This window comes from Procambarus clarkii, chromosome 8, assembly GCF_040958095.1.
Source record: "Procambarus clarkii isolate CNS0578487 chromosome 8, FALCON_Pclarkii_2.0, whole genome shotgun sequence".
Taxonomy (NCBI): Eukaryota; Metazoa; Arthropoda; class Malacostraca; order Decapoda; family Cambaridae; genus Procambarus; species Procambarus clarkii.
The window spans coordinates 52,937,096-53,009,184 of record NC_091157.1 but is presented as its reverse complement, the minus strand read 5'-3'; the positions used below and the strand labels follow the sequence as shown (position 1 = coordinate 53,009,184).

General features: G+C 42.4%; 1 protein-coding gene across 1 annotated transcript; it reads left to right on the top strand.

Annotated features, from left to right (window-relative positions):
* The first annotated feature begins 40,385 nt into the window (after positions 1–40,385).
* On the top strand, positions 40,386–57,975 carry LOC138361542 (F-box DNA helicase 1-like). Its single transcript, XM_069320817.1, has 6 exons — positions 40,386–40,621; positions 42,260–42,346; positions 49,806–49,947; positions 53,440–53,514; positions 54,086–54,214; positions 57,910–57,975. The coding sequence occupies exons 1-6, from the start codon at positions 40,386–40,388 to the stop codon at positions 57,973–57,975; spliced, it is 735 nt and encodes a 244-aa protein (XP_069176918.1).
* The last annotated feature ends 14,114 nt before the right edge of the window (positions 57,976–72,089 follow it).

Below are 72,089 nucleotides of genomic sequence, written 5' to 3'. Positions count from 1 at the left end.
GGGAGAGGTACAGTCTTTAACATGGTTGGGAAGGTCATTCCACATTCTGGGTCCCTTGATTTGTAGAGCATTTCTAGTTTTATTAAGTCGTACTCTAGGAATATCAAAACTGTATTTGTTTCTTGTGTGGTGCTCATGGGTTCTATTACAACCTTCTATGAAGCTTTTGAGGTCAGGATTGGCATTACAGTTCAGCGTTTTATATATGTATAATACACATGAGAGAATGTGCAGTGACTTAATATCTAACATATTCAGAGATTTGAGTAGGAGCCGAGTGATGTCTGGGGCCAGAGTTGGATATTGTCCTAATAGCAGCTTTGTGTTGAGTAATTAGAGGACGTAAATGATTTTGGGTAGTAGAACCCCAAGCACAAATACCATAGTTGAGATATGGATAGATGAGGGAGTAATAGTCACCAGGGCAGGGCGGGGTACATAATATCTGATCATAGAAAGAATGCCAACAGTTTTTGAAACTTTTTTTGATATATTTAGAATATGTCCCTGGAAATTCAGCTTGTGGTCAATGAGAATGCCAAGGAATTTTCCATCTAATTTGTTACAAATTTGGGTATTGTTTATTTTGAGATTTATTTGATTAGAGGATTTATTGCTAAACAGAATATAGAAAGTTTTGTCAATGTTAAGGGTGAGTTTGTTGGCAGTTAGCCAAAGATGGACTTTCTTTAGCTCAGTATTTACTGTGGCATTTAGAGCAAGGGGGTCAGGACTGGAGTAAATGAAGGTTGTGTCGTCAGCAAATAGAATTGGTTTGAGGTGTTGGGAGGCATTTGGAAGGTCATTAATGTAGATGAGAAAGAGGAAAGGGCCAAGTATGCTGCCCTGAGGAACACCAATGTTGAAAAGTAGGGTGGGAGAAATTGAGTTATTCACAGAAACATACTGGAGCCTGTCAGTAAGGTAGGATTTGAGGTATTGCAGGGAGTGTCCTCTGACTCCATAATGATGTAATTTAAGAAGAAGGTTTTGGTGGTTGAATGTGTCAAAAGCCTTATGCAGGTCCACAAATAACCCAACAGGGAACTCATTTTTATCAAAAGCTGCATGAATCAAGTTAATCATACTAATAAGTGCATCATTAGTGCTTTTTTTGGGTCTGAAGCCATATTGGCAAGAGCTAAGTATATTGTGTTTGGCTAGATAAGAGTAAAGCTGCTTGTAGATTAGTTTTTCAAAATTTTTTGACAAGTTAGGCAGGATTTATATAGGTCTGTAGTTGTTAACATCTGTGAGATCACCACATTTGTGTACAGGGGTAACTCTCGTTTTTTTTTAGGATATCTGGAAAGGTTTGGAGTTCAAGTGACTTGTTAAAGAGCAATGCAATAGCAGGGGCTAAAGTTCTGGAGGCTTTTTTGTAAATTAAAGTTGGTATCTCCTCAAGCGCAGTAGACTTGGTTTTAAGGGAAAGGATTATCTCATTGACGTCAGTGGAATTAATAGGCTTTAAGTACAGAGACTGTGGATAGTTACCTGTAAGATAGTCCTGAACATCAGTACTGGAAGATGGAATATCATTTGCAAGGGATGACCCCGTGGAAGAGAAGAACCTATTGAACTCCATAGCAGAATCTGAGGCTGAAAGCTGACCATCGTTATTGGACAGGAGTGTTGGTTTGTTATTTAAAATCTTCTTTGATCCCAATATTTGTGAAATTGTGCTCCAAGTTTTTTTAATGTTGCTCTTTATTTGGGTAAATTTATCTTTGTAGTATTAAGTTTTGGCTCGTCTAATTATCTTAGATAGCAATAACGAGTAATTCTTTGAGAATTCTTTGGAGACAATTCCTAACCTATACTTCTTCTCAAGGTCATGTATTTTATTAATGGATTTAAGTATTCCCTTTGTAAGCCAGGGATTCTTAAGCCTTTTGATTGTGACTTGTTTTGTAAGCATAGGACAGTGGGTGTTATAAAGGCTAAGAGTTTTTTGAAGAAAAGATTGCACTGCTAGGTTGATGTCCCCTATGTTACCTAACTCGGACTCCCAGTTGACATTATCAGCAGCAGTTATAAAATTGTCTATAGCAGTTTCATTGTGCAGCCTAAAACTTAACTCTCTTGACTCTAGAGATGGTTTGCTAATGTTAGTTAAGAGAAATGTGAGGTAATGGTCTGTAGTGCTATCGGTGATTATACCTGAATTAAGCGGAGAGGTTATGTTTGTCCAGATGTGATCCAGAGTCGTGGATGTACTATCAGTGATTCTAGTAGGTCTAGTGATTAAGGGTATGAGGAAGCAGGAATTCATACAGTTGAGGACGCTAACAGCAGTAGGGTGTTCAGGCTCGCAGAGGTCAGTATTAAAGTCCCCTGCGATAATTAGATGGTTTTTGTTCAGTCTGTTATCGAGTATTAGATTTCTAAGGTTTGAGCTGAATTCGGATACATCAGTGTTAGGAATTCTATAGACTGCACCCACAGACAGGACAGACTCGGCACCCCTTGACTCTGAAGCTGGCGAAGATATACTCCCTACAGCAGTCTCTAGTTCTAATTACTTTTAAGCATGTTAGTTCTTGGTGGTAGTAAAGAGCAGTGCCACCACCTCTCTGAATTTGACGACAGTTGTGAATTGCCGAGTAGTTAGGCATGTTAAAGAGTTGAGTAGTATCCTCTTTCAACCATGTTTGAGTAGGTATAATAGAAGGGAATTTGTTGTCAATGGTTTCAGTCAAGGCACTAACATCATCGAAGTGTTTACCTTGGGATCTAACGTTCAAGTTGATTACAGAGATATTGTGATTATGTGTTAATACATTGTTTACATCATGTGCTGCAAAATATCTGCAATTTAGATCATTAAAGTGATGATTGTCATAGATAGTGGATAAGAGGTTTAGTTCTGGGTCTATACTTGTCTGCATAAAAAAGCTAGTTAAGCACTCGTTGATGTATATTCCCTTCCGTTTAGATGCAGCTGTCCGGATGCGATTTCATGGACTGGGAAGTCAGCTTCAGGTGAATTTTCCGCTGGTTTTGTCCATAACTACAAGGGTCTTCTCCATTTCTGAGATGGATGAGAGATAGTGAGAAGTGATAATCGCATGATCCAAGGGGGGTATTTTCCCGATTTCCTTCTCACTCTCGAAGTGAGTTTTTAGGGGTAACTAATATATTTTAGAAACTCTTGCTCGTAGACCAGTGCAAGTCGCAGATGGATGAGATAGGTGTCGTATGGATGAGGATTGATAATTGTGTGACCCGGGTGTGGTTTTCCGGTTACCCCATGGTCTTTTAATGTGAGTTTATGTGGTGTAGAGTGTCCCCCTACACGATGAAATGGATGAGATAAAGTTCGATGAATGAGTGTGATTAATTGCATGGTCCCGATAAGTGTTTAGTGGTTAACCTCAAGGGATATGAAATATATTGAAAATGTATGTTTAAAAAAAATATAGATTTGTTTTGCCAACCGTCCCCTTCACTGGTGGAATGGGGAAGACATATAAATGATGGATGAGTGATAATCTGGGGAATGGTTTCCGGTTGTCCCTGGGTAATATGTGTGGTTTTCAGACAACCTCCAACCCTCTTGATTATGTACTGTAGAGGCTCCCTCACTGAATCAGTGGAGATGGGTGTTGTGTGGATAGATGACAGATGTTCATGGTGCTTGAGCATCAACGATTTGCTTAAGATGGTTTGGTGGGTTGGGGTACCGCACTTCCCACAGTCAGGTGGGTGGCGCCTCCATGACCATGCCGTGCCTCCAAGGCCATGCCACACCTCCATGACCGCGTCTCCATGCCCGCACTGTGCTGCACCTCAATGGTCACCCCTCCATGCCCGCACCGCGCCACTCCTACATGCCCTCACCGTGCCGCGCCTCCATGCCCAATCAATGCCCGGTCACTGTATTTAATGAATTAAATATGGTTACTTTCTTAACGGGTCGGCAAAGTCCCCTGCTGGGTTAATTGGGTGACTCTTCATTCTGGGTTATCAAGGTAGACACGTGTCATTAAGGTATGCATCGCCTCTCGACACCTTGCTTCACCCCCGCCCATTTTTAAAATATGGACTGTCTTAGACGGTTTTCAATATAACACTCACAAAATAAATATTAGTGTTATTCTTGTTGGCTGAAAGAAGAGGTAGGGGCATGACGATGAGCGTTGATATCTGTCAACGGAGGAATCAGCGTCTTCATTTCGTTAATGTGTCTCGCATGCACTAAGGAGATCTTTAGGACCGACAGCTAGGCCTGCCAGTCATCAAGGTTTGTATATAATTTGCTCACAGCGGCTTGCACACGTGACCCCACACACACATATACTACACTCAACACACACTACACTACACACACTATACTCTACGCTCTACACACACACACTACACTCTGCACACTACATACACTCACACTACACTCTACATACACAGTACACTACACACGCTACACTCCACACACTAGACACAAAGACACAATACTCTACACTCTACACACTAAATACTACACTCTATACACACTACACTCTACACACACTACACTCTACACATTCACTACACTCTACACACTGAATTCATACACACACACTACACTACACTCTACACACTCACTACACACACACACACTACCTACATGCACTAGACTCTACATACACACTACACTACACACACACACACTACACACACACACAAACACACACACACTACACACGCACTGCTACACACACACACTACACACACACTACTACACACACACACACACTACACACACACTACTACACACACACACACACACACACACACACACACACACACACACACACACACACACTCTCTCTCCCTCTCTCTGTCTCACACTCTCTATACACAACACACACTACACTCTACACACTACACTCTTGATAACTAGTCAGTATAAAAACCTCATTTCGATATTTATATTTATTACATGTTCAAAACTTTTTCAATACATGTTCAATTCAGTCTATTTTCATTATCAAATTTTTTTTTTATTTCTTTCTTTCAGTAACTAATCATTAGCTGGTTTAAATTGTATATTTTAGTTAGTTACAAAGCACTTGATATATCAATTCCCCCAAATTTAATTGTGAAACTGCGTCAGACACTACATATTGTTTTAAACGAAGTGTCTCAGATCTTTTAAAGTACGTATGTGTATTATTACTATTTAATATACATTCCTTAACTTAACCAATCATGTCTCCTATGTATCTGTTCTCATAGTCTGTTAGTTGATGATGTCCGTGTGTCGTGTTTAAAAGTATTGTATGTGTATTATTTATATGGACTCATAAAACGAGATTTGGATAACCGTTTCCTTACACCTAATGTATCTGTTCAAATAAATAATGTGTGTAAAGAGTTGTCTATTCACTTATCCAAATGATGTTTACAAAAATAAATTCACATCCAGAGTTGTCTATCCACGTACCCAAGTGGTGTTTATAAAAATAAATACGCATCCAGAGTTCTTTATCCACTTCTCCAAACGATGTTTACAAAAATAAATATGTATCAAGAATTGTCTATCCATCTTATCCAAATGATGTTGAAAAAAATACACATACAGAGTTTCTATCCACTTATCCAAAAGATGTTTACATAATAAATACGCCTTTCTAAGACAACTTTATGCATTAAAAATTCAATCCTATACATCATTACTATCTTCCATGCTCATTTTAATTGTCATTGGCACTCTTTTACACGACTTTATACATCAAAATGATACTTTCAAAGAATCTTTATTCGCCAATGACACTCTCAAAAACATTAGGAATACTCTCTCTGTCGTATATCAACATAAAAGAATACTCTCAGAGTAAAAAAAGTTAATCTCTTATAGGAACAAATCCACAAGGGCCGTGACGAGGATTCGAACCTGCATCCGAGAGCATCCCAGATGCTTCCTTAATCGATTGAGCTACTACATGGTCAAAAGAGTTGAAACCGAAGTTCTACTGAACTTACTGGATCCTGCAGCCTCTCCGAGGCACAAACCAGGGTTTTAAACAACTCCCTCATGCACTCAAGCTATGTCAATAGGCCGTTCTCCCTCTTCTCCTTTACTTCATTACACACAGAAATCACAATTGCGTGATACATTAAATGAACAAATCCACAAGGAACGTGATGAGGATTCGAACTTGCATCCGAGAGCAAACCGGACGCTGCCTTAATCGACTGAGCTACGACATGGTCAAAAGAGTTGTGATTTCTAATTTCTGTGTGTAATGAAGTAAGGGCGAAGAGGGAGAACGGCCTATTGACATAACTCGAGTGCATGGGAGAGTTGTATAAAACCCTGGTTTGTGCCTCGGAGAGGCTGCAGGATCCAGAAAGTTCAGTAGAACTTCGGTTTCAACTCTTTTGACCATGTCGTAGCTCAGTCAATTAAGGCAGCGTCTGGGATACTCTCGGACGCAGGTTCGAATCCTCGTCACGGTCCTTGTGGATTTCTTCATTTGATGCCTCACACAACTGTGATTTCTGTGTGTAATGAAGTAAGGGCGAAGAGGGAGAATGGCCTATTGACACAACTCGAGTGCATGGGAGAATTGTGTAAAACCCTGGTTTGTGCCTCGGAGAGGCTGCAGGATCCAGTAAGTTCAGTAGAACTTTGGTTTCAACTCTTTAGACCATGTCGTAGCTCAGTCGATTAAGGCAGCGTCTGGAATGCTCTTGGACGCAGGTTCGAATCCTCGTCATGGCCCTTGTGGATTTGTTCATTTGATGCATCACACAATTGTGATTTCTGTATGTAATTTCTTAAACATCGAGAATAGTCATCAAACATTACATATAACTCTCTCTATAACAAACATTGTCTTTCATTCAATAAACAAGTAGTCAAGGGCAACTTTCCAAGACATAAATAAACCAAAGTCTGTGCTAAACTTTCTAAGACAAGACGTGTTGAAGCCTCAAAGAACTTTTTAAGAAATACGATATATCAAAAAAAGCATTTACAACTTTATGTACTAATAAACTTATGCTTCAATGGAAAACTCATAAAATAACTTTCTTCATACAATAGTACAAGTTCACTAAATTATTTACAATCAAAACTCGCATTATCATTTATTATATATTGCAAAATACAATTCTTTAAGTAACTAGTTCACTTTCTGTAACAAACTTCCATTTCAGTTTAGTAATTAATAGCAGTACCTGCCACGCGTTGCTGTGGCTCAGTCTGGGTAAGTGGGAAAGAAAGAAAAGGGGAAGCGCACGTTTCTAATATGTTTAATTTTACAATGCTTGTGGGTATACAATATTTTTTGTTGTTCCATTGTCTGTGGAGATATAGAGACTGTCTGGTTTGCCGACTCTAGAACACGCAAAATATAATTGTCCATGTGGGAATCAATCCGTGTTTAGATATAAACTGTACAATTCTGAAGATTAGCCCTGATCTTTGTTGATGGTGATTGCAAACGCCAATCGAATTGAAATTACAATCTCTTAAATTGAAATGGCATATCTGTTGGAATCATAGGAATGCGAGGAATTAGGACATCTTCACCTTTGAAACGTCCTGTCAAGATTGTTGCTTCTACGACGACGCTGAATAATTTTTTTTACTGCAAGCCGCGAGGCATTGCTAAGTTTTGGCTGGTTGATATTTCGCAACATGATAATTGGCACGCCGATTTTCAATTGCAGTACGTTTGATGGTATCCCTGGCAGATGAGTGTATTCAAAAATTTTGTTGGATAATTAACCGCTTCATCTGCTTCCTCAACAGTGTCGACGGACTTGTATGTGACTGCCTCGCTTTGAATGTTACGCTGAATAATTTTGTAATGTTCGTGTGCTAAATTCTTTGGAAATGTTGCACATGGGAGTTTCAATGAATTGCATGTTCAATGGCAATTTCAAAGCCGAGGTATCAGTTCTTCCACTTGATAGCAATGTTGCAGCTATTCCGGACGATGCAAGAGCTAAGGCTATGTCATTTTGGGATCGAAATGCTGCCAAAATCAATCTAATTAGAAAGGTTTTCCAGTTCTTCCTGGCGTATCTAAGAAAATTTTCTCAAGCCCATTATTGACAATTTGAATTATTTAATTGTAAATGCCTTTTCGCTTAAGCGTTAGATTAGGAATATTTGATTACACATACGACCACAGATCACCCGTGTTGTAACTTTGTTCACGACGCAATTCTACATCGAACGAAGCAGCAGCAGATCGATTCGGTAATGGCATTTCAAATTGCTTGAGAACTTTGTTCGCGATTTCTAAGCACAAATCTTCAATCATCAACGCTTCGTTGTAGATTTCTACTGTGAAATCGATGTTCATATTTGAATTTTCCTTGTGTATTCGATGTACAATATCTTCAGCCATGTGCAATTTATATTTCCTCCATATCTCTGTTGGAGATGAAGGAGAGCCGGTGGTCAATATGATATGCATACAATCCTAGTGTCGTATATTGTATGCATATTGATATGCAATATGCATACATCCTAGTGTCGGTCGTTCTCCAATTATTCAGAGGTTGACATGCACTACGGAAAGTGGCATGTGTAACGCCGTTGACAAATCTCAATTGCTGGAAGACGTTGATCCAGGCACATTTACCAACAGCATGCGAAGAAAGAAGCATTCATCTTGATTGGGATGCATGGGGGATGTCTGCCTATCATAGTTTATTTGAATATGCAAGGTTGTCTGTCGACTCACTTTCCTCCATTGCGTCGTTCAAATGATTTTCTACTGGCATTCCACGTGTAATATGTAGACACTTCTGAATACAGCAGTCTTTTTGCAAATGCGTCATTTTGACATAACATGAAGAAAGCAGTAACCGTTGTAGCTGGTGGATTCATAGCTGTCTGTAGCAGATTTGCAGCTGTGAAATAAACGTATTTTCCAATTTCTTGTTTTCAAAACCAAACCAAAAAATACTAACGAAATATTTCAATTCAAAAGTCGATCAATCTACACAGTTCAATTTCACCACCAATTGCACTGAAAAATAAGAAAAATGAAAAAAGAAACAAATAAACTATACACACAAAATGAACACTATGGCAAACAACGCAGCTCAATTCCAAGGCAATGTCACACAAAATAATTCAGTCAAAATGAAAATATATCAAAGTCTATGAAAAATTTATTTATCAGTGCAATCGGAAACATTGTAAACCTCTATCATGTCACCCCTAACTCTTCGCCTTTCAAGTGAATGCAACTTAAGCTTTGTTAATCTTTCTTCATATGAAAGATTTCTAATTTGGGGAATTAACTTAGTCATCCTACGTTGGACACGTTCAAGTGAATTTATATCCATTCTATAATATGGCGACCAAAACTGCATAATCTAAATGGGGCCTAACCAGAGCAAGATATAGCTTAAGAACCACACCAGGTGTCTTGTTACTAACGCTTCGATTAATAAATCCCAGTGCCCTATTCGCCTTATTACGAACATTCATGCATTGATCTTTTTGTTTTAAATTCTTACTAATCATAACTCCCAGATCCCTTTCGCAATCTCAACACCATCTAGCTCGTATCTTGTAACTCTATCATCATTACCTAGCCTCAGAACTTTACATTTATCAGCATTAAACTGCATTTGCCAATCCTTTGACCATTTCAAATCCCTATCTAGATCAACTTGAAGTGATAGTGAGTCCTCCTCCGAATTAATTTCCCTACCGATTTTCGTATCATCGGCAAATTTGCAAATGTTGCTACTCAAACCTGAATCTAAATCATATATATATATATATATATATATATATATATATAGCCTGAATGGGGACCATTCAGGCTTGTTCGCATATATATATTATAAACAACAGAGGTCCCAGGACAGGGCATGGAGGTACTCCACTAACAACATTATCCCACTCTGACTTAACCCCATTTATACTAACTCTCTGTTTCCTTTGGAAGAGCCATGCCCTAATCCAACGTAATATAGCACCCCAATACCATGAGATTCTATTTTTTTTATTAGTCTTTCATGTGGCACTGTATGAAAAGCTTTGCTAAACTCAAGGTACACAACATCACAATCCTTACCACTATCAACTGCCTCAACTATGCTGGAACAAAAAGTTAGCAAATTTGTTAAACATGAACGGCCATTTGCAAAACCATGTTGCGACTCATTTATTAATTTATGTTTTTCAAAATGGAGACGAATTGCATTTGCAATTATTGGTTCAAGTAACTTTCCCACAATAGACGTTAGGCTAATTGGCCGATAGTTTGACGCAAGTGATCTATCTCCTTTCTTAAAAATTGGTAGCACATTAGCTACTTTCCATGACTCTGGCACTCTGCCTGACTCAATTGATTTATTAAATATGGTAGACAGTGGCTCGGAAAGCTCCTCTTTGCATTCTTTAAGCACCCTGGCAAACACTTCATCCGGCCCAGGGAATTTGTTTGGTTTTAGTTTTTCTAATTGTTTAATTACATCCTCCCTGGTAACTGCTAAACTAGTAAACCTGTACTCATCCCCACCCACATAGACTTGTTCGGCTGAAGGCATATTGTAAAGTTCTTCTTTAGTAAATACAGATACAAAATATTTGTTAAAAATACTACTCATCTCCTTGTCATTATCCGTTATTTGACGTCTCAGATTTTAACGGACCTATCCTTTCCCTAGTCTTAGTTCTATATAACTGAAAAAAAAAACTTTAGGATTTGACTTTGCTTGCTCTGCTGTTCGAAATTCATAGTTTCTTTTTGCTTTCCTAATCTCTCTTTTAACATTTCTAACCAGTTGTATGAATTCCTGTTCTAAACTGACTTCCCCATTCTTAATCCTTTTGTACCAAGCTGTCTTTTTACCTATAAGGTTCTTTAAATTATTTGTTATCCACTTTGGGTCATTAGTATTCGATCTATTCAATTTGTATGGTATACTACGTTCCTGTGCTTTGTTTAGAAAATTCTTAAATAAGTTATATATTAAATCGACATCGAAATCCCCTTTTACGTCACCTATCGCCGGGTTCATGTCTCCCTCCAAGACCGGCCCACACCCCATACCCAAGACTTTCCAATCTATTTGACCCCAAAAATTTCTTAGGCTATTAAAATCAGCTTTTCGAAAATCTGGCACTTTAACAGAATTTTCTCCTACAGGTCTATTCCTTTCTATGCTAAATCTGATTACTTTGTGATCACTGTTCCCTAGCTCACTCCCTAATTCGATGTCATTAATTTGTTTTTCTCTGTTAGTTAACACTAAATCTAAAATATTATTTCCCCGCGTTGGTTCCTTAATATGTTGCGTAAACAAGCAATCGTCAATTAATTCTAGAAAATCTTCTGCTTCACTATTCCCTGTTTTGTTCACCCAGTTTATTCCACTAAAATTAAAGTCACCCATGACATAAATACTGTTAGATCTAGATGCTCTAGATATTTCAACCCATAGATGCTTTGTTTCCATTCTGTCTAAATTTGGTGGCCTATATATAACTCCTATTATAATATTATTTGCTTTTTCGTTTAAGTCTATCCAAATAGTTTCTGTGTGTGGCTCAGTTTTGATTCCCTCTTTAAGACTACATTTCAAATTGTCCCGAACATATATGGCTACTCCCCCTTCTCGTCTAATATATCTATCTGTGTGAAATAGTTTAAATCCATTTATTTGATATTCAGCTAATAGTTCTCTATTTTCTACATTCATCCACTTTTCGGTAAGTGCAATAATATCTATTTTTTGTGTGCAGACAAGAGCATTTAATTCGTTAATTTTATTTCTTAGACTTCTACTGTTAGTGTAATATACCCTAAGTGAACTGTTATTTTGAGGCCCCTTTCTACTGGTGACATGATAGAGGTTTACAAGTGGGTGAATGGAGATAACAAAGGGGATATTAATAGGGTATTAAAAGTGTCAACACAAGACAGAACACGAAACTATGGGTATAAATTGGATAAGTTTAGATTTAGGAAAGACTTGGGTAAATACTGGTTCATTAACAGGGTTGTTGATTTGTGGAACCAATTACCGCGTAACGTGCTGGAAGAGGGGTCCCTCGATTGTTTAAAGCGCGGGTTGGACAAGTATATGAGTGGGATTGGGTGGTTATAAATAGGAGCTGCCTCGTATGGGCCAATAGGCCTTCTGCAGTTGCCTTTCTTCTTATGTTCTTATGTTTTCTTTCCCTGTTCATTTTGCCAATTCTTTTCTCCCACGAACACATACTTTTATTACCTCCTTCCTCCAAATCAATTCCCATACCACTATCTACTAACAGTTTAAACATTAAGTATTTAGAGAACCAGTATTTACCCAAGTCTTTCCTAAATCTAAACTTATCCAATTTATACCCACTGTTTCGTGTTCTGTCTTGTGTTGATACTTTTAATACCATATTAATATCCCATTTGTTATGTCCTTTCACCCACTTGTAAACCTCTATCATGTCACCCCTAACTCTTCGCCTTTCCAGTGAATGCAGCTTAAGAACATAAGAACAAAGGTAACTGAAGAAGGCCTATTGGCCCATACGAGGCAGCTTCTATCTATAGCCACCCAATCCGATTCATATACTTGTCCAACCCGTGCTTGAAACAATAGAGGGACCCCACCTCCACCACGTTACGCGGCAATTGGTTCCACAAATCAACCACCCTGTTACTGAACCAGTATTTACCCAAGTCTTTCCTAAATCTAACTTATCCAATTTATACCCACTGTTTCGTGTTCTGTCTTGTGTTGATATTTTTAATACCCTATTAATATCCCCCATGTTATGTCCATTCACCCACTTGTAAACCTCTGTCATGTCACCCCTAACTCTTTGCCTTTTCAGTGAATGCAACTTAAGCTTTGTTAATATGAAAGATTATGAAAGCTTCATATGAAAGATTTCTAATTTGGGGAATTAACTTAGTCATCCTACGTTGGACACGTTCAAGTGAATTTATATCCATTCTATAATACGGCGACCAAAACTGAACTGCATAATCTAAATGGGGCCTAACCAGAGCAAGATATAGAACATAAGAATATAAGAACATAAGAACAAAGATAACTGCAGAAGGCCTATTGGCCCATACGAGGCAGCTCCTATCTTTAACCTCCCCATCCCACTCATATACTTGTCCAACCCTCGCTTGAAACAATCGAGGGACCCCACCTCCACAATGTTACGCGGCAATTGGTTCCACAAATCAACAACCCTGTTACTGAACCAGTATTTACCCAAGTCTTTCCTAAATCTAAACTTATCCAATTTATACTTATTGTTTCGTGTTCTGTCTTGTGTTGATGCTTTTAATACCCTATTAATATCCCCTTTGTTATGTCCATTCACCCACTTGTAAACCTCTATCATGTCACCCCTAACTCTTCGCCTTTCCAGTGATTGCAACTTAAGCTTTGTTAATCTTTCTTCATATGAAAGATTTCTAATTTGGGGAATTAACTTAGTCATCCTACGCTGGACACGTTCAAGTGAATTTATATCCATTCTATAATATGGCGACCAAAACTGAACTGCATAATCTAAATGGGGCCTAACTAGAGCAAGATATAGATTGAGAACCACACCAGATGTCTTGTTACTAACGCTACGATTAATAAATCCAAGTGTCCGATTTGCCTTATTACGAACATTTATGCATTGATCCTTTTGTTTTAAATTCTTACTAATCATAACTCCCAGATCCCTTTCGCAATTCGACTTCGCAATCTCAACACCACCTAGCTCGTATCTTGTAACCCTATCACCATTACCTAACCTCAGAACTTTACATTTATCAGCATTAAACTGCATCTGCCAATCCTTCGACCATTTCAAAACCCTATCTAGATCAACTTGAAGTGATAGTGAGTCCTCCGAATTAATTTCCCTACCGATTTTCGTATCATCAGCAAATTTTCAAATGTTGCTAATCAAACCTGAATCTAAATCATTTATATATATTATAAACAACAGAGGTCCCAGGACAGAGCCCTGAGGCACCCCACTTACAACATTTTCCCACTCTGACTTGACTCCATTTATACTAACTCTCTGTTTCCTTTGGTATAGCCATGCCCTAATACAGCTTAATATAGCACCCCCAATACCATGAGACTATCTTTTTAATCAGTCTTTCATGTGGCACTGCATCAAAAGCTTTGCTAAAGTCAAGGGACACTACATCGCAATCCTTACCACTATCAACTGCCTCAACAATGCTAGAATAAAAAGATAACAAATTTGTTAAACATGAACGGCCATTTATAAAACCATGTTGCGACTCAATTATTAATTTATGTTTTTCAAGATGAAGAAATATTTTATTTGCTATTATAGATTCGAGTAACTTTCCCACAATAGACGTTAGGCTAATTGGTCGATAGTTAGACGCAAGTGATCTATCTCGTTTCTTAAAAACTGGTATCACATTAGCAACTTTCCAAAACTCTGGCACTCTGCCTGATTGATTGATTGATTGATAAAGATTAAGCCACCCAAGAGGTGGCACGGGCATGAATAGCCCGTAAGTGGTACAATTTTTTTTTCTCAGTGTTCTGAGGTTGCATTTAACCATCAAGCTGTTATCGTGGGGGAGGATACTGCTTCACAGTCTTTATGAGGGTGTCCAGCTGCTGGACACCTTTGTTGACCAGGAGAGTGGCTGTGTTGATGGCTTCAGGGTGGCCACTGCATGATTCAGGAACTCTTAAAGCTCTTCTAAGGTCATTGGTTGCTTCACATTCCAGAAGATAGTGAAGTAATGGCTTTTCTGTGACAGTTTGGCAGAAGATGCACTCTCTCTGTCGGGGTTCACCAATCTCCCAGTTGCATCTGTAACCTAGACGTAGTCTATATAGCCTAACTGCTATTTCCCTGTGGATTCCTTTTGGGATATTTAACCTTTCTAATTTGGTTGCCTGAAGATACCATGTTGCAGATGGCGAACCTTCAGCTATTCTCTGGTGCAGGTAGGCTTTGTTGAGATGTGAGAGTTTTTTGGTGATGATGTTTTTTATGTTCTCTAGGCTGGGTTGAATTGTTTTATGTATCACTGGATGACGAGTTGCCAATTTAGCAATTTCATCAGCTTTTTCATTTAATGGGATTCCAATATGGGATGGGATCCAGTTTAAAGTTATGGATCCAGTTTAAAGTTACAGCTCCTTGATACAAAATGGTGGTAATTATTTCCACATTATCTTTCCACTGTTTTTGTCCTAGTATTTGAAGTGCAGTTTTTGAGTCTGTGTGTATGATTGCATTTTGAGTGTTTTGTGCAATCACATATGCGAATGCCTGTTGTATGGCAAACAGCTCAGTTTGGGTTGATGATACTAGTCCTCCCAGTCTCCAGTATGCCTGAACGCTGGTCGTGCAAAGAGCAGCGCCAGCACTCTCATTTTCTGTGTCCACCGATCCGTCTGTGAAGATGTGGGTGGCTCCTGCTACTGCTATGCTATACATTTGCTCTTCTATTATGCGCCTTAGGATTGTCGGATCATAGGCAGCCTTTTTCATTGGCTGCCTATGAATTTTCATTCATTAATCACTTTCTATTACTATTTTGAAAGTAGGCTCTTCCCACGGCGCGGAAGGAGTGTAATTTGGGTGTGGATGATCACCCTCTCTATCAAGAATCATGTTTTTTAAATGTAGTCTGTTTAGGACTTTTCCTGCTCTTGCAACCCAAGAGTTTCCATTGTTTTGGCCTAGTCCAACCACCAAGGCCTGCCGTACTGGGATTGGATCAGAAGAAATAATTATCTTACTGATAATTGTAGCTGTCCTTTGTGATATTCTTTCTTGTAGAGAGGGCAAACCCGTCTCCAGTCTAAGAGTTTCAAGCCTGGTCCACATGGGGGCTCCCAGTGCAGCTCTCATAGCATTGTTTTGGGCAACTTCAAGCTTTTTCCACTGTTGGTGTGATAGATTTGTGAGTGCAGGTGCGGCATAATCGATCACTGATCTGACTGCCTGTACATAGTATGTGCGAAGGTCTTGTAGATTGGCTCCTCCAGAAAGGGAGGTTAGCGACCTGAGGATTGCCGTCCGGGCTGCAGTTCGCTCTCTCTGAAGTATGTGACCTCAGCATTAAAATTCATGTGTGTGTCCAGGATGATTCCTAGATACTGATAGGTGTCGACCCATTCTATTGGTTGACCCTGTACTGTGAGTTGGATGTTGGGCTTCGCTATTTTTATGGGCATGGCCTTTGACTTTGAGGGGTTGAGTTTGATCCCAATCTGTTTTGCCTCTTTACTGATGCAGTCTAAGCATTTGGGTGCAAGGCGCGCCGCATCCCTTCCTTTTATGATGATGACAAAGTCGTCCGCGTAGTTTAGCAGCCTGCAGTGATGTGGGAGTTTCAACCTCATTATTCTTTCCATTAAACAGTTGAAGAGAAGAGGGCTAAGAATACCTCCTTGCGGTGTACCATTTTCATGTCTTTTGTACTCAGAGACTGTGCCATGAAGTTTTACTCTTGCTTCTCTGTTTATGAGACAGTTTTTGGTCCAGGAGAGCAGGTTGCCTCTGACCTCTTTGTCAATGAGGCAGCAGAGAATAGCTGAGGCGCTAGCCAGTTCAAAGGCTTTTTCGAGGTCCAGGAATATCAGCATTCCTGGTCTGTCATTCAAGTGGGCTAACAGAGTTGTAATACATTCCACTGTGCCAACCCCTCTTCTATAGGCATACATATCATGGTGCAGTTTAGGCATTTTCCACTCCAGTCTGTTGAGTGCCATTCTGTCAGCCGTCTTGGCTGCACAGCTTTGGAGAGAGATGGGCCTGGGATTAGCTGGATCTTTGGGTTTTGGGATCGGCACTATGTCTGCTCTATTCCAAGCAGAAGGTCTAGTTTGAGAAGTCCAGGCTAAATTAATTAACCTTAGGTATGCAGCGTCTCCCTCTGGGCCGAGGTTTCTAATCATTTTATAGGTTATTTTGTCGGTTCCAGGGGATGTATCCTTGGAGTTTTTCTTAGCCCGATTGAGCTCATCCAGTGTGAAGGGGGCATTAGTGTCAGAGACTTCTTCACATGCTGTAAGGATTCTGTGCCACCTTTCTTCCTCTAGTCCGGTCTGTACTGCTAATACATCTGGTGGAAGTTGATTGCTGGCTGCTCTCTCTGCAAACCTGGTTGCCAGTACTTCGGCTTCCTGTTGAGGATCCTTGGGGTGTGGAACTTTAGGTGTTTTATTCCCTTTGGCCCGGTGAATTTGCTGCCACATCTCTCCGAGAGAGGTGTGTTCATTCAGGTGTGAACACCATTCCAGCCACTTTTGTTTTTTTATTTGTCTGGTCTCTCGATGTACATGACACCTGGTGTGGTTCTCAAGCTATATCTTGCTCTAGTTAGGCCCCATTTAGATTATGCAGTTCAGTTTTGGTCGCCATATTATAGAATGGATATAAATTCACTTGAACGTGTCCAGCGTAGGATGACTAAGTTAATTCCCCAAATTAGAAATCTTTCATATGAAGAAAGATTAACAAAGCTTAAGTTGCATTCACTGGAAAGGCGAAGAGTTAGGGGTGACATGATAGAGGTTTACAAGTGGATGAATGGACATATTAATAGGGTATTAAAAGTATCAACACAGGACAGAACACGAAACAATGGATATAAATTGGATAAGTTTAGATTTAGGAAAGACTTGGGTAAATACTGGTTCAGTAACAGGGTTGTTGATTTGTGGAACCAATTGCCGCGTAACATTGTGGAGGTGGGGTCCCTCGATTGTTTCAAGCACGGGTTGGACAAGTATATGAGTGGGATTGGGTGGTTATAGAATAGGAGCTGCCTCGTATGGGCCAATAGGCCTTCTGCAGTTACCTTTGTTCTTATGTTCTTATGTTCTTATGTTCCTTGACCTCACAAAGTAAGATCCTGTTGCGGTCACTTGGCTGCTTTTTGTATAGCTTTCTTGTTCTATTGAGTCTATGGTTGAGTTCTTTGACACGTTCGCAATAGTACCAATGATCTTTATAGTGTCCGGTGGACTGTTTTTTTCAGTGGGATTGAGTGGTTGGCTGCACTTTGAATCGCTTTGACAAATTCTTGTTCTGCCTGATTAATGTCTTCGGGAAGATCATAGTTTCTTTGCCACTCTGAAATGTTTTGAAATCGGTCCCAGTTTGCTAAAGCAAAGTTCCAGGCTTCAGATGGCGGCGGAGGTGGGGTGGGTAGGTCTAACTGAAGATCAATTTGGACCCCATAGTGGTCGCTTGTCAGTGTGGGCTCAACTGACCATGTTGCTGCATCTCTTAGAGAGGTTGAAACGAAGGTTAGGTCTAATCTGCCTCCTTGGATGTGGGTAGGTTCATTCTTACTTAGGATTTGTATTTCTGAAAGCTGGTCCAGTAGATGTGTAATGTGTATGCCGGCTTCATTTGTTTTATTCGAGCCCAGTGCCAATCGATGATGGGCATTAAAATCTCCACAAATGATTGTGTTTGTTGTTGTCGCGTGTCCAAATAACACAGAGAGATCCATTTCGGCTTGTGGAGACCTGTACACATTGAACACTTCAAGTTTGTCGTGTCTTAGCTCAATGGTGACTCCCATTACCTCTGTCCCTGCTCCACAATTGGGTGGGCTGGTTATGGATTTGGAGATCAGGTCACATTTTACATAGATTGCACATCCCCTGGATTGCCCATTGATCCATGGAAGGAAGAAGCCTCGATAGCCTGAGATTTTAGGTTCTAATCCGGCTCGAAGCAAGCTCTCCTGTAGTATCAGGATGTCTATGCCTTTGGTTGCTGCTATGCATTGCAAGTGTTGCAATTTAGTGCGCAGTCCTTGCGCATTCCATTGCAGGATCTTTAGAATTCTAGGTTCTTGGAATGTGCTGATAATTCCGTGGTATCCATGGAGTCTGATGAACACGCCATGGAAGTTGCAATTGGGGTATAGGTTCTTAGTGGACCTGAAATTGCCTCATCAATGTCGCTTTCCGACGAGCTGGACTCTATCTGCTTTTTATGGGGGTGCCTCTTGCCCTGCTGTCTTGACGGTGTGGATATTACATCTTCGAATTTTTTGAGGTTGTGCTCAATTATCTTCCGAGTCTCTGTGGTTTGCTTGATTCCATGTGAAGACAGCAGACTTTCGATCAACTCAGTGACTAAAGTTTTGAGCATTGGCCAGAGAGCGTTCAGTTCAGTGGGAGCACTATTTAATGTTGTGCAGGATGAGGGCCTAGTGGCTTTTAGACCCTTCTCGGTGGTAACTTTGGCACTGGAATTGCTACTCCTATTGGCCCCAGTGTGCTTGCTGGATGAAATGGGAGGCCGACTGCTTTGAACATGATTCTTGTGTCCTCCATCTTTTTTTTTGTCCTGTGCTGTCTTCTCACCCTTCACCATGGCCGATGGTGAAGGGCCGTGTGCCCCCTCTTCCTGAATGGGTAGACCCCACGCGGTTTTAGTGGGCATGGGAGCTGGTATTCGTTTTGGTGGGGGTTTCGGCTCCGCTGTGGGCGTGGTGGGGTTCGTTTGAAGCCTTTTGAGCCTTTCAGGGGATTTCAAGTTCCAGGCATGATGTGCCTTGGAACAATTTGGGCATTTTGCCTGAACAGGGTGGTTTGCCTTGAATTTATCAATACATGTTTTTGTGTCATGGGGCTGGCTGCAGACTCCGCACCTCACTGGGCGTTGGCAGCCATCTTTATGATGCCCAAATCCCTGACATCTAAAGCATCTTAAGGGTTCTGGGGTGTAAGGCCTGTGTTGGAACACCCCCCAGATCCTAAGGCCTGACTCTATTGATTTATTAAATATGCCTGACTCTATTGATTTATTAAATATGGTTGACAGTGGGTCACAAAGCTCCTCTTTGCATTCTTTAAGCACCCTGGCAAACACTTCATCCGGCCCTGGGGATTTGTTTGGTTTGAGTTTTAGTATTTGTTTAGGAGCATCCTCCCTGGTAACTGTTAAACTCGTCAACCTGTCCTCATCCCCACCCACATAGACTTGTTCGGCTGAAGGCATATTGTTAAGTTCCTCTTTAGTAAATGCAGATACAAAATATTTATTAAAAATACTACTCATCTCTTTATCACTATCTGTTATTTGACCTGTCTCAGTTTTTAATGGACCTATCCTTTCCCTAGTCTTAGTACGATATAACTGAAAAAACCCTTTAGGATTTGTCTTTGCTTGCCCTGCTATGCGAACTTCATAGTTTCTTTATGCTTTCCTTATCTCTTTTTTAACATTTCTAACCAGTTGTACGAATTCCTGTTCTAAAGTGACCTCCCCATTTTTAATCCTTTTGTACCAAGCTCTCCTTTTACCTATAAGGTTCTTCAAATTCTTTGTTATCCACTTTGGGTCATTGGTATTCGATCTATTCAATTTGTATGGTATACTACGTTCCTGTGCTTTGTTTAGAATATTCTTAAATAAGTTATATATTGAATTCATATCGAAATCCCCATTTATGTCACCTATCGCTGGGTTCATGTCTCGCTCCAAAACCGGCCCCCAGCCCATACCCAAGACTTTCCAATCAATTTGACCCAAAAAATTTCTTAGGCTATTAAAATCAGCTTTTCGAAAATCTGGCACTTTAACAGAATTTTCTCCTACAGGTCTATTCCATTCTATGCTAAATCTGATTTCTTTGTGATCACTGTTCCCTAGCTCATTCCCTATTTCGATGTCATTAATTTGTGTTTCCCTGTTAGTTAACACTAAATCTAAAATATTATTTTCCCGTGTTGGTTCCTTAATGTGTTGCGTAAGAAAGCAATCGTCAATTAATTCTAGAAAATCTTCTGCTTCACTATTCCCTGTTTTGTTCAACCAGTTTATTCCACTAAAATTAAAGTCACCCATGACGTAACTACTGTTAGATCTAGATGCCCTAGATATTTCATCCCATAGATGCTTTGCTTCCTTTCTGTCTAAATTTGGTGGCCTATATATAACTCCTATTATAATATTATTTGCTTTTTCGTTTAATTCTATCCAAATAGTTTCTGTGTGTGGCTTAGTTTTGATTCCCTCTTTGAGACTACATTACAAATTGTCCCTAACATATATGGCTACTCCTCCTCCTCGTCTAATATATCTATCTGTGTGAAATAGTTTAAATCCATTTATTTGATATTCAGCTAATAGTTCTCTATTTTCTACATTCATCCACGTTTCGGTAAGTGCAATAATATCTATTTTTTCTGTGCAGACAAGAGCATTTAATTAGTTAATTTTATATCTTAGACTTCTACTGTTAGTGTAATATACCCTAAGTGAATTGTTATTTTGAGGCCCTTCTCTTTCCCTGATCATTTTGCCAATTCCTTTCTCCCACAAATACATACTTTTATTATCTCCTTCCTCCAAATCAATTCCCATCTACTAACAGTTTAAACCCAAACAAACACCTCTAACCACTTCTTCCAACGAGTTCGCAACAGCAACAACCCCAGCTCTCGATAGATGCACCCCATCACGAGCATACATTTCATTTCTTCCATAGAAGTGTTCCCAGTTGTCTATGAAAGATATTGCATTTGATTTGCAATATCTTTCCAGCCGGCAATTGACACCAAGTGCCCTTGACATTCATTCATTTCCCACTCCCTTTCTTGGAAGAATGCCACATATGATCGGGATTCCTCCCTTGCTCCTAACTAATTCAATGGCTGTCCTGAATCTCTGTATTAGTTCCTCACTCCTAACTCGTCCAACATCATTACCCCCTGCACTAATACAAATAATGGGTTTGTTCCCATTTCCTGTCATAATATCATTCATGTGATAATGATGATAGAGTTACAAGATACGAGCTAGATGGTGTTGAGATTGAGAAGTCGAATTGCGAAAGGGATCTAGGAGTTATGATAAGTAAGAATTTAAAACAAAAGGATCAATGCATGAATGTTCATAATAAGGCAAATAGGACACTGGGATTTATTAATCGAAGCGTTAGTAACAAGACATCTGGTGTGGTTCTTCAGCTATATCTTGCTCTGGTTAGGTCCCATTTAGGTTATGCAGTTCAGTTTTGGTCGCCATACTATAGAATGGATATAAATTCACTTGACCGTGTCCAACGTAGGATGACTAAGTTAATTCCCCAAATTAGAAATCTTTCATATGAAGAAAGATTAACAAAGCTTATATTGCATTCACTGGAAAGGCGAAGAGTTAGTGGTAACATGATAGAGGTTTACAAGTGGAAGAATGGACATAACAAAGGAGATATTAATAGGGTAATAAAAGTATCAACACAAGACAGAACACGAAACAATGGGTATAAATTGGATAAGTTTAGATTTAGGAAAGACTTGGGTAAATACTGGTTCGGTAACAGGGAGGTTGATTTGTGGAACCAATTACCGTCTAACGTGGTGGAGGTGGGGTCCCTCTATTGTTTCAAGGGGGGTTGGACAAGTATATGAGTGGGATTGGGGGGTTATAGATAGGAGCTGCCTCGTATGGGCCAATAGGCCTTCTGCAGTTACCTTTGTTCTTATGTTCTTAAATAGTTTAAATCCATTTTTTGATATTCAGCTAATAGTTCTTTATTTTCTACATTCATCCACGTTTCGGTAAGCGCGATAATATCTATTTTTTCTGTGCAGACAAGGGCATTTAATTCGTTTATTTTATTTCTTAGACTTCTACTGTTAGTGTAATATACCCTAAGTGAATTGTTATTTTGAGAGCCTTCTCTTTCCCTGATCATTTTGACAATTCCTTTCTCCCTCAAACACATACTTTTATTACCTCCTTCCTCCCTATAAATTCCCATACCACTATCTACTAACAGTTTAAACCCAAACAAATGCATCTAATAAATGGTTCCAACGAGTTCGCAACAGCAACAACCCCAGCCCTCGATAGATGCACCCCATCCCGAGCATACATTTCATTTCTTCCATAGAAGTGTCCCCAGTTGTCTATGAAAGATATTGCATTAAATTTGCAATATCTTTCCAGCCGGCAATTGACACCAAGTGCCCTCGACATCCATTCATTTCCAACTCCCTTTCTTGAAAGAATGCCACATATGATTGGGATCCTATGCCACATATGATCCTTCCATTATTTCTATATCATGCTCTGGTTAGGCCCCATTTAGATTATGCAGTTCAGTTTTGGTCGCCGTATTATAGAATTGATATAAATTCACTTGAACGTGTCCAGCGTAGGATGCCTAAGTTAATTCACCAAATTAGAAATCTTTCATATGAAGAAAGATTAACAAAGCTTAAGTTGCATTCACTGGAAAGGCGAAGTTAGGGGTGACATGATAGAGGTTTACAAGTGGACGAATGGATATAACAAAGGGGATATTAATAAGGTATTAAAAGTATCGACACAACACAGAACACGAAACAATGGATATAAATTGGATAACTTTAGATTTAGGAAAGACTTAGGTAAATACTGGTTGGGTAACAGGGTTGTTGATTTGTGGATCCAATTGCCGCGTAACATGGTGGAGGTGGGGTCCCTCGATTGTTTCAAGCTTGGGTTGGACATGTATATGAGTAGGATTGTGTGGTTATAAATAGGAGCTGCGTCGTATGGGCCAATAGGCCTTCTGCAGTTACCTTTGTTCTTATGGTCATATGGTATTAAAAGTATCAACACAAGACAGAACACGAAACAATGGGTATAAATTGGATAAGTATAGATATAGGAAAGACTTGGGCAAATACTGGTTCGGTAACAAGGTTGTTGATTCGTGGAACCAATTATTAGAAGTCTTTCATATGAAGAAAGATTAATAAAGCTTAAATTGCATTCACTGGAAAGACGAAGAGTTAGGGGTGCCATGATAGAAGTTTACAAGTGAATGAATGGACATAACAAAGGGGATATTAATAGGGTATTAAAAGTATCAACTCAAGACAGAACACGAAACAATGGGTATAAATTGGATAAGTTTAGATTTAGGAACCACGGGAGACATCTCCCGTCACGCAGGGTGCAGTCGCGCCTCCACAGATCTCCAGTATCAGCTCTTGATACTGGTAATGGTTCAAAAGGGCCACCACTTACGGGCTATTCATGCCCGTGCCACCTTTTGGATGGTTTAATCGTCATCTTGGACACATTCATGGGAGACATCTCCCGTCACGCAGAGTGCACTTGCACCTCCACAGATCTCCAGTATCAGCTCTTGATACTGGTGATGGCTCAAAAGGGCCACCACTTACCAATTCATGCCCGTGCCACCTATTGGGTGGCTTCATCTTCATCTTAACACATTCACAAGGGAGACATCTCCCATCATGCAGGGTGCATTCGCACCTCCACAGATCTCCAGTATCAGCTCTTGATACTGGTAATGGCTTAAAAGGGCCACCACTTACGGGCTATTCATGCCCGTGCATCCTTTTGGGTGGCTTAATCTTCATCATCATCGCCTGGCGTTACTGGAGGGGTGTTTGGGGGGGGGGGTGAATGTGGGCTGGGGGGATCCGAGAAGTATCTGGGGGGTGAATGGGGGTCTGAGGGGGGTGCTTGGGGGGCGAATGGGGGCTGGGCATCTAGGGAGGTAGGTAGGAAGGTCTGGGGGTAGGGCCTGGTTAGGTAGGTTTGGAGTAGGAAGGGAATACTGGGTCTGAAGATTAGGAAGGGTCTGAGAGGCATAGAGGGGTTGAGAGGTAGCGTATGGTTGAGAGTCAGAGAGGTTGAGAGGTTAGGGGGAGAAGGATAGAGGGGGTAGGGGGGGGGGGAAGAGGGGCGGATGGAGCATAGATAGTGAGAGAGGGGGGGAGGTGTTATTAGTCAGGGGGAACTCAGGGTAGGAGTAGTCATTAGGGAAGAAGGGAGGGAAAAGGGAAATGGAGGAAGAGGTGTAGGGTCCCCCCCATCCCCCATGGGGGGACCATGTGCCCCCCCCTCTCGCAAGGGTAGGGGGGTCACATGGCAGGAGAAGGAATGAGGAGGGGTGATGGCTGGGCAGGTTTTGGGGGTTGAGAGGATGAGGGCTGGGAGAGTTTTGGGGGTTGAGGGGATGAGGAGACCCTTGGAATGTGGGATGAAGCAGATGGATTTGAATGCGATGGTGTCAGGGGAGGTGTTGGGGAGATAAGAAGGAGGAGGGAGGGCTGATTTGGTCTGACGCTCAAATGGCAAGAGTTGTATCGTGGAGGTTTCCTCGCCTGTGGGCTATCTGTTCCTCTTTTGTCATGTATCTGCCAATATACATGTTGTAGTAGTTTTTGCTACCTCTGGGTAAGTGTTTGTGATAAGAACATAAGAACATAAGAACAAAGGTAACTGCAGAAGGCCTATTGGCCCATACGAGGCAGCTCCTATTCTATAACCACCCAATCCCACTCATATACTTGTCCAACCCGTGCTTGAAACAATCGAGGGACCCCACCTCCACAATGTTACGCGGCAATTGGTTCCACAAATCAACAACCCTGTTACTGAACCAGTATTTACCCAAGTCTTTCCTAAATCTAAACTTATCCAATTTATATCCATTGTTTCGTGTTCTGTCCTGTGTTGATACTTTTAATACCCTATTAATATCCCCCCGGTTATGTCCATTCATCCACTTGTAAACCTCTATCATGTCACCCCTAACTCTTCGCCTTTCCAGTGAATGCAACTTAAGCTTTGTTAATCTTTCTTCATATGAAAGATTTCTAATTTGGGGAATTAACTTAGTCATCCTACGCTGGACACGTTCAAGTGAATTTATATCCATTCTATAATATGGCGACCAAAACTGAACTGCATAATCTAAATGGGGCCTAACTAGAGCAAGATATAGCTTGAGAACCACACCAGGTGTCTTGTTACTAACGCTGCGATTAATAAATCCAAGTGTCCGATTTGCCTTATTACGAACATTTATGCATTGATCCTTTTGTTTTAAATTCTTACTAATCATAACTCCCAGATCCCTTTCGCAATCCGACTTCGCAATCACAACACCATCTAGCTCGTATCTTGTAACTCTATCATCATTACCTAACCTCAGAACTTTACATTTATCAGCATTAAACTGCATCTGCCAATCCTTTGACCATTTCAAAACCCTATCTAGATCAACTTGAAGTGATAGTGAGTCCTCCTCCGAATTAATTTCCCTACCGATTTTCGTATCATCGGCAAATTTGCAAATGTTACTACTCAAACCTGAATCTAAATCATTTATATATATTATAAACAACAGAGGTCCCAGGACAGAGCCTTGAGGCACTCCACTTACAACATTTTCCCACTCTGACTTGATTCCATTTATACTAACTCTCTGTTTCCTTTGGTATAGCCATGCCCTAATCCAGCTTAATATAGCACCCCCAATACCATGAGACTCTATTTTTTTAATCAGTCTTTCATGTGGCACTGTATCAAAAGCTTTGCTAAAGTCAAGGTATACAACATCGCAATCCTTACCACTATCAACTGCCTCAACAATGCTAGAATAAAAAGATAACAAATTTGTTAAACATGAACGGCCATTTATAAAACCATGTTGCGACTCAATTATTAATTTATGTTTTTCAAGATGAAGACGAATTTTATTTGCTATTATAGATTCGAGTAACTTTCCCACAATAGACGTTAGGCTAATTGGTCGATAGTTAGACGCAAGTGATCTATCTCCTTTCTTAAAAACTGGTATCACATTAGCAACTTTCCAAAACTCTGGCACTCTGCCTGACTCTATTGATTTATTAAATATGGTTGACAGTGGGTCACAAAGCTCCTCTTTGCATTCTTTAAGCACCCTAGCAAACACTTCATCCGGTCCTGGGGATTTGTTTGGTTTGAGTTTTACTATTTGTTTAAGAACATCCTCCCTGGTAACTGCTAAACTCGTCAACCTGTCCTCGTCCCCACCCACATAGACTTGTTCGGCTGAAGGCATATTGTTAAGTTCCTCTTTAGTAAATACAGATACAAAATATTTATTAAAAATACTACTCATCTCTTCATCACTATCTGTTATTTGACCTGTCTCAGTTTTTAATGGACCTATCCTTTCCCTAGTCTTAGTACGATATAACTGAAAAAACCCTTTAGGATTTGTCTTTGCTTGCCCTGCTATGCGAACTTCATAGTTTCTTTTTGCTTTCCTTATCTCTTTTTTAACATTTCTAACCAGTTGTACGAATTCCTGTTCTAAAGTGACCTCCCCATTTTTAATCCTTTTGTACCAAGCTCTCTTTTTACCTATAAGGTTCTTCAAATTCTTTGTTATCCACTTTGGGTCATTAGTATACGATCTATTCAATTTGTATGGTATACTACGTTCCTGTGCTTTGTTTAGAATATTCTTAAATAAGTTATATATTGAATCCACATCGAAATCCCCATTTAAGTCACCTATCGCTGGGTTCATGTCTCGCTCCAAGACCGGCCCACACCCCATACCCAAGCCTTTCCAATCAATTTGACCCAAAAAATTTCTTAGGCTATTAAAATCAGCTTTTCGAAAATCTGGCACTTTAACAGAATTTTCTCCTACTGGTCTATTCCATTCTATGCTAAATCTGATTTCTTTGTGATCACTGCTCCCTAGCTCACTCCCTATTTCGATGTCATTAATTTGCGTTTCCCTGTTAGTTAACACTAAATCTAAAATATTATTTTCCCGTGTTGGTTCCTTAATGTGTTGCGTAAGAAAGCAATCGTCAATTAATTCTAGAAAATCTTCTGCTTCACTATTCCCTGTTTTGTTCAACCAGTTTATTCCGCTAAAATTAAAGTCACCCATGACATAAATACTGTTAGATCTAGATGCTCTAGATATTTCATCCCATAGATGCTTTGCTTCCATTCTGTCTAAATTTGGTGGCCTATATATTACTCCTATTATAATATTATTAGCTTTTTCGTTTAATTCAATCCAAATAGTTTCTGTGTGTGGCTCTGTTTTGATTCCCTCTTTGAGACTACATTTCAAATTGTCCCTAACATATATGGCTACTCCACCTCCTCGTCTAATATATCTATCTGTGTGAAATAGTTTAAATCCATATATTTGATATTCAGCTAATAGTTCTCTATTTTCTACATTCATCCACGTTTCGGTAAGTGCAATAATATCTATTTTTTCTGTGCAGACAAGAGCATTTAATTCGTTAATTTTATTTCTTAGACTTCTACTGTTAGTGTAATATACCCTAAGTGAATTGTTATTTTGCGGACCTTCTCTTTCCCTGATCGTTTTGCCAATTCCTTTCTCCCACAAACACATACTTTTATTACCTCCACCTCCAAATCAATTCCCATACCTCTATCTACTAACAGTTTAAACCCAAACAAACACCTCTAACCACTTCTTCTAGCGAGTTCGCAACAGCAACAACCCCAGCTCTCGATAGATGCACCCCATCACGAGCATACATTTCATTTCTTCCATAGAAGTGTTCCCAGTTGTCTATGAAAGATATTGCATTTGATTTGCAATATCTTTCCAGCCGGCAATTGACACCAAGTGCCCTCGATATCCATTCATTTCCCACTCCCTTTCTTGGAAGAATGCCACATATGATCGGGATTCCTCCCTTGCTCCTAACTAACTCTATGGCTGTTTTATACCTCTGAATCAGTTCCTCACTCCTGACTCGACCAACATCATTTCCTCCCACGCTAATGCAAATAATGGGATTGTTCCCATTACCAGCCATAATATCATTCATGTTGCTTATAATATCACCAATGCCAGCTCCGGGATAGCAAACCCTTAACCTGTTCCCCCTATCTCTAGCACAAAACGTTCTATCCAAATACCTTATCTGGGAATCTCCCACAACTAATGTTTGCTTAGGTACTTCCTTTACTTTCTGAGGGGCCTGCGCTTCCTTTCTCTTCGTTGCTTTCCCTTTTGCGCGATCCACAGTCTCTCCACAGCACTCGTCCTCCAAAACTTCAAATGAATTTGAAGTTGCTATGGCGTTTGAAGGCGGCTTTATCAAAGTCTTCTTAAGGCCCCTGTCTTTCGCAACTCTCCAAGACGAGGTCCCTTTACTGCTGGTCTCCTCCTTCGTTACTTCTCGTTGTTTTTTAAGCTGACGCACCTCCTCCCGCAGAGAGTCCAACTCTGTCCTCAGGGTTGATGCAGTATGTAATCTTGCCAGATGTGTTCCAAAGTAATGAACATGTAACTATTGCAGGATGTGTTCAGAAACGGTAAACATATAACTATTGCAGGATGTGTTCAGAAGTTGTGTATTTCAGCCTGCCCACAGAGGTGCTGGAGCTGGTGTTTGCACATGTGCCTATAGTACATCTGTTGACTGTCGACGCAACTGTCTGCCGCTACTGGTACACAGTTATACTTAACTCTGCGGTGAGTAATGCAACCCTACAGTGAGTAATGCAACCCTGCAGTGAGTAGTAGAACCCTGCAGTGAGTAATTCAACCCTTCAGTTAGTAATAAAACATAATGTTGATATATGTAATCGTTCACTGAGTAATACATTATAGTGGTGAGTAATATAAACCTACAGTGAGTAATACAACACTGAATTAAATATTACATAAATTGTGCATTGAAGTTTTCATGTTATGTAGGAAATGAATTTCGAAATTATATGTAAGTATGGAAAATTGCTGCATTCAGAATGTGAAATTTTCGTAATTAACGTAATGTTCGTACTGATACATTAATGTACATACGTAATGTACGTACTGTTATGTAATTACATAATGTCATACTGTTAATTCGTTTGTCTTAATTCTCTATTGAACTATTTCAGTTTATCCCCTGGATAAAAATTCACCATAGACTGAAACTGGCGCCATGGAGAGTACCATCCATCTTACCGCTCTTCCACACTTGCAGGAGTGACATGGTGCCAACCACTCACATCATGTCTACCCACTGTCAGCGCCACGGTTTTACTTCCGTGAGAGACTGTATCCCCAGTGTCATCAGGTAAGATAACACAACGATAGACTGTATCACCAGTATCATCAGGTAATATATCACCACGAGAGACTGAATCCCAAGTGTCATCAGGTAGGATAACACCATGAGAGACTGTATTACCAGTGTCATAAGGTAAGATAACACCATGATAGACTGTATCACCAGTGTTATCAGTTAAAATAACACCATGAGAAACTGTATCCCCAGTGTCATCAGGTAAGATAACATCACGAGAAGTTGTATTCCCAATTTCATCAGGTAAAATAACAGCATGAGAGACTATATCACCTGTGTTATCAGTTTAGATAACACCATGATAGACTGAATCACCAGTGCCAGCAGGTGAGATAACACCATGAGAGACTATATCACCAGTGTCATCAAGTAGGATAATACCATGAAAGACTGTATAAGTAGTGTCATGATACCAAGTAGTGTCAAGATAACAGTAGTGGATACCAAGACTATAACAGTTCATTTTAGCTTTCTCATGGCAGGATTGTAGTCTGGGTCGTTTTAAGTGACACACGGTCATAGTCCGGGCCCTTTTTAGTTACCCCTACAATGCACAGTTGTAACACAGGGCATTTTTAGTTACCTCGGTGATGCGCGGTTCCAGTCATCCCTAATTTTAGATGAGTGACATAATCAGCCAGTTTTAATCATCTTTCAAATGGTCCAGTTTTTGAAAATGTAATGAAAATCAATGAAAATGGGATTTATAATAAATATTTATTATAAATCCCAATTCCATTGATTATTTATTTATACCCATTTTCAATTATTTATAATTAAATCATATTTTCAGTGATCGCATGTGTATTACCATTTTCAAAGATTGCTTGTTTATACCAAATAGCTACTTATAGATTAGTTAAACCTGAAACACATTTATTCCCCCCCCCCATGTCAAGTCAGTCATTAACTGACACTAAAAATTTAAATAAACTGCAGAAGGCCTCTCCACAAGAAGCAAGAAAAAAGCACAATGCTCTTTCACCCTATGCCCCTGTTACCTAGCAGTAAATAGGTACCTGGGAGTTAGTCAGCTGTCACGGGCTGCTTCCTGGGCTGCGTGTGTGTGGTGTGGTAAAAAGAAAGAAAACGAAATTAGTGGAAACAGTTTATTGACAGTTGAGAGGCGGGCCGAAAGAGCAGAGCTCAATCCCCGCAAGCAAAACTAGGTGAAACTAGATGAATACACACGCAGACACACCAACGTCTCTCCGATTATTGAATAAATACCTAATTGATATCCCTTAAAATCATCCACTTTAATCATGCTACCTATATAAAATTCCAGACTGGCAGCAGGATGCGGCTTCTTAAAACTATCCTTATAAAAATTCCATAAAGCTTACTTAAATGGCCTTAGGAATTTTTTGGATGAAATAGATTGGAAAATCTATTGGGCTGGTCCTGGAGCGAGAGGTGAACATTGCAATGGGTGATGTTAAAAGGGAATTTCGATGTGGAATCAAATTATAACTTACATACAAATATTATAAGAAAGCACAGGAACGTAGTACACAATACAAATTCAATAGATCGAATAATAATGACCCGAAATGGATAGTAAATGACCTGAAGAACCTTACAGGAAGAAAGAGAGCTTGTTACAAAAGGACTTAAAATAGAGAAGGCAGTTTAGAACAAGAATTCATTCCATTGGTTAGAAAAGTTTAAATAGAGATAAGGATGGCAAAAAGAGACCATGAAGATCGTATTGCAGGGCACGCAAAAACAAATCCTACAGGGTTTTATCAGTTATATCAAATAAAGATTAGGGAAAGGATAGATCCTTTGGTGAGGTTCTTCAGTTATATCTTGCTCTGGTTAGGCCCCATTTAGATTATGGAACTCAGTTTTGGTCGCCGTACTATGGAATGGATATAAATTCACTTGAACGTGTCCAGCGTAGGATGACTAAGTTAATTCCCCAAATTAGAAATCTTTCATATGAAGAAAGATTAACAAAGCTTAAGTTGCAATTACTGGAAAGGCGAAGAGTTAGGGGTGACATAATAGAGGTTTACAAGTGGATGAATGGACACAACAAAGGGGATATTAATGGGCTATTAAAAGTATCAACACAAGACAGAACACGAAACAATGGGTATTAATTGGATAAATTTAGATTTAGGAAAGACTTGGGTAAATACTGGTTCGGTAACAGGGTTGTTGATTTGTGGAACCAATTACCGTGTAACGTGGTGGAGGTGGGGTCCCTCGAATGTTTCAAGCGCGGGTTGGACATGTATATGAGTGGGATTGGGTTTTTTTTTTTGGTTTTATAGTAAATTATCAATTGTATTTTCTTATTTTTGTTTGTTGGGCTAACGTTCCTATCAACAATAACTCTCAGGACTCTTTCCTCTGTTTTATGAGCCTTCGAAAAGAAGTTCCTGTAAAATAGTCTAATAGGTGGTACAAGTGTTGTGTTGTGTTTGACTCTTCAGAGGTTGCATGGTGTTTCACTTTTCTTTTTATGACGTCTTCAGCAAAACCGTTAGAGTAGCCATTGTTGACTAGGACCTGCCTTACCCTACAGTGTTCTTCATCGACTTCACCTTCCAACCTGAGCTGTGGCTGAGAGCACAGTCGAAGTAATCATTGACAACACTTCTCTTGTACCTGTCTGGGCAGTCACTATTGGCACTGAGGAACATTTCTATGTTAGTTTCCTTAGTGTAGACTGCAGTGTGGAAGCCTGTTCTCATTTCCATGGCTGTTACATCTAGGAAGGGTAGCGTCCCATGATTCTCCATCTCGTACGTGAAACTCAATACAGAATTCTTCTCGAATGCCTCCTTCATTCAATGCAGGAACCTGATGTCAGAGGTCTGCAGCAGCTGAAGGAGGCTTTCGAGCAGAATTCTGTGTTGAGTTTCATGTAGGAGAGGGAGAATGCTGGGAAGCTGCCCTTTCTAGATGTAACAGATGTAGATGTAAGAGACAACATTAGCAGCATGATAGAGCATCACTAACGGTGTTGTGGATATTGGAGGATGACGGGCAGCAGGCAGGTGCCAGAAGAAAGGGTAAAGGATCACTAACAGTACTGTGAATATTGCAGGATGATGGGAAGCAGGCAGGGGCCAGGCGCTGGAGCAGCCACCAAGTTGGTCCTTGAGAGACACAGACTGTACACCTTGGCAAGTAATACTCTGGAGAACATGGAGGAGGCGCTCATGCCCAGACCCTTCAACCTCTGGCACGTCGCTACCCTCATTGTGTTCCGTAGGTGTTCCATGCTCATGTTCTCCTCTCATTGTATTTATTTTCCTGCCTCGCTCCTGTTCTCCTCCACTTGGTCCTGTTCTCTTTCCTCCTCCTTCCCAAGTCTGCAGTTCTCCTCTAGTTGTTCGTGTTCTCACTTTTATCCTGTTCTTCCATAGCTCGTGTTCACCTTCAATTGCTCATGTTTTCCTCCCCTTTCTCCTGTTCTCCTGTTCTCCTTCCCTTCCTTCTGTTCTCCCTCCCACTATGTCCTGCTCTCCTTCCCTTTCTTCTGTTCTCCTCCAACTGTTATTCTTCTCCTCCTATGCTATTGCTATACTCCACCTGTTCCTGTTCTACTCCCATTTTTTCTGTTTTAGCTGTTCTGTTCACTATCCATTGCTTCCGTTCTCCTTCCCTTGCTTCTGATTTCCTCCCTTAGCTTCTGTTCTCCTCTCCTTTCTTCTGTTGTCCTTTTCTTTCTCCCGTTCTCGTACTAATACTGTTCTCCTCCTTTGCTCTTGTTCATCTCTCATTGCCCTCCTCTCAGCTCACCTTCTCGTTGTCCTGATCCTGTTCTCCTTCCCTGGCTCCGGATTTCCTACATTTCCTCTTGTTCTCCTCCCGTTGCCCCAGTTCTAGTTGTTCCGTTTCTGTTCTATTTCCCTTGCATCTGTTTTCCTCCCCTTGCTTCTGTTCTCCTCCCCATTCTCCAGTTCGCCTTTCCTTTCTGCAGTTCTCCTCCTCTTCTTCCGGTTCTCGTAGCACTGATACTGTACTCTTCCTCTTGCTCTTGTTCACCTCTCATTGCCAAAGTTCCCTTTGATCCGATCCTGTTCTCCTTCTCTTGATCCGGCTTTCCTCCATTTCCTCTTGGTCTTCACCCCCTAGCTCGTGTTTTAATCCCATAGATCGTGTTCCCCTCCACTTGATCGTGTTCTCCTCCCCCTATTTCGCGTTCTCATTCCATTGATCGTGTTATCCTCCCCATGATTGTGTTCTAAACCCCATAGCACGTGTTACCCTCCCCTTGATCGTGTTCTCCTTCCCTTAGCACGTGTTCTCATCCCATTGATCATGATATCCTCCTCTTGATCATGTTTTCCTGCCCTTAGTTCGCGTTCTCATCCCATTGATCGTGTTATCCTTACCTTGATTGTGGATTGTGGTATCCATTATAATTATGGTCAAATTTATTCATTTGATATATCACGGAATAGTGATTTCTGTATGTATCGAACTGAGTTAGGTTGAGTATAAATAGGAGGAGTCACGTATGGGCCAAGTAGGAAGATGCTTTTTTTTATTGTTTTTAGATAGCCAATACTTTCCACAGCCAGGCTGTTTACTCATCCTTGCTGATAAGCAACAATAAATGTTATACAGGTGGAAATGTTAATTGAATATCGACAAGGAAATATACTCCATAATTCACCTATTCCGTATAATGTGAGGGAAGTGTATTAGCAATGATTTGATGTTGGCAGTGTCGGAGGACGTGGAGGGGGCGGTCCACCTGCTGCTTCACCCTCACTCTCCCCTCACTTATGTTGATGTCACAGAGGCCTTCTACTGCTTAGCTTCACCTCTCATTGCCAAAGTTCCCTTTGATCCGATCCTGTTCTCCTTCTCTTGATCCGGCTTTCCTCCATTTCCTCTTGGTCTTCACCCCCTAGCTCGTGTTTTAATCCCATAGATCGTGTTCCCCTCCACTTGATCGTGTTCTCCTCCCCCTATTTCGCGTTCTCATTCCATTGATCGTGTTATCCTCCCCATGATTGTGTTCTAAACCCCATAGCACGTGTTACCCTCCCCTTGATCGTGTTCTCCTTCCCTTAGCACGTGTTCTCATCCCATTGATCATGATATCCTCCTCTTGATCATGTTTTCCTGCCCTTAGTTCGCGTTCTCATCCCATTGATCGTGTTATCCTTACCTTGATTGTGGATTGTGGTACCCATTATAATTATGATCAAATTTATTCATTTGATATATCACGGAATAGTGATTTCTGTATGTATCGAACTGAGTTAGGTTGAGTATAAATAGGAGGTGTCACGTATGGGCCAAGTAGGAAGATGCTTTTTTTTATTGTTTTTAGATAGCCAATACTTTCCACAGCCAGGCTGTTTACTCATCCTTGCTGATAAGCAACAATAAATGTTATACAGGTGGAAATGTTAATTGAATATCGACAAGGAAATATACTCCATAATTCACCTATTCCGTATAATGTGAGGGAAGTGTATTAGCAATGATTTGATATTGGCAGTGTCGGAGGACGTGTGGGACGTGGAGGGGGCGGTCCACCTGCTGCTTCACCCTCACTCTCCCCTCACTTATGTTGATGTCACAGAGGCCTTCTACTGCTTAGCTTCCCTTCTGATTTACTGCACAGATCACTTCTGTTTTCCAACAAGGTGAGTTAACTATTAATATTATGTTCGGGTCATTCTTGTGGTGAGAAGTTTCACGATAAAAAGTATAAATGATCACAATAGTAGCAACAATAGTAATCTCTTCTGGATAATATATAAGAAACGTTATATAGATGCAATGAGGTTTGTCGAATTGCCCCTTTAAAAGAATGTCAGATAGCAAGGTGACCCTCACGAACTTGGTGGTATGGGACCAGAAGAGTCTCTGGAATTCCACTATTATGTGACCTTTGTAATCTAAATACAAAAAAGAGAGAGATGTCTGTCCAATGTCAAAGGCAATACGCTTGCAAAGCCTCACCCAGTTTTGTAAAGTGATTACCGAGGTGTATATGTCCAACACAGTCGGATTGGGTCTGCTTTATTATCTAACTATAAAGTGGTCGGCTCCCATTGTCACCACCATCAAGTTGGTGGAAACTCTGGCACTATGTTAATGACGTAAAATATTCAATTCCCAGGCATGTTTCCAGGTTGTGTTGACATAGGGTGGGATCCAGCACGGATGTATCGACATTAGATTAATGATGCCCGTCTTACCAAGCACTTGGTTGATCCGGGTACCAGGTTGATCTGGGCACTTGATCGATCCGGGCACCAGGTTGATCTAGGTGCTGGTTTGATTAGGGAACTGGGCTAATTTGGGTACTAGGTTGATATCGGAATTGGGTTGATATGAGCAATGGGTTGATATGGGCATTGAGTTACTCTGAGCACTGGGTTGATCTGGGCACTGGGCTGATCTGGGGTCTTGGGTTGATCTTGGCACTGGATTGTCTTGGCACTGGGTTGTCTTAGCATTGGGTTAGTCTGGAAACCAGGATGATCTGAGCACTGTGTTGATCTGGGTACTGAGTTAGACTGGGAACCGGGATGATCTGAGCACTGTGTTGATCTGGTCACTGGGTTAGTCTGGGAACCGGGATGATCTGGGCACTGGGTAGATCTGCGTACTTGGTTAGTGTCAAAGAAACCTGAAGTACAATGTGTAGTGTCACAGTAATCTGACGTACGAAGAGTAGCGTCACAGTGACCTGACGAACCAATGACCTATCACACAACGTCAGGTGTCAGAGTGACCTGATGCACCCAGTGTAGCGTCACAGTTACCTGACAAATTGTCGTTTCACAATGACCTGACGTTCCAGGTGTTGCGTCACATTGACCTGACGTACCAAGTGTAGCGTCACAGTTACCTGACGTTCGAAGTGTAGCGTCACAGTGACCTGACGTACCAATGTAATGTCACAATGACCTGACGTACCAAGTGTATCGTCACAATGTCCTGACGTACTAAGTGTAACGTCACAGTGACCTGACGTACCAAGCGTAGTGTCACAATGACCTGACGTACCAAGCGTAGTGTCACAATGACCTGACGTACCAAGTGTAGTGTCACAATGACCTGACGTACCAAGTGTAGTGTCACAATGACCTGACGTACCAAGTGTAGTGTCACTATGACATGACGTACCAAGTGTAGCGCCACAGTGACCTGACGTTCCAAGTGTAGTGTCACAATGACCTGACGTACCAAGTGTAGTGTCACAATGACATGACGTACCAAGTGTAGTGTCACAATGACATGACGTACCAAGTGTAGCGTCACAGTGACCTGACGTACCATGTGTAGCGTCACAATGGCCTTATGTACCAATGTAGTGTAACAATGACCTGACGTACCAAGTGTTGCGTCACAATGACCTAACGTACTAATTGTTGCGTCACAATGACCTGACGTACCAATTGTTGCGTCAAAATGACCTGACGTACCAAGTGTAGCGTCAAAGTGACCTCAAGTTCGAAGTGTAGCGTCACATATACCTGATGTACCAAGTGTTGCGTCAAAATAACCAGACGTACGAAGTGTAGCGTCACAGTTACCTGACGTACAGAGTGTAACATCAGAACGACCTGACGTGTCAAGTTGAGCGTCACAGAAATCTGACGTAACAGATGGAATAAGTTGTAACAGGTCCGGACTTGGGACAGTTCTAACAGGTTGAGTGTCCGACAAAGTAGAGTCTAGGGACTTTTGTAACAAGTAGCGTCATAGCAGTGAGTCTTCCACATTGGTGTGAACATCAGATGGTGTTTTATCAAGAAGTAGAAAGAGGGTTAATAATTAATCAATTTTAGTAATTATAGTTAATTTAAGTTCGTTCAAGGGAAATATTTTTATGATGTTTACAGTCCAGAGACTGATGTTTTAAGAAGAATTCACGATATTATTAGCTGGTGAGGTTAATGGTGACATATTGCAATGATTTCCTCGTGTTCTTCTGAGGGAAAAATCCACGGCAATCTCGTTTTCTTTGAGTTATCTTGTTAGTAGTAAATAAACAGGAAGAATATTTGTCAAATGTATTGAAAGTTAATAAATGGGGTTGTTTTTCCGATAAGTACCACCACCTGGAGTATTAAACTCTACCTCTATGATAACTTACAGGTACTACAACCTAGTGTATTATACGCTACCGCTATGATAGCCTTACAGGTACTAACTTCTGTATGGTGTATTATACACTACCTCTTTGATAACATTACAAGTACTACCACCTAGTGCATTATGCACTACCACTATGAAAAGCCATACAGGTTCCACCACCAGGTGTATTATTCTCTTTCACTATGATAACATTAGAGCTACTTCAACCTGTTGTATTATACAATTTCTCTATGATAATCTTAGAGGAACTACCACATGGTGTATTATATACTACCTCTATGATTTACTTACAGGTACTACTACATGGTGAATTATACACTACACCTGTATGAGAACAGATGAAGAACTGCAGGAATAAATTATCACGAAGACCTACAGCAGGTGATTGGGGGTCAACAGCTGCAGCAGGTGTCTGTGGGTCAACAGTGGCAGCAGGTGTCTGAGGGTCACCTGCTCCAGCAGGTGCCTGTGGGTCAACAGCTGCAGCAGGTGTCTGTGGGTCAACAGCTGCAGCAGGTGTCTGAGGGTCACCAGCTCCAGCAGGTGTCTGTGGGTCAACAGTTCCAGCAGGTGCCTGTGGGTCAACAGAGGCAGCAGGTGTCTGAGGGTCAACAGCAGCAGCAGGTGTCTGAGGATCAACAGCGGCAGCAGGTGTCTGTGGGTCAACAGCTCCAGCAGGTGTCTGTGGGTCAACAGCAGCAGCAGGTGCCTGTGGGTCAAAAGCGGCAGCGGGTGTCTGAAGGTCGACAGCTCCAGCAGGTGTCTGTGGGTCAAAAGCGGCAGCGGGTGTCTGAGGGTCAACAGCGGCAGCAGGTGTCTGTGGGTCAACAGTGGCAGCAGGTGTCTGTAGGTCAACAGCGGCAGGTGTCTGTGGGTCAACAGCGGCAGCAGGTGTCTGTGGGTCAACAGCGGCAGGTGTCTGAGGGTCAACAGCGGCAGCAGGTGTCTGTGGGTCAACAGCGGCAGCAGGTGTCTGAGGGTCAACAGGGGCAGCAGGTGTCTGAGGGTCAACAGCGGCAGCAGGTGTCTGAGGGTCAACAGGGGCAGCAGGTGTCTGAGGGTCAACAGCGGCAGCAGGTGTCTGTGGGTCAACAGCGGCAGCGGGTGTCTGTGGGTCAACAGCGGCAGCAGGTGTCTGTGGGTCAACAGAGGCAGCAGGTGTATGTGGGTCAACAGCGGCAGCGGGTGTCTGTGGGTCAACAGCGGCAGCAGGTGTCTGTGGGTCAACAGCGGCAGCAGGTGTCTGAGGGTCAACAGCGGCAGCAGGTGTCTGTGGGTCAACAGCGGCAGCAGGTGTCTGTGGGTCAACAGGGGCAGCAGGTGTATGTGGGTCAACAGCGGCAGCGGGTGTCTGTGGGTCAACAGCGGCAGCAGGTGTCTGTGGGTCAACAGCGGCAGCAGGTGGCGTCAGGTCAACATAGAACACAGAAGGTCATCCACAGCGAGACTCTTCATCTTACTCAAGAACAACTAAGAATCATCAATCATAAAATAAAAGCTAATCATGTAAGTAACGTCCTTTAGTTTGCACTTTCTGCCAGTAATGTAAGTAACGTAACAATGTGTGTGTACTTACTGAAGACAGTCATGTAAGTAACGCCATAATGTATGTACTTACAGCCAGTCATGTAAGTAACGTCACTACGTGTGCACTTACAAAAGCCATTCAAGTAATTAGCATCATTCCGTGTGTACTTAGATCCATTCATGAAAGTAACTTCGCAATGTGTGTTCCTACAGCTAGTCATGTAAGTAACTTCGCAATGTGTGTTTTTACTGTCGGTCATATAAGTAACGTTACTACTTGTGAACTTACAGAAGACAGTCATATAAGTAACGTCACTACGTGTGTACTTACAGTAAACACCGGGTTGTACAGTTACAGTACCGGGTTGAGAAGAATGTTATAATTGTTGTCCAGATTGTGAAGAATGATATAATTCAAGCAGGTAATGTTGACCAGACCACACACTAGAAGTTGAAGGGACGACGACGTTTCGGTCCGTTCTGGACCATTCTCAAGTCGATTGAGAATGGTCCAGGACGGACCGAAACGTCGTCGTCCCTTCAACTTCTAGTGTGTGGTCTGGTCAACATACTTCAGCCACGTTATTGTGACTCATCGCCTGCAAGCAGGTAATATTATAATCAAGCAGATAATTGTTGTCAGGTTGTGAATGATGCTAAAATAATTGTCATGTTGTGAATGATGTCATAATTGTTGTCCAGGTTTCAATGGATGTTATATTTCCCGTCCATGTTGTGAATGACTGTATTATTGTTGTCAAGGTTGTGAATGATGATATAATAATTGCCTGAACTTTGAGGATGTTATAATTGTTGTAAGGCTGTGAATTATGTTATAACTGGTGGTTCAGGTTATGAATTATATTTTTAATTTGTTGTCTAGGGTCTGAAACCTAGAATAATAGATATGCTAATTGTCAATGACATTAAAGATGGTTGTCCAGTTTGTGAATAATGTTATAATTATTGTCCAGGTTGTGAAGATCGACGCCTTTGCAGGAGCAGGCAAGACTACAACCCTGCGGAAGTTGTGCCAAGAGCGACCACACACAAGGTTTCTCCTGCTTGTCCCCACTAAGTCACTCGAAGAACAATGTTCACAAACATTCCCCATCAATGTTACGGTGAACACTGCTCAGTCTATGGCTTTAGCACAAATTGGAACAAAGTAAGTTGAGCATGCTGGTTACAATCATACTATTTGGCTATCCGGTGGCTACATTCACACTACAGGGTGCATGGTGGCTACAATCACACTACAGGGCTGCCTGGTTGCTACATTCACACTACAGGGCTGCCTGGTGGCTACAATCACACTACAGGGCTGTGTGGTGGCTACATTCACACTACAGGGTGCCTGGTGGCTACACTCACATTACAAGGCAGCCTGGTGGCTACACTCACACTACAGGGCTGCCTGGTGGCTACACTCACACTATAGGGGCTGCCCGATGGCTACACTCACACTATAGGGCTGCCTGGTGGCTACACTCACACTATAGGGCTCCCTGGTGGCTACACTCACACTATAGGGCTGCCTGGTGGCTACACTCTCACTACAGGGCTGCCTGGTGGCTACACTCACATTACAGGGCTGCCTGGTGGCTACACTCACACTACAGGGCTGCCTGGTAGCTACTCTCACACTACAGGGCTGCCGGGTGGCTACACTCACATTACAGGGCTGCTTGGTGGTTACACTCACACTATTGGGCTGCCTGTTGGCTACACTCACATTACAGGGCTGCCTGGCGGCTACACGCAGACTATAGGGCTGCCTGGTGGCTACACGCACAGTATTGGGCTGCCTGGTGGCTACACTTACACTATAGGGCAGCCTGGCGGCTACACCCACACTATAGGGCTGCCTGGTGGCTACACGCACATTATAGGGCTGCCTGGTGGTTACACTCACACTATAGTGCTGCCTGGTAGCTACACTCACACTATAGGGGCTGCCTGATAGCTACACTCACACTATAGGGCTGCCTGGTGGCTACACTCACACTATAGGGCTACCTGGTGGCTAAACTCACACTATAGTGCTGCCTGTTGGCTACACTCTCACTGCAGGGCTGCCTGGTGGCTACACTCACATTACAGGGCTGTCTGGTGGCCACACTCACACTACAGGGCTGCCGGGTGGCTACACTCACATTACAGGACTGCCTGGTGGTTACACTCACACTATTGGGCTGCCTGGTGGCTACACTCACATTACAGGGCTGCTTGGTTGCTGCACTCATACTATAGGGCTGCCTGGTGGCTACACCCACACTATAGGGCTGCCTGGCGGCTACACTCACATTACAGGGCTGCCTGGTGGTTACACTCACACTATAGGGCTGCCTGGTGGTTACACTCACACTATAGGGCTGCCTGGCGGCTTCACTCACACTATAGGGCTGCCTGGTGGCTACACGCACACTAGAGCCTCAAACTAAAGCTCTGGTGCTGGTGTAAGATTATCTGAACCTAACACTTGGCAGTGCTGTTGTCGGGTGTTTGATCTTAACTCCGTCTCTCTTCTTGGCCTTGGAAATGTAATAGTCATATACGAACCTGACTGATCTACAGTTGATGGCGGTTGTACTAAAGCAACTTCCTGCTGTTCTCCAGGTTCATGAGGAAACTATTCGCCCGCACCAGTCTTCATCAATGTGATGGACAAAACAAATTTATCTTAATATTTCAAGAAATATGACATTACAGTGTTTGGATTAGGGATTTCAAAAGAGCAACAAATCTTTATGGTTGGTTTGGAAGAAATTATTATTCAATAATGTTTTGTTCTTTTGTTTTTCAGGTTTTCGTCAATTAATAAATTGGAGGACACATTTGGTCTGATTGATATATCTGAGTTCATCGACTTATGTAACCAGTCAAAAACCAGGTAAGACCAGCAAAGGCAATGAACAGTAGGATGTGTTGAAATATGGTCACTAAATTACTACATTATTTTCTCAATGTCTAATTTAAATGTCATCACAAACATTAGAGAATTGATGTGTGAAAGTCTGGTATAATATTATGTTTCATGTTGATCATTTAAGTCATTGGACACTTAACTCCCTTGGAATTAATTATCTGTATGTATGACAGCTATCTGTATAGCTTATGAGTGAAACACTGCCTCTCCTGTATGTATAGTAGCTGATTGTACAGCTTAATAGGGACACACGTACTGTTTGTCCTACATGAATGACAGCTGCTATTACAGCTTAATAGTGGCACACTGTATATCTTGCATATACAGCTTAACGATATACTGCATGTATGACAGCTTCACAGTGACACACTGCATGTATGATAGCTGCTTGTACGGCTTAACAGTGACACACTGTATGTCCTGCTTGTATGACACCTGCTTGTACGGCTTAACAGTGACACACTGTATGTCCTGCACTTATGACACCTGCTTGTACGGCTTAGCAGTGATACACTGCATGTCGAGCATGTATGGCAGCTGCATGTACAGCTTAACAGTTATACACTGCATTTCCTGCATTTATGACATCTACTGTCATACATGCAGGGAATCACTGCATGTCCAGCATGTATGATACCTGCTTTTACGGCTTAACAGTGACACTGTATGTTCTGCATGAATAACAGCTGCTTGTACGGCTTAACTGTGATACACTGCATGTCCAGCATGTATGACAGCTGCTTGTACAGCTTAATAGTGACACACAACATGTATAGCTGGAAAAACCCTTTCCAGCTATACAACCGGTATAGCTGGAAAAACCAGCTATACAACCGGTATAGCTGGAAAAACCCTTTAGGATTTGTCTTCGCTTGCTCTGCTATGCGAACTTCAAAGTTTCTTTTTGCTTTCTTTATCTCTTTTTTAGTATTTCTAACCAGTTGTACGAATTCCTGTTCTAAACTGACTTCCCAATTCTTAATCCTTTTTGTACCACGCTCTCTTTTTACCTATAAGGTTCCTCAGATCCTTTGTTATCCACTTTGGATTATTAGTATTCAATCTATTCAATTTATATGGTATACTACATTCCTGGGCTTTGCTTAGAATATTTTTAAATAGGTTATATATTTTGAATCCACATCGAAAACCCATTTTACGTCACCTATCGCTGGGTTCACGTCTTGCTCCAAGACAGGCCCACACCCTATTCCCAAAACTTTCCAATCTATTTGACCCAAAAAATTTCTTAGGCTATTGAAATCAGCTTTTCGAAAGTGAGGCACTAACAGAATTTTCTCCTACAGATATATTCCATTCAATGCTAAACCTGATTTCTTCATGATCACTGTTCCCTAGCTCACTCCCTATTTCGATGTCCTTAATTTGTGTTTCCCTGTTAGTTTACACTAAATCTAATATATTATTTCCCCGCGTTGGTTCCTTAATGTGTTGCGCAAGAAGCAATCGTCAATTAATTCTAGAAAATCTTCTGCTTCATTATTCCCTGTTTTGTTTAACCAGTTTATTCCACTAAAATTAGAGTCACCCATGACATAAATACTGTTAGATATAGATGCTCTAGATATTTCATCCCATAGATGCTTTGCTTCCATTCTGTCTAAATTTGGTGGCCTATATATAACTCCTATTATAATATTATTTGCTTTTTCGTTTAATTCCATCCAAATAGTTTCTGTATGTGGCTCAGTTTTGAAAACTTTCTTTGAGACTACATTTCAAATTGTCCCTAACCTATATGGCTACTCCCCTCCTCGTCTAATATATCTATCTGTGTGAAATAGTTTTAATACATTTATTTGATATTCACAATCTTTAGCACAAAACGTTCTATCCAAATATCATATCTGGGAATCTCCCACAACTAAAGTTCGCTTAGGTACTTCCTTTACTCTCTGAGGGGCCTGCGTTTCATTGCTCTCCCTTTCGCGTGATCTGCAGTCTCACCACAGCACTCGTCCTCCAATATGACAAATGAATTAGAAGTTCTTAGGGTGTCTGTAGGCGGCTTTATCAAAGTCTTCTTCTTCCCCTGAACTTTACAACTTTCCAAGACGAGATCTTTTTACTACTGGTCTCCTTCGTTTCTTCTTGTTGTCGTTTCAGCTGTAGTACCTCCTCCCGTAAAGAGTCCAACTCTGTCTTCAGGGCTCCAACTAGAGTCATCAGGTCCCTCACTACAACTTCCATATTGCTATGATAATATAACTACACTTAGGAGCTCCGGCTAACACACCCTCTCACCCTTACACAACTAGTGTATTATACCACTAGGGTATAATACTATATATACCACTATACCACAAAACCAAGATAATACTAAACTCGTTTTTTAGACCACTAGGGTATTTCACCACTGGTTTATTACAAAAGTAGGTTTTAAACCACTAGGTTATTAAGCAAATAGATTATTACACCACTAGGGTATTACACCACAAGGTTACTACACCAGCAGGATTTTACACCAATAGATTATTACACCACTAGGTTGAACAAATCCATTCTGCTCGGGTGCAGGGGGGGGGGGGGGATTGTGTAAAAGCCTGGTTTGTGCCTCGGAAAGGCTACGGGATCCAGTAAGTTCAGTACAACTTCGGTTTCAACCCATTTTACCCTGTCGTAGCTCAGTCGATTAAGGCAGTGTCTGAGATGCTCCCAGACGCAGGTTCGAATCCTCGTCACTGCCCTTGTGGATTTGTTCATTTGATGCATCACGTTAGTGTGATCTCTGTGTGTGACCACTAGGTTATTACTCTACATGATTTTTACACCACTAGGTTATTACTCTACATGGTTCTTACTCCACTAGGCTATTACTCTACATGGTTCTTACACCACTAGGCTATTACTCTACATGGTTCTTACACCACTAGGCTATTACTCTACATGGTTCTTACACCACTAGGTTATTTCATCACTATGCTATTACACAACTAGCTTATTACGCCAATTGGTTATTATGCCACTAGGTTATTACACTTCCAGCTTACTACACCTCTTGGCTATTACACCACTAGGTTACTACTCAATTAGGTTATTGCACTTCGAGGTTAGTACATTAATAGGTTATTAATCCAATAGGTTATTACTACTCTAGGTTATTATACCACCAGCTTATTTCACTACTACTCCATTTGGTTATTACACCTCAAGGTTATTACTCCACTAAATTATTACAATACTAGATTATTTCACCACTAGGATATTACACCATTATGTTATTACTCCACAAGGTTATTACACTACTAGCTTATTACACCGCTTGGGTATTTCTCCGCAAGGTTCTTTCACCACTAGGGTTATTACCCAACTAGTGCATTATACCACTAGGGAATTACAAAACCAAGTTAATACTAAACTCGGTTTTAAGACCACTAGGGTATTTCACCACTAGGTTATTACACCACAAGGTTGTCTCACTACTAGTATATTTCATTACTTGTTTATTACACAGCTAGGTTTTTAAAGCACTAGGATTTTATTTAAAATATTATAAATTATATATAACTATTAAGCCACTATATTATTACACCACTAGGTTATTACACAATTAGAATATTACATCACTAAATAATTTCACCACTAGGTTATTACACTACTAGATTATTACACCACTATGTTATTACACTACTAGAATATTACACATTAGGTTATTAAAAAAGATTATTACACATTAGGTTATTAAACTAGATTATTACACCTCTTTGTTATTACACAATTAGGTTAATATACCACTAGGGTAATACACTACTAGATTATTACACTACTAGAGTAATACACTAGATTATTGCACTACTAGAGGCTACACTCAGACTACAGGGCACCCTGGTGGCTACTCTTACTTCAAGGCTGCGTGGTGGCAACATTCACACTAAAGGGTTCTTGGTGGCTACAGTCACGTTACAAGGCTCCCTTTTGGCTACACTCAACCTTCAAGGCTGCCTGGTCGGCTACGTTCACACTACAGGGTCTCCTTTGTGGCTACACTCACACTCCAGAGCTGCAACGTGGCTATACTCACACTACAGGGCTCCCTTGTGGCTACACTCTCACTCCAGAGCTGCCATTTGGCTACACTCACACTACAGGGGCTCCCTTCTGGCTACACTCACACTCCAGAGCTGCCTGATGGCTAAACACGCATTACAGGGCTGCGTGGTGGCCACACTCACTACAGGTCTGCCTGGTACCTATACTCACACTACAGGTCTACCTGGTAGCTATATTCACACATCAAGGTTGCCTTGTGGCTATACACAAACTTCAGTGCTGTCCGGTGGCTACACTCATATTACAGGGCTCCCTGGTGGCTACACTCATATTACAGGGCTCCCTGGTGGCTACACTCACATTAAGGTGCTGCCCGGAGGCTATATTCACATTTCAGTGCTCCTTGTTTGCTGCACTCACATTATAAGGCTGCCTGTTGGCAACACTCACACCACAATGCTGCCTGTTGGCTTCACTCATACGTCAAGGCTACATTGTGACTACACTCACACTACAAGGTCGCCTGGTGGCTACAATCACACTACAGGGGCTGCCTGGTGGCTTCATTCACATTACAGGGCTGTCTAGTGGCTACACATTACAGCCCCGTTCCTGTGCTAGGTTAGTCCACTACGGGCTCACCATATCCCGTGCTACTTGGAACTTTTTGTTCCCTGCAGATGAATCTTAAACAATAACAACAGAGCCTACACTCAATATATAGAGCTGCCTGGTGACAACACTCAGACTTTTTTGCTGTTGTTGTTTTAGATTCAGCTTTTCAGAACTAGTACCAAGTAGCACGGGCTATGGTGAGCCCGTAGTGGACTTACCTGGCACAGGAGCGGGGCTGTAACCGCTTTCTTTCTTGCTGTCTGGTGTCCACATTCCCACTACAGGGCTGCTTGGTTGCTACACTCACTGTTACAGTCACTTAGGACCAGTAACCGGGTTCCTGATGGAAGAACCTCTTTCAGTGTATCCGACCCCAAGTCAGTAGTACGCTCTTAGGAATTGGTTATATTGTGCAATAGAGAAAAGGGGGATGAACAAAACACTATTTCCTTTACCAATATATTTACACTTTCACCAATAAAATATTTGAATAAATAGACTATTACTATACTTATTTACAATAGTGTCACTTGCACACACGACACACAAAACGCACACTATGCAGTATTCGTCAACCCCAGTGTTTCCACCACCTAGTACCTCGTCCACACGTACTGAGAAACATTAGCGAGTTCACCTTATACGTGGGCCAGTCCACCGACACAGTATCACGAGGTGCCTATTCTCCACTATCGCTCTCCAGCTACACACTGGCAGAGGACTTCTGCCACATGCTGCCCGGGGTCTCCAACAATCATATACAGGGATAGCTAACCCCTGGCAGAAGCCTAGCGACCAGCACGATAGCAGCCCTGTCTCTCTCTCTCTCCAAGTTCTTCTCTCTTTCTCTTATCTCTCTCTCTCTCTCTCCAAGTTCTTCTCTCTTTCTCTTATCTCTCTCTCTTTCTCTATCTCTCCAAGTTCTTCTTCTCTCTCTCTCTCTTTCTTTCTCTTTCTCTATCTCTCCAAGTTCTTCTCTCTTGAGATTCTCTCTCTCTCTCTCTCTCTCTCTCTCTCTCTCTCTCTCTCTCTCTCTCTCTCTCTCTCTCTCTCTCTCTCTCTCTCTCTCTCTCTCTCTCTCTCTCTCTCTCTCTCTCTCTCTCTCTCTCTCTCTCTCTCTCTCTCTCTCTCTCTCTCTCTCTCTCTCTCTCTCTCTCTCTCCCTCTAAGCTCTCTCTCTCTTCTATATCTCTCTCTTATCTGTCTGTCTCCATCTCTCTCTTTCTCTATTTTGCTGTATCTCTCTCTTCTCCCTCTCTTCATTTTTCTAAATGCAATAAAGATAATTTTTCCTAATAATTGCAATAAATAAAAATTAGAACTATCATTTTAAAAACTTCTGCTCCAAAACGTTATCGCATAACATTTAAAACATTTATTAAAACGTTATGACCTCATGTTTTATACGTGTACTTTTAAATTCTAAAAACATGTATATTAAATGTAATTTAAAACGTACCCAAAACAATGAAATGTCGTTTTAAGCACGTTTTGAAAACGGGAAAATGTTTAGTGGAACAAGGCTACCTATTGGATACAATCTCACTACAAAGTTTCCTGGTGGCTACACTGACACTTCAGGGCTGCCTGATGGCTAGACTCTCACTACAGGGCAGTTTGGTGGCTACATCCATACTTCAGGGCTGTCTGGAGGCTACAAGGTACACTACAGAACAGCTTCGTGGCTACACTCACACTACAGCCCAGCCTGGTGGCTACACTCACACTACAGGGTGGCCTGGTGACTACAGTCACACTACAAGGCTGCCTGGTGGCTACAAGAACACTACTGAGTTGCATGGGGTCTACAATCACACTACAGGGCAGCTTTATTACACATTACATGGCAGCTTGGTGGCTACATCCACACTACAAGACTGCCTGGATTGTACACTCACATTTCAGGGCGGCCTGGTGGTCATACTCACTCTGCATGGCAGACTGGTGGCTATAATCACATTTCAGGGCTGCCTGGTGGCTACACACACACTACAGGGCTGCCTGGTGGGTGCACTCACACTATAAGGGTGCCAGATAGTTACACTCACACTACAGGCTGCCTGCTTGTTTCAATCACAGTACTGAGATGACTGGTGGCTACACTTACTCTATAGGGCTGCCTGGTGGCTATAATCGCAGTACAGTAATAAATAACTTGTTTGCACTATTCCAATAACTTGTATACACTCTTCCAACAACTTGTGTACACTTCCAATAACTTGTGTACACATTCCAATATTTCCGTGGTGAACAGTTTCCGTGGTGTAGTGGTAAGACACTCGCCTGGCGTTCCGCGAGCGCTTTGTCATGGGTTCGTATCCTGGCCGGGGAGGGTTTACTGGGCGCAATTCCTTAGCTGTAGCCTCTGTTTAACGCAACAGTAAAATGTGTGCTTGAATGAAAAAACGATTCTTCGCGGCAGGGGATCGTATTCCAGGGACCATAGGATTAAGGACTTGCCCGAAACGCTGCGCGTACTAGTGGCTGTACAAGAATGTAACAACTCTTGTATATATCTCAAAAAAAAAAAAATCTTTTGTACACTCGCCTATAACGTTTGAAAATTTCCCAATAACGTTTGAATATTCCCCAATAACGTTTGAATATTCCCTAATAACGTTTGAATATTCGCCAATAACTTGTGTCACTATTACAATAACATGTGTACACTCTTTCAATATCTTGTGTGAACTCTTCATATAACTTTTGAATACTCTGCCAATAACTTGTGTACAATCTGTCAATAACTTGTGTAAACTGCCCTAATAAGTGTTGTACACTTTTCCAACAACTTACAGCTCTAAGACTCTTGACTTGGTAAGAAGAACTATTGATTGCTTCATGAGTTCCTCGAACGAGTACATCACCCTGCAGCACGTGCCCAACGACACACGCCATATTTGGGAAATTGAGACCCTGACGGACGAATGTCGATATAAGGTTAGTCCAATTTGTTGGTGTGTAATATAATGTGTAGGTTTTGTCCATGTTAAGTGTTAGTAAAATATGTTGGTGAGTCTGTAATATAATGTGTAGGTTCAGTCCATGTGGAAGGTTAGTCTAATATGTCGTTGAATCTGTAATATAATGTGTAGGTTCCGTCATGTAAAGTGTTAATCCAATATGCTGGTGAGCCTATAATATAATGTCTAAGTTCAGTCCATGTAGATCGTAAGTCCAGTATATCGGTGAGTCTGTAAATTAATGTGTAGGTTCAATCCATGTAGATGGTTAGTCTAATATGTTGGTGAGTCTGCATTATAATGTGTAGGCTCAGCCCATGTTGAGTGTTAGTCCAATATATTGGTGAGTCTGTAAAATAATATGAAGGTTCAATCCATGTAGAGTGTTAGTCCAATATGTTGTTAAGTCTGTAGTATAATGTGTAGGTTCAGTTCCTGTTGAGTGTTAGTCCAATTTGTTGATAAGTCCTTAATATAATGTGTAGGTTCAGTCCATGTTGAGTGTTAGTCTAATTTGTTGGTGGGTCTGTAAAATAATGTATAGGCTCAGTCCATGTGGATGGTTTGTCCAATATGTTGGTGAGTCTGTAATGTAATGTGTAGGTTCAGTCCATATTGAAGGATAGTCTAACGTGGTGTTGAGTCTGTAATAAGGTGTAGGTTCAGTCCATGTAGAAAGTTAGTCCAATATATTGTTGAGTCTGTAATATAATGTGTAGGTTCAGTTTAAGTAGAAGTTTAGTCCAATATGTTGGCGAGTCTGTAATATAAAGTGTAGGTTCAGTCCATGTAAATGGTTAATCCAAAATGTTGATGAGTCTGTAATATAATGTGAAGGTTCAGTCCATGTTGAGTGTTAGTCTAATATGTTGCTGAGTCTGTAATATATAGTGTGTAGGTTCAGTCCATGTTGAGGGTTAGTCCGATATGTTGGTGAGTTTGTAATATAAAATACAGGTTCAGTACATGTTGAGGTTAGTCCAATATGTTGTTGTGCTGGTAAGTTAACGTGTTGGTCCAGTGCGTGTCAAGGCAAGATGTGTTGACACATTGTTGACGGGGTATCACCTCAAGAGGACTCCACTGACATTAGAGAAAGCAACTGTTTTTTTTTTGCATTTAGTGCATTCAGGAAGTAGCAAAGAGACACAACGGTAGTACAAGTAATGCATCAATGTATACAGTAAAGACAACCTTGGCAACTGCGAACTCATTGTTGATTTAATGAAATAATATTATGTGACAAAGAAAAGATGAGGTTTTTTCCTCAGATGGGGAGAAGGTATGAGTTGTAGCAGACATACGTGATGCTATGTTAGTCTGGATTAATCCCTTAAACGACGAAACGTTATGTATAAAGGTAACTCTCATCTCACTGTTTCACTGACCTACTAGACAAGTACAAAACAGAAATTGTGTTGGTAACTCCATTTGAGGTGAATGTTGAATATAATTCTCCACGTGAGGGAAATGTTGGCTGTAACTCTCCCAACTGAGTGAATTGTTGACTGTAACTCTCACCTTAAGGGAAAAGTTTGGCTATAACTTTCGACTTGAAGGGAATGTTGTTTATTCTACCACTTGAAAAGGAATGCGGACTATTGCTCTCCACTTGAATGCAATAATCATTGCAACTCTTGTTCCCTTTTTGCAATCACTAAAATGGAATCCCAATACCAAGATAAAGGACACCAAACTCCCCACTGGTCTCCCAAGCATTGTGGAATAGAGTGGAGAGTCTCATGTCGTCCGTCTATCGGCCTGCCGTATCACCTGTCGTGAATCTATTGATCTGAACACCAGCAACTTGAAGTAAATGTGGAACAGGAACACACTCCGGCTGAGTAAGGGTCCTCGGTGCTGTGGTTCTCACCAACACTACAGAACATGGCAGGTCGTCGGGTGCAACGAGAGCAAAGTTGGTTGCAATTTTCAATCTGAGAAGATCATTGGCTTTAGCTCTGCTTATAGGAAATGTTGGCTGTATTTCCCGACTTAGAGGGAATATCTGCTGTATTTCTCCACATGAGGGGAATGATTGCTGTATTTATCCACTTCAGGGGAATGTTGGCTGCAACTGGCCACTTGAGGGAAATGTTTGCTGTATTTATGCACTTGAGGGGAATGTTTGGTGTATTTTTTCACTTGTCACTTGAAGGAAATATTGGCTGCAACTCTCTACATGAGGAGTGAATGTGGTCTGTAAACATCACTTAAAGTGAATGTAGTCTGTAGCTCCTCATATAAAAGGCATGCTGGCTGCAACTTACTGGGAATGTGGTTTGGAGCTCGTTACTTAAGAGGAATCTTGGCTGCATCTTTCCACATGAGAGGAATACTGGCTACAACTTTCCACTGGAGGGGAACTTTTCACTTACCCGGAATCACTGGTGATGTACACTTACCCTAGGATGCTAGATGAGCATATTTTCCTTTGGGCGCTAAGAGGGCATATTTTCCCTAAGTAACAAAGTAGCATACTTTCCCTTGAGTGCCAAATGAGTATATTTCCCTTAAGCGCTAGGGAAGCATACATCCCTAGAGGTACATACTTCCCTTAGAGAATCATGTTTCTCTTAACTAATTTAATTTAAGTTAATTAATATAACACTTTCAGCCTCCCGGCGAACAAGGAAAAACTAAGCGCAAAGTGCTCTTGGCGTTTCGGGGGATCCAGCGGAAACACTGAAAAGTGTATACTCTTTTCACTGTTCTGATCTTAATTTTTGATGTACACATTTCATTTTTGTACCAATGTGTTCGCAATAGAATGTTCTAGAAAAACATATGTATAAAATGTCATCAAACTGTGATTTAAACCACTACCAATAAAGAAACTACGTCGATCACTAGCCCAAACAGCGACGAGATGTTTCCATTCTTTTCAGGGTTGTCAACTCCACACTTGTCCTACAGCGTTAAATTTAGTATCTTTGAAAACGCAATAAAATTCCCTACACGAACATATGCATATAAATGAAGAATGAGGACCGCAGCCCACCCGCAAGAGTGTGGGAAGTGGGCGAAGTGTTATCTGTTACCTCACATCGGCGATCTACAATAGCCTTACCACGATACAACACTGCCGTTCTCCCAAATAGGCTATGTGGCTACTAAAGAAAACGTAAATTTTATGGCAAACATGTTCATACTATCCCCAAGTCGATCAGATAAGATTTGAATTTTATAGAAATATTTGTTCGTCGGACATAAAAATATGTCCAACAATACAATATGGGCAACTTAAAGTGGACCCCGTCGGACACGCTCTTGTGTCCACGTGGGAGGAAAGTTTAATCACTAGATGATCATACTGCCCTCATGCGCTAGAGGAGAATATTTTCCTGTATCTTCACATATAGATGCAAGGTCAAGTGCAGAACTATTGCATTATGTTCCGCTGTAGTTACAGTGACGATAACTGATCTGCGATGTACTTTGTGTTTATATTTGAATTTTGTATTGTCAGGTCCTGTCACTTGCCGAGTCAGTGTGGATGGAGATGAACAGGTGCTGGGAGAGGCAGCAAATTTCCATGACACAGGTGAGTGAGTTATGAACAGTGTTGTAACAAGTGCTCGGCCAGGCTGCAGGTGTCCATGACACAGGTGTGTTATTGACAGTGTTGTAATCCACTTTCTTGAAATTTCTTTAGCAGTCTCCGTGGTGTAGTGGTAAGACACTCGCCTGGCGTTCCGCGAGCGCTATGTCATGGGTTCGTATCCTGGCCGGGGAGGATTTACTGGGCGCAATTCCTTTACTGTAGCCTCTGTTTAACGCAACAGTAAAATGTGTACTTGGATGAAAAAACGATTCTTCGCGGCAGGGGATCGTATTCCAGGGACCATAGGATTAAGGACTTGCCCGAAACGCTACGCATACTAGTGGCTGTACAAGAATGTAACAACTCTTGTATATATCTCAAAAAAAAAAAATGGGAAATCAGCAGCCAGGAGAGGTGTACTGGAAAACTGGGAAACTTTGTGACATTTTCCAATTTAATAACACTGATGGATCGCATACTTCCCATTGTTACCCAACTGACAGATGGTATGTTTTCCATTTATATAAATGTTGTGGTGCGAGCACGTGTGACGGCTGTGTGTTGTCAACAGGACGGACTGGTGAAGGCCTGGCAGCTAACGAAGCCTCGTATCCAGGGCTATGACGTGTTGCTGGTCGACGGAGCAGAGGACATCAATGATGCCGTCTTGGATATCCTCCTCAACGAACACTGTGCGAAGGTCAGTAGGGGAAGAACGGAGAGGAAGAGCAGCAGGGGAGAGACGGAGAGGGTAGAGCCACAAGGGAGAGAACGGAGAGGGTAGAGCAGCAGGGGAGAGAACGGAGAGGGTAGAGCAGCAGGGGAGAGAACGGAGAGGGTAGAGCAGCAAGGGAGAGAACGGATAGGGGAGAGAACGGATAGGGTAGAGCAGCAGGGGAGAGAACGGATAGGGTAGAGCAGCAGGGAAAAGAACGGAGAGGGTTAGAGCAGAAGGGGAGAGAAAGGAGAGGGTAGAACAGCAGGCGAGAGAACGGAGAGGGGTAGAGCAGCAGGGGGAGAGAACGGAGAGGGTAGAGCAGCAGGGGAGAGAACGGAGAGGGTAGAGCAGCAGGCGAGAGAACGGAGAGGGGTAGAGCAGCAGGGGGGAGAGAATGGAGAGGGTAGAGCAGCAGAGGGAGAGAACGGAGAGGGTAGAGCAGCAGGGGGAGAACGGAGAGGGTAGAGCAGCAAAAAGGGAGAGAACGGAGAGGGTAGAGCAGCGGGTGGAGAACGGAGAGGGTAGAGCAGCAGTGGGAGAGAACGGAGAGGGTAGAGCAGCAGCAGGGGAGAGAACGGAGAGGGTAGAGCAGCAGAAAGGGAGAGAACTGAGAGGGTAGAGCAGCGCGTGGAGAACGGAGAGGGTAGAGCAGCAGTGGGAGAGAACGGAGAGGGTAGAGCAGCAAGCGAGAGAACGGAGATGGTAGAGCAGCAGGCGAGAGAACAGAGAGGGTAGAGCAGCAGGGGGGAGAGAACAGAGAGGGTAGAGCAGCAGGCGAGAGAACGGAGAGGGTAGAGCAGCAGGCGAGAGAACGGAGAGGGTAGAGCAGCAGGGGAGAGATCTAAGAGGGTCGAGCATCATGGGAGAGAACAGTGAATAGCGGCAGGAGAGATAAGGGAGAGGGAAGAACAGCAGGGAAGACAAGGGAATGGGTAGAGCAGCTGGGGAGAGAAGGGAGATGCGAGTGAGGGACCTGGTGAGAAAAGAGAGAATGGAAGAGGACTGGAGGAGAGAGGAGGGATGCGGGTGAGAGTGAAAGAAGGATGGCAGACAAGTCAGGGGTCAGGGCATTGGACGACGACGCTGTAGAGAGAAGGAAAACAGCTGGAGAACTGCTGAGGAGGGTGGACAGAGGGCAGGCGAGTTATATTTAGATCGGAGAGATTGTCGAGTGAGAGGTCTGAGGAGGCATGCCGGAGAGGAGACATGATGCTGGCTTCCAATTTTCATACACTTTCTAACACCCTCTTTCGTGACGCTGGCTGCCCACTACCCTAAACTCTCCTACGTGATGCTAACTCCCCATTACCCTAAACTCTCCTACGTGATGCTGGCTGCCTACTACCCTACACTCCCCTACCTGATGCTGCCTGCCCACTACCCTACACTCTCCTACGTGATGCTGGCTGCCCAGTGCCCTATAATCTCCTACGTGATGCTGGCTGCCCAGTGCCCTACACTCTCCTACGTGATGCTAGCTGCCCACTATCCTACATTCTCACACAGCACCCTCTACGTGGTGCTGGCTGTCATCTATTATAAACTCCTTCACCCTTCCATTATATTGTGCTGGCTTTCATCTACCCTATACTCCGTTACTCTTCCGTTGTGTTGTGCTGGTTTTCATCTACCCTATACTCCGTCACCCTTCCTTTATGTTGTGCTGGCTTTCATCTACCCTATACTCCGTCACCCTTCCTTTACGTGGTGCTGGCTGTCATCTATTGTATACTCCTTAGCCCTTGTATTATATGGTGCTGGCTGTCATCTGCCTTATAATCAGTCGCCCATCCTTTACATGGTGCTGGCTGTCATCTACTCTATACTTCACGACTATTAAATTCTGTGATGTTGGCTGTCATCTACTCTATACTCCGTCACCCAACGTTGATGGGGTGCTAGCAATCATCTACTTTCTTTACTTCTTTACGTCACCCTTCTTTTATGGTGTGCTGGATGTCATCTACTGTATACTCCTTAACCCTTTTATTTGGTGGTGCTGACTGTCATCTACCCTGTACTCCGTCACCCTTCCTTGACGTATTGCTAACTGTCATCTATGCTATACTCCATTACCCTTCCTTGACGTGGTGCTTGCTGTCATCAACATTATATTCCGTCACCCTTCCAACATGGTGCTGGCTGTCACCTATCCAACACACCGTCACCCTTCCTTGACGTGGCGATGGCAGTCTTCTACCCTATACTCCTTTAAACTTCCATAACGTGGTGCTGGCTAACATTTACCCAATGCTCCGTTGCCCTTTCTTGACGTGGTGCTGCCTGTCATCTATCCTATAATCCGCCACCCTTCCTTGACATGTTGCAGGCTGTCGTCAACCTTACACTTAGTCACCCTTCGTTTAAGTGGTGTTGGCTGTCATGTACCTTATACTCCGTTACCCATCCTTTACGTTGTGGTAGCTATCATTTACCCTATACTCCATCATTATTCCTTTACATGGTTTTGGCTGACATCTACCCTATACTCCATCACCCTTCCTTTCTGTGGTGCATGCTGTCATCTACCCTATACTCTGCCACTCTTCCTTGACGTGGTGTTGGTAATCATCTCCCCTGTTCTCCGGCACCCTTCCTTTACGTGGAGCTCCTGTCATTTAACATATGCTCTGTCACCTTTCCTTGATGTGGTGCCGGCTGTCATCTAACCTTTTCACCGTCATCCTTCCTTTAACCGGTGCTGGATGTCATCTACCCTGTAAGCTATCACCCTTGAAGTGGTGCTGACTGTCAATCTACCCTATTCTTCATAACCCTTCCTTTATGTGGTGTAGGATCTCATCTTCCCTATACTCCGTCACCCTTCCTTGAAGTGGAGCTGTCTGTCATCTACTTTATAATCCATCACCCTTCCATGTCGTGGTGCTGGCTGTCGACTACCATACACTCTGTCACCCTTCGTTTTACGCTGTGCTGGCTGTCATTTACCCTACACTCCATCACCTTTGCATGACGTGGTGTTGGCTGTCATCTACTCTTTACTCCGTCACCCTTCCATGATGTGGTGCTGGCTGTCATATACCCTATTCTCCATGACCCTTCCTTGCCTTAGTGTCGGCTGCCAACTACCCTATTCTATGTCACCCTTCCTTTAGGCGGTGCTTCCTGTCATCTACCATATACTCTGTCACCTTCCTTTATGTGGTGCTGACTGTCAACTACCCTATACACCGTCACCCTTTCTTGAAGTGGTGCAGACTATTATCTACCCTAAAATACGTAACCCTTCCTTTATGTGGTGTTTGCTCTAATCCACCCAATACTCTATCACCCTTCCTTAACGGGTGCTGGTTGTATTCTACCCTATACTCCGCCACCCTTCCTTGTCGTGGAGCTGGCTGTCATCTACCCTATACTCCATCACCCTTCTATGATGTGGTGCTGGCTGTCATCTACCCTATACTCCATCACCCTTCTATGATATGGTGCTGGCTGTCATCTACCCTATACTCCATCACCCTTCTATGACGCGGTGCTGGCTGTCATCTGCCCTATGCTCCGTCACCCTTCTATGATGTGGTGCTGGCTGTCATCAACCCTATACTCCGTCACCCTTCATTTACTTGGTACTGGGTGATATTTCATATATATCTATTGTGCGCAGATTTTCATCTGGTGACAGTTGTCATTGAATTGTGTTGTTGTTTATGTTTCAGGTGTTTGTGGGAGACTCTTGCCAACAGCTGCGCTTTCTTCGGAGGGACAGTCAGCGCCCTGGATAAGGTGACAGCCACTCACAAGTTTTCCCTCAGCCAGTCCTTCAGGTTCGGACCGGAGGTGTCATATGTAGCACAATGTGCTCTGGAGGCTCGCCTATTGGTTCCCCACCGGACTGTCGTCGGAGCAAGAAAAAAAGACTCATTTGTCCATGCTCCAGATCCTAAACTTTTTGACCCAAGCTCAAAACTCAAAAGGGCTTATATAGCTATGACCAAATACGGAACTTTATAGAATAGCCACGAAGATGTGTGAGGATAAAGAGTACACTGCAGCATCCATGACATTTGCTGGTGGATTGAGTAAGTATGGATATGACGATGTTATGGACATATTTAATTTAAATCAAATTCAGGAGGGTCTTGCCACAAGAGAATCAGCAAATATTCAGAATCCATTAGTGGCCAAGTTCGAAACCATAGCCGACCTTACGAACTTTGCTAAAACGTGTGAAGACCGGGAGCTACTTTCCAAAATTAATATGTTCCATTACAGTGGGAGTAGGACACCCTATCACGTGACTCTGCTTACTCAGAGGTGCAACACAGAGGCATCCGAGGCAGATATATGCTTCAGTACCGTTTCACATGGCCAAAGGACTTGACTGGGACGGGTTATATTGACAGATGGCATATTAACCTATTATTCAACTTACATGACTTATATGCATATAATGATGAAATGTCGAGGCAGGCGTATGTGTCCTCGACACGAGCCAAGAAGTTCTTAACCATCAACAATGCGGTTCTCTATGCCCTCCTTTCCGCCCATGACGAGCTGGACGTGTTAGTAGCGAGGAAGAGCGTCCAGGAGAGCGTTGTGTGTCTGTGGTGCCACGCCCCCGTCACCCCCTCGCCCTCCCCGCTCATAATTAAGGTACCCTCGCAATCACTTTTTTAATAAACTCTTGTCATGATTTTTGTTCAAAGGTATTATATATATTAAGTGGTAATTTTGTGTAATATATAATTGCCGGACTTGAAAATAGTAATGATACATGATATATATATTTCTTATATAGGAGAAAGATGTCACATAATCTTGAATATACTTAATTTTGTATATAATTTTTAGGCACTGTCATACTACATATCTGATAAAGGTTACCGGTTTCCCGGAGGATATATGAGCGACGGGTGTGCAACAAACGCAAGTAGTCACAAGCCTCACCAGGTGAGAAACAATTTGTTAGTGGTGCTGTGAGTTGTTAGTGGTGCTGTGAGTTGTTAGTGGTGCTGTGAGATGTTAGTGGTGCTGTGAGTTGTTAGTGGTGCTGTGAGTTGTTAGTGGTGCTGTGATTTGTTAGTGGTGCTGTGAGTTGTTTAGTGGTGCTGTGAGATGTTAGTGGTGCTGTGAGTTGTTAGTGGTGCTGAGAGTTGTTAGTGGTGCGTGAGATGTTAGAGGTGCTGTGAGTTGTTAGTGGTGCTGTGAGATGTTAGTGGTGCTGTGAGTTGTTAGTGGTGCTGTGAGTTGTTAGTGGTGCTGTGAGTTGTTAGTGGTGCTGTGAGTTGCTAGTGGTGCAGTGAGATGTTAGTGGTGCAGTGAGTTTTAAGTGATGTTGTGAGTTGATAGTGGTGTTTTGAGTTGTTAGTGGGACATTATGTTGTTAATTGTACATAACGTTGTTAGTGGTGCATCAAGTTGTTAGGTGGTGCTGTGAGTTGTTAGTGCTGCATCAAGTTGTTAGTGGTGCTGTGAGTTGTTAGTGGTGCTGTGAGTTGTTAGTGGTGCTGTGAGTTGTTAGTGGTGCTATGAGTTGTTAGTGGTGCTGTGAGTTGTTAGTGGTGCTGTGAGTTGTTAGTGGTGCTGTGAGTTGTTAGTGGTGCGGCGAGTTGTTAGTGGTGCTGTGAGTTGTTAGTGGTGCTGTGAGATGTTAGTGGTGCTGTGAGTTGTTAGTGGTGCTGTGAGTTGTTAGTGGTGCTGTGAGATGTTAGTGGTGCTGTGAGTTGTTAGTGGTGCTGTGAGTTGTTAGTGGTGCTGTGAGTTGCTAGTGGGTGCTGTGAGATGTTAGTGGTGCTGTGAGTTTTAAGTGATGTTGTGAGTTGATAGTGGTGTTTTGAGTTGTTACTTGGGCATCAAGTTGTTAGTTGTACTGTGAGTTAGTGAGGCTGTGGGTTGTTGGTGGTGCTCTGAGTTGTTAATGGTGTGTGAGTTGTTAGCGGTGCATCAACTACAAAGCATTAATATTAATGTTTTTAATTACCTTTATTCTTCTATTGAAATTCATATATTTTTCTTCATGAATAATATTGTTTCAGAATCACTGGAATAGAAGGTGCTGAAATGCAAATCTTTGCTCGAGCCTCCCGCTTAAGGTTGATCACTGGAAGCAGCACGAATCAACCCTCTACAACGAGAACGCAATGAGATGGGTAATTATTTTGTTACAAAGGTCTGCAGACTAATAGCAGACATTTAAAGCCTCAGTTGAATATTTCCTGACCTAAATAGCTCATTAGACTGAAATCTATTGTTCAAAGCTTTGGTGCCTAACCCATGATCTTTCAAAGATTAGTAGACAAACACCTTATTTTCAAAGCACATTACACTACTAAATGACCGTCAAAGTTCAGTAAACTAATACCTGACCTTCAAAGCAAAGTAAACTAGTGCCTGACCTTCAAAGCTCAGTAAACTAATACCTGACCTTCAAAGCTCAGTAGACTAATAAACAACCTTCAAAATCAGAAGATTAAGACCTGACCTTAAAAACTGTGTTGACTATTACCTGACCTTTGAAATCTCAGATTCACATCGAAACCTAAAAAAATATTAGATTAACGCCAGCCCCTCAAATCAGAGTAGAGTAATACCTGACCTTCAAAGCTTGTAGACTAAACACCTAACTTCAAAAGATTAGTAGAATAACACCTAACTTCAAAGTTTAGTAGACTAACACCTAACTTCAAAAGATTAGTAGACTAACACCTAACTTCAAAAGATTAGTAGACTAACACATGATCTTCAATCTTAGTAGCCAAAACCGTACCTTGCTAAGCAGAGAAGACTAAGACAACAATTAAAAACACAATAGACTAACAACTTACTTTCAAAGTATAGTAGACTAATACCTGACTTTCAAAGATCAATAGATAATAAGTTACCTTCAAAGTTCAATACACTAATACGTGACCTTCAGAGCTAAATATACTAATGCCTGCCATTCAAAGCACAGTAGATTAACACCAGCCCTTCAGAGTACAGTTTGCTCTCACTTGACCCTCAAAGTTTAGTAGACAAACACTTGTCCTTCAAAGCACAGTTGGCTCACTTCTGACCTTCAAGGTTTATAAGATTAACACCTGATCTTCTAAGCTTAGAAAGACTAACACCTGACCTTAAAGCACAGTAGACTTGCATCTGACCTGCAAGCACCGTAGATTTACAATGGCCCTTCAAAGCACAGTAGACTAATGTTGTAATCCACAAGTTAGTAGGAATTATTAGCTAGAGGATCATTACTACAACACTTAACGAATGATGATTGGAAGTACATGTTAAGTAGACAGACTACGGATCACATATCTAAGAAAGGTCAATGGATTAAGACCGAAGCTGTTTAGCCAAATTAATAATTCCTGGAAAATAGGAATTATTCCTTCGTCAGGCTTCTAGGAACGAGATTACCGCTCTAGGGATAAGGTTAATCGGATTATACCTTCCTCGAGAGGCGTGGTGAAATGTTTGAGGCCATGGTTGGCTAAAGTCTGTCTGATTGTGGGAGTTGAACTGGCAAGTCCTCTGGATCCCCGTTTGCGGCAGCAGCGAAGTGTAGCAGACAGCTATGCGAGAACCTGATGTGATCTTAGTGACGAAGTTAAGTCTGCAGTATGTGAGTATTGAATGAAAGACTAACCGGGTGTGGAGCGTTGTAGTAATCATTCCGTATTAGGGACTTAGGCGGAAGTTACGAGTGTGGCTGGTGATCGCGGAGGTCAAGTGGTCTATGGGTATTGGAAGTGTATTGACCTAATATAAGTATGTTAATATGTATTTATTTGTCAGAGTCTATTCTTTGTAATTAAATGACAAAACCCGACGGCCATTTAAATACCTTCCATATGTTCATTCATTGTGTTCCCAGTACAAACCGAGTGGTCGCCTCAAGGGTCTGTGTTGTGTAGGAGTATAGGTGGTAGTAACGGTTGCTGAGGCCAGATGTTTATGTGTTGTGTATTCGCTGTGTTCGGAATGAACCGGGGTTCAGCGTCACGTACACTAATACCCTGACCTTCAGAGCACAGTACATTAACGCCTGACCTTCAAAGCACAGTAGACTAACACCTGACCTTCAAAGACAGTATACTAACACCTGACCTTCAGAGCACAGTACACTAATACCTGACCTTCAAAGCACAGTACCACTAATACCTCACCTTCAAAGCACAGTAGACTAGCACCTGACCTTCAGAGCACAGTACCCTAGCACCTGACCTTCAAAGCACAGTACACTAGTACCTGACCTTCAAAGCACAGTACACTAGCACCTGACCTTCAGAGCACAGTAGACTAGCATCTGCCCTTCAAAGCACAGTAGACTAGCACCTGACCTTCAGAGCACAGTAGACTAAGACCTGACCTTCAAAGCACAGTAGACTAGCACCTGACCTTCAAAGCACAGTAGACTAGCACCTGACCTTCAAAGCACAGTAGACTAAGACCTGACCTTCAAAGCACAGTATAATATCAACATGACCTTCAAAGCACAGTAGACTAACACCTGCCCTGCAAAGCACAGTTGACTAATACCTGCCCTGCAAAGCACAGTAGACTAATACCTAACCTTCAAAGCTCGGTAGACTAACATCTGACCTTCAAAGCACAGTAGACTAACACCTGACCTTCAAAGCACAGTAGAATAACACCTGCCCCTGCAAAGCTCGGTAGACTTACACCTGCCCTTCAAAGCTCAATAAACTAACACCGACTCTTCAAAGTACAGTAGACTAACACATTTTTATTTTTATTGTTTCAGTGTTATTCTGGCATAGGCCTTAATCCTCTGGCTGGCCCACTATGTGTTACTTGTTTTTGTTTCTGTTTTATTTAGGCAGAGTATGAGTATTTATGACTTGTATGTTCGTTTCAGTATGAATATGCTGCATGTGTTTGACAACTTCTTCTGCTCTGTTGAATCATAGTTATCATATTTGGTTTGTGACTGCACTGTGTTAGATAATGTTTCAGTGGTGTGTGTCGGGCATTTCTCCACAGTGCTGACATTTCCTCCCAACTTCTGGAACCTGTATGCCTATTTTCCATGCACATGGGTATCGAAGCTTGATGCTATATAAGTGTACTTATGTTGTTCTACGGCTTCCTTTTATCAAAATAAGTGGTTCATAGTTAGTTTAATTCTTGCACAAAACCGCAGATCCTGATGTTGCTGCTGCTTTGTTGTGGTCACTGTACATCTTCTGAATTACTCTATTTAAATTAACTGTACTCACTTAAATCGTGATGGACTCTGTGAAATGTAAATGTCTATATTTCTTCTCTTAGTTGCAAGTTTTGAAACTTTGTGTACAATATCCTTCCCTATTAATCCCACATGACTTGGAACCAAGTTGATAAGTACCCGACGGCCTTGACCTTTGAATCTTTACATTAATGCTATGACGTTTGTGGTCAGATGGATGTTATCACGTATGTGTTCTTGTTGGAAGGCTTCAGTGGCAGTTCTCGAATCTGTATGTATGTTAACATGTTGTCTGTGTTCAGCAAGAGTATGTTCCAAAGCCTTTTGAATGGCTAGCATTTCTGTTTGTAAAGTTGAACACCCGTTTGAGAGTCTCCAACTAACTACAGAATTTCCTGCATGAACAAATCCACAAAGGCAGTGACGAGGGTTCGAACCTAAGTCCGAGAGCATCCCATACACTGCCTTAATCGACTGAGTTACAAGGTTAAAAGAATTGCATCCAGAAGTTCTTCTGACTTTACTTGGACCCTGCAGCCTCTCGGAGACACAAACCATGATTTTACGCAATTACCCCATGCACTCGAGCTCTGTCAATAGGCCGTTCTACCTCTTCGCCCTTACTTCATTACACACAGAAATGACAATAGCGTGATGCATCAAATGAACAAATCCATATGGGCCGTAACGAGGGTTCGAACCAACGTCCGAGAGCCTCCCAGACGCTGCCCTAATCGACTGAGCTACGACATGGTTAAAAGAATTGCAACCAGAATTTCTACTTCAACTCTACTTCAGAATGCACTCTATAAGTCATCTTAATTATTGGGACCGCTTAAAAGTTGACACACACTCCAGCTACACGTAAGTAGCATAACAAGCCGGCCGCTCAAATAATTGAAGAAAGACCTTGACAAACACCTCCAAGAATTACCGGATCAACCAGGCTGTGATTCATACGTCAGGCTGCGAGCAGCCGCGTCCAAAATCTTTTTTTGACCATACGACTAACCGGCGGGCCGACGGGCCATTGAACCCCAGAAGCTACACAAGGAAAGATTCTGACTTGTGAAGAGTTTTTTAAATTTGTCAGTTACCAATCCAGTTTGGACTTGGGACTTGGCCAAGTGATGGTTCACTGACTTACGTTTATTGTCTGTCTCTTGTGTTGAATGATTCCGTTTGATCTTGAGTTGCCACTACTTCTTGCAGTTGTTTTTGGGATTTTTATGGTCTGGCGTCTGACTACCCGACTGTTGTTGGTTGTCTGTATGTCCATGTCGCGTTGTTTGTCCTCTTGTGCTCTGTCTGTCTCATTCTGTTTCTTGTGTAACTGTGGTCTGCTGCAGGATCTTGTCCATTATTACACAAGTGATTTCTTGAGTCTGTTGTTGTGAGGCGTTCTTCATCTTCTGTAGGCAATTGATAATGGTCTCTGCCATGATCTTCAGGATGTTTTTCAGCTGGATTTCGGTAAAACAGTAAATTTGCTGTGTTGATTCCGCAAGTGATTGCTGGACTGTGTCTTGCCCTCCCACATCTCACACTGGTCCTGTATTGCATGTCCGCTCCACCCATCCTCACACACTTGTTTTATAATTGTATAAAATATAATTGTGACTGTAAGGGTTGTATACGTGCCCGTCTTCTCTGGAATTACATGGGGTTGTATCGCAGCAACCCCCCCCCAACTACCAGACTTATACAGGGTGCTATTAAAAGAACAAAAAGGAGGATCCGCGTTTTAGCCAGCGTTTTAGTCTTAAAACGCCATAGGTCCCTGGTTTCTAATGATGGTCTTCCCCCGGTCGTCTAGGTCCAGAACCACCACCATGATTAAATGATCATGAAAACTTTTAAGAATTCTGTAAAAGAAAAAGAAAATTATTTCCATTTCAATAATTTTTCCAATGTTAGAGTGTTTGATTTTCATTTATGTCTTATTTGTGTTTATTTTACTTTTCCTGTGATACCTCCTGTGTGTGTGTGTGTGTGTGTGTGTGTGTGTGTGTGTGTGTGTGTGTGTGTGTGTGTGTGTGTGTGTGTGTGTGTGTGTGTGTGTGTGTGTGTGTGTGTGTGTGTGTGTGTGTTGTGTGTGTGTGTGTGTGTGTGTGTGTGTGTGTGTGTGTGTGTGTGTGTGTGTGTGTGTGTGTGTGTGTGTGTGTGTGTGTGTGTGTGTGTGTGTGTGTGTGTGTGTGTGTGTGTGTGTGTGTGTGTGTGTGTGTGTGTGTGTGTGTGTGTGTGTGTGTGTGTGTGTGGTGTGTGTGTGTGTGTGTGTGTGTGTGTGTGTGTGTGTGTGTGTGTGTGTGTGTGTGTGTGTGTGTATGTGTATGTGTATGTGTGTGTGTATGTGTATGTGTATGTGTGTGTGTGTGTGTGTGTGTGTGTGCGTTCATGAGTGCGTGCGTGAGTGCATGCGTGTACGTGCTTGCTTGAGTGCTTGCTTTCTTGCGTGCTTGCTTGTGTGTGTGTACTCACCTAATTGTGCTTATAGGGGTTGAGCTCTGGCTCTTTGGTCCCGCCTCTCAACCGTCAATCAACTGATGTACAGATTCCTGAGCCTACTGGGCACTATCATATCTACATTTGAAACTGTGTATGGAGTCAGCCTCCACCACACCACTTCCTAATGCATTTCATTTACTAACTACTCTGATACTGAAAACGTTCTTTCTAATGTCTCTGTGGCTCATTTGGGTACTCGGCTTCCACATGTGTCCCTTTGTGCGTGTGCCACCCGCCTAAAATAATCCATCCTTGTCCACCTTGTCAATTCCCCTGACCATTTTGTATGTTGTGATCGTGTCTACCCTAGCTCTTCTGTCTTCCAGCGACGTGAGGTGCAATTCACGTAGTCGGTCCTCATAAGTCAGCCTCTTAGTTCTGGGACTAGCCTAGTGGCATACCTCTGAACTTTTTCCAGCTTTGTCTTGTGTTTGACTAGATACGGGCTCCATTCTGGGGCTGTATACTCCAGGATTGGCCTTACATATGTGGTATACAAGGTTCTGAAGGATTCCTTGCACAGGTTTCTGAGAGCAGTTCTGATGTTAGCCAGCCTCGCATAGGCCGCTGATATTATTCCTTTGATGTGGGCTTCAGGAGACAGGTTTGGCGTGATATCAGCTCTTAGATCTTTCTCTCTGTCCGTTTCGTGAAGGACTTCATCTCCCATTCGGTATCCAGTGACTGGCCTCCTAGTTTAATTACCTAACATTTACTTGGGTTGAACTTTAGTACCCATTTGTTGGACCATTTCTTCAGTTTGTCTAGGTCTTCTTGTAGCCTCATACTATCCTCCTCGGTCGTGATCCTCCTCATAATTTTTGCATCATCAGCAAACATCGAGAGGAACGAGTCAATTCCTTCTGTGAGATCATTTACGTATATCAGAAATAGTATAGGTCCAAGGACTGATCCCTGTGGGACTCCGCTGGTGACTCCCCGCCACTCTGAGACCTCACCCCTCACTGCGACTCGCTGTGTCCTGGTACTTCCTTATCCAGTGGAGTACCTTCCCTTTCACTCTTGCCTGCATCTCAAGTTTGTGCACTAGTCTCTTATGTGGTAGTGTGTCAAAAGCTTTCTGGTAGTCCAGAAATATGCAGTCTGCCCAGCCCTCTCTCTCTTGCCTGATTTTTGTTGCCTGGTCATAGAACTCAATTAAACCAATTAATGCATGATTTGCCATCTCTGAACCAATGCTGATGTTGTGTTACAAAGTTCCTCCGCTCCAGATGTTCCATTAGCTTTTTTCGCAGAGTCTTTTCCATCATCTTGCATGGAATGCAAGTTAGGGACACTGGCCTGTAGCTCAGTGCCTCCTGCCTATCACCCTTCTTGTATGTATTTAACACAATATCACCCTTCTTGTATATTGGGACTACATTAGCCGTCTTCCAAATTTTTGGCAGTTCACCTGTTACCAGTGATTTGTTGTACACCATGGAGAGTGGCAGACACAGATCTTGTGCTCCTTCCTTTAAAATCCATGGTGTGATTACATCCGGGCCTATAGCCTTTGTCACATCCAAATCTAGCAGATGCTTCCTCACCTCCACACTGGTAATCACAAACTCCTCTAGTGGTATCTGGTTTGGTATTCCCTCCCTTATCTCTGGGACTTCTCCTTGCTCTGAAGTGAAAACCTCCTGAAATTTCTTAATGAGTTCCTCGCACACTTCCTCTTCGTTTGTAGTGAATCTTTCTGCTCCTATCCTCAGTTTCATTACCTTTTCCTTCACTGTTGTTTTCCTCCTGATGTGGCTATGCATCAGCTTGGGTTGAGTCTTTGCCTTGCTCACTATGTCATTTTCATATTGCCTCTCTATCTCTCTTCTCACCCTGACGTATTCATTCCTGGCGCTCTGGTATCTTTCTCTGCTCTCTAGTGTTCTGTTGTTTCTATAGTTTCTCCATGCCCTTTTACTTAGTTTCTTTGCTAGCTTACAACTCTGATTAAACCATGGGTTTCTCATCTGCATTTAATTTTTCGTGCGTGCGTGCGTGTGTGAGTGTGCGTGCGTGTGTGTGTGTGTGTGTGTGTGTGTACTCACCTATATGTACTCACCTATATGTGCTTGCAGGATCGAGCATTGACTCTTGGATCCCGCCTTTCTAGCTATCGGTTGTTTACAGCAATGACTCCTGTCCCATTTCCCTATCATACCTAGTTTTAAAAGTATGAATAGTATTTGCTTCCACAACCTGTTCCCCAGTGCATTCCATTTTTCTACTACTCTCACGCTAAAAGAAAACTTCCTAACATCTCTGTGACTCATCTGAGTTTCCAGTTTCCACCCATGTCCCCTCGTTCTGTTATTATTACGTGTGAACATTTCATCTATTTCCACTTTGTCAATTCCCCTGAGTATTTTATATGTCCCTATCATATCTCCTCTCTCCCTTCTTTTCTCTAGTGTCGTAAGGTTCAGTTCCTTCAGCCGCTCTTCATATCCCATCCCTCGTAGCTCTGGGACAAGCCTCGTCGCAAACCTCTGAACCTTCTCCAGTTTCTTTATGTGTTTCTTCAGGTGGGGGCTCCATGATGGCGCGGCATACTCTAAGACGGGTCTCACGTAGGCAGTGTAAAGCGCCCTAAAAGCTTCCTCATTTAGGTTTCTGAATGAAGTTCTAATTTTCGCCAGTGTAGAGTACGCTGCTGTCGTTATCCTATTTATATGTGCCTCAGGAGTTAGATTAGGTGTCACATCCACTCCCAGGTCTCTTTCTCGAATCGTTACAGGTAGGCTGTTCCCCTTCATTGTGTACTGTCCCTTTGGTCTCCTGTCACCTGATCCCATTTCCATAACTTTACATTTACTGGTGTTAAACTCCAGTAGCCATTTCCCTGACCATCTCTGCAGCCTGTTTAAGTCCTCTTGGAGGATCCTACAATCCTCGTCTGTCACAACTCTTCTCATTAATTTTGCGTCATCTGCAAACATTGACATGTATGATTCCACTCCTGTAAACATATCATTTACGTAAATTAGAAAGAGGATTGGTCCCAGCACCGATCCTTGAGGTACTCCACTTGTTACTGTTCGCCAGTCCGACTTCTCGCCCCTTACCATTACCCTCTGGCTCCTTCCTGTTAGGTAGTTCTTCACCCATACTAGGGCCTTTCCGCTTACTCCTGCCTGCCTCTCAAGTTTGTATAGCAGTCTCATGTGCGGTACTGTATCAAAGGCCTTTTGGCAGTCAAGAAATATGCAGTCTGCCCAGCCTTCTCTGTCCTGCCTTATCCTTGTTACTTTATCATAGAATTCTAAAAGGTTTGTTAGGCATGATTTCCCTGTCCAGAACCCATGTTGGTGCTTGTTTACAAACCCAATGCTCTCCAGGTGCTCAACAAGTCTTAGCCTAATTATTCTTTCAGGTATTTTGCAGGGGATGCTTGTCAGTGATACGGGTCTGTAGTTAAGCGCCTCCTCCCTATCACCCTTTTTTAAAATCGGTACGACATTTGCCTCCTTCCAGCAACTGGGCAATTCTCCCGACATAAGTGACTCATTAAAGATCATTGCCAGAGGCACGCTGAGAGCCTGCGCTGCCTCTTTAAGTATCCACGGTGATACTTTGTCTGGTCCAACAGCTTTATTTGCATCCAGTGTTGTCAACTGTTTCATTACATCCTCTGCTGTCACCTCTATATCTGATAGTCTTTCATCTTGGGTAATCTCTTCTAACAATGGGAGCTGCTCAGGCTCGGTTGTGAACACTCCATGGAATTTTGCATTCAGTACCTCGCAGATTTCCTTGTCGCTTTCTGTATATGCCCCTTCTGTTTTCCTCAGTCTTGTCACTTGGTCATTTACCGACATCTTCCTTCTTATATGGCTATGTAGTAATTTTGGTTGCTTTTTCGCTTTGACTGCAATATCGTTCTCATAATTTCTTTCCGACACTCGTCTTATGTTAATGTAATCATTCCTAGCTCTGTTACATCTAATCCTGTTGTCCTCTGTCCTTTGTCTTCTGTACTTCCTCCACTCCCTCCTGCTTCTCACCTTTGCTTCCTGACACTGTCTATTAAACCATGGGTTATTATATTCCCTCCTGCTTTTTTCCTTTATTGTTGGAATAAATCTATCTTCAGCCTCCTTGCATTTCAATATGACTTGGTTCATCATACCTTGCACTGTTTTTCCTCTAAGTTCTTCCTCCCACTGCACTTCTCCCAGGTAGTCCCTTATCCTTCTGTAGTCCCCTTTTCTGTAATCAAGTCTCCTTTCCCGGACCTCTTGTCCTTTGGTCACAATTTTAAGCTCCATCATGTAGTCAAAGACTAGGACACAATGGTCACTAGCTCCTAGTGGTATTTCATGTTCCAACTGCTCGATGTCTTCTACATTCTGAGTGATAATGAGATCTAATAGGCTGGGCGTATCCCCTCCTCTTTCCCTAGTATCTTCTTTCACATGCTGTGTTAGGAAATTCCTGTCAATAACGTCTACCAGCTTCGCTCCCCAGGTCTCCTTCCCGCCATGGGGATTCCTCGTTTCCCAATCTATCTCTCCGTGATTTAGGTCCCCCATGACCAGCAGCTTCGCTCTCATTCTATGCGCTAAAGTTGCTGCCCTCTGCAGTTCATCCATACATGTCTTGTTGCTGTCCTCGTACTCCTGCCTGGGCCTTCTACTGTTTGGTGGGGGATTGTAGAGTATCAAGATTACAATCTTCTTCCCATCCACTGTCAGAGTTCCATGTATGAAGCTTGTGCTTTCATTGGTACCCGGATTTTCCAGCTCATCAAACCTCCATTTCCGCTTTATTAGTAGTGCCACTCCTCCTCCCTGTCTCTGTGTCCTTTCTTTTCTTATCACCTGGTACCCCTCTGGAAAGATTGCATCCGAGATCATGCCATTTATTTTAGTTTCCACTATTGCCACTATGTCTGGGTCTGCCTCACTAACTCTTTCTTTTATCTCTTCTGCTTTATTGGCTACCCCATCAGCATTGGTGCACCAAACCTTGAGACTCTTCTTGGAAACTCGGGTGTCAGAGTTCCCCCTTTCACCAGGGGTCTGGGGGGAACTGGGGGTGTCTGGGGGGCAAGTGGGGGCTGTGGGGGTGAGTGGGGGGGGGTGCTAGGGGGGTGCCTGGTAGGCGAATGGGGTCTGGGCATCTAGGGGGTAGGAAGGGCATAATGGGTCTGAAAGTTAGGGGTCTGAATAGCATAGGGGGGTTGAGAAATAGAGTGAGACTGAGAGTCAGATAGAGGTTGAGAGGTTGGGGGGAAGAGGGATACTGAGGGCGGAGAGCTGAGATGAGAATGGAGCATGGGTGCTGGGAGTGGAAGAGAGGGTATATTAGTTAGGGGGGAATCGGGGTAGGTGGGGGTTTTGGGGTAGAAGAGGGGAAGAGGGAGATGGGGGAAGGTGTTAGGGGGTCACAAGGTGAGGGGGTTAAATGTGGGCTGGAGGTGCATAGGAGGGGTGATGGTTGGGTGGGGTTTGGGGGTGAGTGGAAGAGGGGTGCAGTGGAAGCTGGGATGGAGTAGATGGAATTGAAGTCAATGGGGTAGAAGAGGCAGGGGAGTAGGAAGGGGTATTTGGGGAGGGGGGATGGGAAGGTGGGTTTGGGAGGGCATGGCTTGACCCACTGGGGTCGCTGACAAGTGTGATGTAGCAGGGGCAGGGGAATCGTTGTGGAGGTGCAAATGTGGAAGGGACAGGGGGGTTTTGGGAGGCTGAGGCAGGGGGGATGTATAGGAGGGCTGAGTTGGGGAGGATGCGACCTGGGAGGTGACCTGGGATGTGACCTGGGAGGTGAGACTACCTGAGAGGCTAGTTCGATGTCGTTGTTGCTATCTATTTTGTGGGCTGTTTGCTCATCTTTCGTCATAAACCTCTCTATAAACACATTGTAATGGGTTTCACTTCCTCTGAGTAAATGCTTGGTCCTCATTATGTACTCCACTGCCTCCTCATTGGAGAATTGCACCAGAACAGGTCTATTCTTGGTACAATTGTAAGGTCCAACCCGTCGATTGATATCCACCTCGCGTTCTGCCATCTCTGCTCCAATACACCTCAATATCTCCTGCAATTCGTATTTTTCTGTTTCTATTCTCTCTTGTCTTGTTGGTGCCCTAGATTCAAATAATCCATGTATTATAATAGACCGTCTCCTCAGTAATTCATTGTCATGCTGGTAGCCTGTCCCCTGGGGATTCCCCATCCCAACCGCAGTCAC

Coding starts and splice junctions, on each gene's coding strand:
- LOC138361542 (XM_069320817.1), top strand. CDS start 40,386: ATGGTTGTCCAGTTTGTGAATAATGTTATAATTATTGTCCAGGTTGTG. Junction 40,622..42,259: donor TTAGCACAAATTGGAACAAA/GTAAGTTGAGCA, acceptor TTTGTTTTTCAG/GTTTTCGTCAATTAATAAAT. Junction 49,948..53,439: donor CGGACGAATGTCGATATAAG/GTTAGTCCAATT, acceptor TTGTATTGTCAG/GTCCTGTCACTTGCCGAGTC.